The sequence below is a fragment of the Urtica dioica genome, chromosome 6 (genome assembly GCF_054948205.1).
Source record: "Urtica dioica subsp. dioica isolate 48M chromosome 6, U.dioica_male_clone48M_v1_H2, whole genome shotgun sequence".
Taxonomy (NCBI): Eukaryota; Viridiplantae; Streptophyta; class Magnoliopsida; order Rosales; family Urticaceae; genus Urtica; species Urtica dioica.
This window is the reverse complement of record NC_142761.1, coordinates 34,291,182-34,363,046: the sequence shown is the minus strand read 5'-3', so window position 1 is coordinate 34,363,046 and position 71,865 is coordinate 34,291,182. Positions and strand designations below refer to the sequence as shown.

Here is a 71,865-nt window from a genome sequence, read left to right as displayed (position 1 = left end):
CCAGTATCCCATAATTCTTTCAGCTCTTCAACAACTGGCTGTAAGAACACGTCCATGTCTTTTCCAAGTGAGCTCGCCCGGGTATCAGAAGCATTAGCATCAGGTACTTTTTTTTTCATGCACAACCAAGGTGACAAGTTGTATGCAGTTAGTACCATGGGCCACAAACTATATGCTAGACTCATTTTCCCAAACGGGTTGAATCCATTAGAAGCTAGTCCAAGCCGTATGTTTTGAGGCTCTGTCGCATAATCGGGGTATCTCTCGCTTAGATTCTTTCACGTTGTACCATCCGCGATCTCTTTCAATGCATTCTTCCTTCATGCGATCTCTTTCCTACCACTGCATCTGAAGCGACGTGTGTTGAGAAGTGTACAATCGTTTCAATCGTTCTTTCAGGGAAAAGTATCGCAATATCTTTTGCGATATCTTCTTCCCGGTTGACTACCATTTGCTCTCATTTCAAACTGGGCACACTTCAGCTTCCTCGAGATCTTTTCGAAATAGAACACAATCGCTAGTGCACGCGTCTATCATCTCGTAATCCATGCCGAAACGCTTCAGGTTTTCCTTTGTCTCATAGTGTTTTTCCAGAATGCGATTACCAATTGAATGAGACTTTCTCAAGAGATGCAAGAGTTCTGTGAACGACTTGTTCGTTCAATGATTTGTGACTTTGAGGTGCATCAACGATACCAAGAACGAGAAAGATGAAAACTCTTTCCATCCTAGGTACAATTTCACTTCTATCTCAGCGAATAAGTCTTCCACTTGCTCCTCTGCACGCACTTTGCTCGGGGTTGGATTTTCAAAGTCGTCGAAATCCTCGTGATTCGTGATATCATGCATGGCATCGTGCAATCCTCTGACTCCTCCTTCGATGACATCTTCTTCACGAGTACGAACGAGACGATCACCATGATGATACCATTCAGTGTATCCCGGGATAAGCCCTTTGTTCAAGAGGTGATTCTTTACAACCCCTATGTCGTGCCATCACATGTTGTTGCAAGACTTGCAAGGACAGTGATATTGGCCATTTTCATTCGGGAGTCTGCTTGAAAGGCGGATAAACTTTTCAACCCTAGTTTTGATATTCGCTGAATGAGAGGGTCAAAAATGGTTATTGTTAAGGGACAGGGAACAAATTTAATAGAGTGAAAGAGAGATTATGAAACTAATTAAATCGAAACTCTACCGAAATTTCGGCAGAGTTTCCCCTATAATACTGATAAACCAAAAACTTGCAAACATATTTAAAAAAAATATACAAACCATCCAGAACTATCATATTAATAAACTAAACAATAAGGCACTAACATTTTAACTTAACATTGCAATTATAGGTTAATTTCCCAACAATTGTAAATGAAGTAACAATTGTAAATCCTAAACCGAGCCTCCGTGGCTCGGTGCAATACATATTACTAATTAATAAACTGCTACACGTATTACAATTAACTTAATTTATCTCATTTATAATTATAATAACTTAAAATAACATCTTAAACTACATAAACATGTTCCTTAATTTAAATCACAATTAAATTAATGAAACTACCTGAACATGTTAGTTAACTAATTTTAACATGTAAAATGACAATTAACTTAAACTAATTAATCATATTCTATATATATTTGAAATTAAGTGAAATTAAGATACTTCATTTGCAATTAACAATTATTAAACTAGACTAGCATTACTTATTACTAATTATTAATTATATTTAAAACCAATTATATTTACTTACTAATTATATCTACTTGATAATTCAACAAATACATAAACAAAAACAAGAAAAAAAAAAACTTACCTGGACTATTTGGCACGGAGAGGCAAGCTGTGCAGCGGCGGCGGCGGAGTTGACAAGGCGGGGCTGCTACGAGGAGGAGGTCAGCGGTGAGACAATGGCGCGCGGTAAAGGCTGAGGCAATGTGCTGAGAGAAATTGATCGAGAAAGAGAGTGAGAGAAATAGAGAAAGAGAGAAATAAGGAAAAAAAATGAGAGAAATAGAAACCTGACCTCGAAGCTCGGCGGCGACGGTGGCCGAAGAAGGTGCAGACGCGAGAGAGAAAGGACGAGAGAAGAGAGAGAGAGAGAGAGAGAGAGAGAGAGAGAGAGAGAGAGAGAGAGAGAGAGAGAGAGAGAGAGAATGACGGGCGCAAGCGAGCGCGGGCGACGGCGCTGGTGGGTCCCGGGCGGGCAAGCGCGGGCGGGCGGCTGGATCGCTGGGTCGTGGGCGAGTGCTGGAGTTGGGTTCTCAGACGAGAGAGAGAGGGAGAGAGAGAGAGAGAGAGAGAGAGAGAGCTGTGAGAGAGTGAGAAATGCCGAGTCAGGAAGAAGGAGAAGGAGGCCGGGTGTTATACATAACCTAAAATTATCAGGTGTGACATGTCGCACCTGCTAGGCTCATTAGGTGCGACATGTCACACTTGTTGGTATTCGCTGCGACATGTCGCACCCGATACCACTTATCTTTTTATATAATAATTTTTTGCGTGTCATATTTGGTGCGACATGTCGCATCTGTTGGGGTTATCTAGTGCGACAGTGGCACACCGAAAAGTAATTCCACAGTGAAAAATATTTGGAGGGATGTAGGGCCCGCTTAAAATTTTGAAACCTTTAGGTGCGATAAAGTCGCACCGAAAAGTATTAGGTGCGACATGTCGCATCGGATACCACTTAAATTTAGCAAAAATTTTAGTTTTCCGAAAGGGTATCCGGTGCGACATGTCGCAACTAATAATCTTTTAGGTGACTTGTAGCACCTAATACCCTTTCGCACCAAAAAACTTAATTTGTAGCACTGACGATCTAAAACATTTTAGTCGGCTAATTACCTAACTTTTTTTTTTATAATCAAAAGTACGCACGATTGTTTGAAGTGAGTTTGTGATATTACATGTTAAAGACGGATTTGGGCATATCGTTTGTTTCTTATGATGAAAAAAAATCAACTTTCTTAAGTCTTCAATAATATTATAAATCGTTTACTTTTAAAGTGTTTGTTAAAATAGCAACATATATATATATATATATATATATATATATATATATATATATATATATATATATATATATATGTGAAATAAGTGGGATATTGCATGTTAAAGACGGATTTGGGCATATTGTTTGTTTCTTATGACGGAAAAATCAACTTTCTTAAGTCTTCAAGAAAATTATAAATCGTTTTCTTTTAAAGTGTTTGTTAAAATGGAAACATATATATATATATATATATATATATATATATATATGTACTGAATGATTTCGGATTTTTTCTTTTGAATTTTCTCACTTCATGTTTAACATAGTTATGGCTTTATTGTTGTTGTTACGTCATGTGTTGGCTTATTTTTTACTGCAAGTTGTTAAGAAAAGATGTCGGACCACATGTTTCAGGATTGATGGAGACAAGTTTCATAATTTGCTAGAACTTTTCGCTGAAAACTTTCCTTATTGATCTTCACGCCTTTATGGGTAAGGAAACCTTAGATTGACTTCCAGACTTGTATGATTGCTATAAAAGCCGAGTACTACCTCATTAGCCGTTCTTGACACTTTATCAAATATTTAGAGTCCCTAGACGTGCACAATTGGCGGACTGAAAAACTATTTGTTTTGATAAGAACGGTGTAGTTCTACAAACATTATTCTAGAAGTCTAAGTGTCTTGGGTTTTTTGTTTACATGATTGAATTCTTCACGTACGTTGATATTGAAGCTGACCAAGCATTGTAGCGTGCTTAGAATGGAATTGAGAGGGGTCTCAAATTCAGGGGGAGTCTCTGTTTTGGTAATCACTTGTAGTAATAGTTTCTAAAGCATTGATTATGGTGTTGTTCGTATAAGTCCTTTGTTTGTACTATTGACTACTTGATAGTTAAATCATTTCCACTGGCTGAGAGCCACCAGATGTAGGTGACATTGCATCGAAACAGGTAACCATATTGTATGTCCTTTACTTTACGCACTCTTTATTTTATTATCCATTATCTGTGTTAGAGCAAGTTGTTGGACACATTGACACTACGTTGTGTGCGACATCTTGCCTCTCTATCTCTAAACATAATTTCAATTGGTCAGAGCAGGCACACAAATCTGAGGATGGTTTCCTGTGTAATCTATTCCATTTATAATGGACAGTCCCGGGAATGAAGATCTGTTAATCGTCCCCCTTGTTCTTGATGAAAGGAATTATGGTTATTGGAAGGCTCACATGGATGCCTTCATGAAGTCTCTTGACAACAAGACATAGAAGGTTGTTATTCACGTGTGGTCTGCACTGTCACTAGAGATGATAAAGGCAATGAGATCGGCCTTAAACTTGAGAAGGATTGAGATCCTAAAAAGGATGAAGCTGCCTTAAGTAACTCTCATGCTCTTAATGCTATTTTCAATGGTGTTGACAAGAATGTTTTCAGGCTCATAAATACCTGTACGAGTGCAAAAGAAGCATGTGAGATTCTTCCTGTTACTTATGAATGGACTACTAAGGTGCCCGAGCAAAAATCTTCAATATATCACTACCAACTTCGAAGCCCTTACCATGTTGAAGATGAGTCTGAAGCTGAGTTCAACGTGTGTATTCGTGACTTGGCTAATGAACCTTATTCCCTCAGGAAACCTATGACTGATGAGGAGCTTGTCAGAAAGACTACAAGGGCACTAAGTTCTAGATTCAAGATGAAGATTATGGCCAGTGAGAAAGTTCATGATTTGAAGACATTGAAGTTTGATGAGCTCAAGGGATATATAATGACATCCGAGCTGTCTCTTTCGAAGATTGAGAAGAAGAATAAAGGAATGGCTCTCAAAAGCTCTGTCTCCGATCATAAACAGCAAGTAGATTATGACTTAGATGACGAGGTTGATGAAAATTGCTATGCTTGTCAAGAATTACAACAGGGTTATGAAGAGGTTCAACCAGACGACCGGGAAGAATTTCTCTCAAGATGTCAAGGTAAACTTCCAACAGAAGTTTCAGAAGAGCGAAAATCTTCATAAAATTGGCAAAGGCGAAGATAGAACTTGCAATAATTCTGGCAGAAGTAAAGGTATTCAGTGTAACGAATGTGAAGGATATTGGCATATTCAGAAAGAATGTCCAAATTTCTTGAAGAAGCAAAAGAGAGGGTATAATATCACTCTTTCTAATGATGAACCTGATGAGAGTGACTCTGACGAGATAAGCAATTTTATTACTTTTACTGTCTCTATTCCTAATCATATTCTTGATCTTCATACTGATGTTGTTGGCTCTTCTATGATTAATATTGTTACTCTTGATGAGGATGAATTATCTGACGATACTCTTAATTATGATTATAGTGTATTGCATACTAAGTAGGTTGAAGAATCTCGGGTTCTAGAATAAGCAAAATGATCTAATTCTTACTCTCACTGAGGATAAATCGGGCTCTTGGCAACCATTGTAGAGCTAAAGCATGAAGTGAGCTGGCTAAATGGTGTGCTTGAACAGATGATCAAATCTGTTAGAATGTTGAACTCAAGCACCGATAGCATGGACAAAATTCTCAGTCCTGACAAACCTGCCAAGAATATGAAGGGCCTTAGGTATACATATGGTTGATGAACCTCCCAGACTACTTTCATTCCTCAGAAGAAAGCACCACAGATGTCTCACAACATGACTCGGACATCTGTCTCTGACAAGCATCAAAATCAGTATCAGGAGCAGCATAATAGGTCAACGATGTCTCTTATCAACAGACCTCGTTGAGTCTGTCACTAATGCGGACGTCGTTGTCACATCCGTCCTTTTTGCTATTGTCATTATGGGATGAATCTTCATCAGCATCAATCCCCCCAAAGACAGTTTCGACATAAACCTCAACCACAACAGGTTTGGAGAGTAAAGACTTCTCGTCGGGCCAACATTGCTTACGCATCTCTTCGTGCCTCTACTAGAGGCGACTGGTATTTTGATAGTGGTTGCTCTCGACACATGACAAGAGTTAGGACTTTTCTATCCAACATAAAGCCCTACACAAATATTCATGTCACTTTTGGTGATGGGGTCAAGACCAAGATTATTGGTAAAAGTCAGCTTAACTATCCTAGATTATCTTGCTTAACAGAAGCATTGTGGGTTGAAGGTCTTACTGAAAATCTCATAAGTATTAGTCAACTTTGTGATATGACTCTTTCTGTTAACTTTACTTGTGATTAGTGTATTGTGCTTAACAACAAACATGTTGAGCTTATGTAAGGACTCAGATCTCAAGACAGTTGCTACAAGTGGTCTCCAAGCAAAGGCTTGCCTGTCAAAACTTGTCTCTTCTCACAAGTTGATGAAGCCAAATTATGGCATCAAAAGCTTGGCCATCTAAATCTCAAAAGCATGAACAAGATTGTATCTGAAAAGGCTATTGTTGGCCTTCCTGAGATTAAAATTATTGAAGAAAAAATATGTGGTGATTGTCAGATAGGGAAACAGGTCAAGAAGTCTCACAAGATGGTGCAATATCTTACCACCTTTTGGGTTCTAGAACCCTTACACATGGACATGATGGGCCCTATATAGATTGAAAGTCTTGATGGAAAGAGATATGTATTGGTCTTGATTTCTCCATGTACACATAGGTAGATTTTATTCGCGAAAAATCTGAAACTTTTTCTGTTTTTGAAGCCTTATGCCAGCAAGTGCAAAGACAGAAAGGTGAAAGCATTGGTAAAGTTGTCATAATCAGAAGTGACTATGGGAGGGAGTTTGAAAAAATTAGTTTCGCTAACTTTTGCATTGCAGAGGGCATCGCTCATGAATTTTTTGCTCCCATTACTATGCAACAGAATGAGATTGTAGAAAGAAAGAATCGTACTCTTCAGGAAATGGAAAGGGTAATGATGCTTGCCAAAGACATTCCACTACACTTTTGGGCAGAAGCACTCCACACTGCTTGCCATATTCACAATCGAGTTATTTTAATGTATTTGGCTCTTTGTGCTATGATAATCGAGATCCTCGTCGAATATTTGATCCAAAGAGTGACGAAGGTATCTTTCTTGGCTATCCCAGAAATAGTCGTGCTTATCGCGTTTTTAATAAGTGGACTAAATCCATGATTGAATACATAAATGTTGTTGTTAATGATTCCCCTGATGTTTCCGTGAGTGTTGATGATGAGGATGATACTACACCTAACAACACAGATGTCAGGAGAGATGTTGCTGATAAGATAGAGGACATTGTTTTAGAAGATGATTCCCCCTCTGAAAATTCTTGCTCTGACAAGGAAACTGAAGTTTTGTCTCAAAGACGTGCTCCTTCTAGGAGAATTCATAAAAGCATCATGTTGAAGAGGTCATTGGTGATGTTGAAGACGTGGAACGTATCGGCCAAGGAATCCAACCAACTACAGAGAAATGGTTGGTAATATATTCTTTGTCTCTAAAATCGTACCTAAAAATGAACTATTGATGATGAATACTGGATTAGTTCTATGCAAGAAGAGCTTGTGCAATTTGAAAGAAATGAAGTGTGGGAATTAGTTCGTAAACCGAAAAATGTAAATGTTATTGGAACTAAATGATTTTTCAAAAATAAATCTTATCAGCATGGTAATATAACTCGGAACAAAGCTAGACTTATGGTACATGGTTACACATAGGTGGAAGGAGTGGACTTTGATGAAACCTTTGCACCGGTGGCTCGGCTTGAAGCTATCAGATTGTTACTTGGCATCTCTTGCCATCTACACTTCAAACTCTTTCAGATGGATGTCAAAAGTACCTTTCTAAATAGGTACCTAAATGAAGAGCTGTATGTTTCACAACAAAAAGGCTTTGTCGATCCTAGCTCTCCTCAACACGTGTACAAGCTCAGAAAGGCTCTCTATGGTCTTAAACAGATAACTCGTGCTTGGTATGAAAGACTAACTCAGTTTATAGTGCAGAATCGATATGTTCATGGAGGAGTCGACAAGACCTTGTTAATAAAGAAGGAAGAAGGAAATATCATGATAGCACAGATTGATGTCCATGACGTTGTTTTTGGAGGCATGTCTACCAAGATGGTGGACTTTTTTGTGCGAGAAATGCAATCTGAGTACGAAATGAGCATGGTTAGTGAGTTCAAGTTCTTTTTGTATTTTCATATCAAACAGATGGATGATGGTATTTTTTTATATACTCGAACTAGCATGAATACAATACCTCTCCAGCAAAAAAAACAAACAGATATGGTCATTACATGATTTCATTATTTATCCGGAAGGGAATGCTTTAAATGAAGGTATCTCAAGAGTTATTGTATGCCAAGAACATTGTGAAGAAATTTGGCCTTGAAAAATCTTCTCGCAAACGCATGCTGCCACTCATGTTAAACTCACTAAAGATGAACTTGGTGAATGTGTTGATCAAAGTCTGTACAAAAGCATTCTTGGAAGCCTTTTATATCTTACTGCCAGTTGTGCTGATATTGCTTACTCTGTTGATGTGTGTGCTCGGTATCAAGCCAATCCGAAAGCTAGCCATCTCTCTCAGGCTAAACACATTGTAAGGTACATCTCTGGAATTGTAACTTTGGGCTCTTATATTCCTTTGATACTACATCTACTCTTTTAGGATACTGTGATGCTGAATGGGCAGGAAATGCAGTTGATAGAAGAACCACTTCCGGTTGTTGTTTTTATCTTGGAAATAACTTAATTTCATGGTTCAGCAAAAAGCATAATTGTATTTCCTTGTCTATAACAGAGTCTGAATATATTGCAAAGGGAAGCAGCTACACTCAATTCTTGTGGATGAAACAAATATTTGATGAGTATGGTGTTGGCCAAGATGTCATGACATTGTTCAGCTACAACATCAGTGCTATCGAGACCTTGTGGAAGACAAGAAGATTAGACTCGAGTTTATTCATATGGAAAAACAATTGGATGACATCTTTACTAAGGCTTTGGATGCTAACCATTTTGAGGATCGTCGATCCTCACTTGGGTTGTGTGTTACTGATCAATAGCAATTCCTGGGTGTAGGCCAGTATTTTTTTTAAAGGTCTTTAATTATGTTGGGTGGTTGTGTGTGGATGGTTATTATTGGAATTTCTTCTATTTTTATTCGTGGGCCCATTAATTATGACGCATGTACATGGCTTTAATTCAATTTCGGTTGACTGCTTGGGCCTTATATTTGTTCGGGCCCAATTGCTATCCTTTGGCTGGTTGGGAGAACTCTCTCATTCATTGCCCCAATGTCGCTTTGTATATTCGATCCTACTGTTTGGGTTGAGTAATCTTTTGGCCCAGTTTATCGCACGACTTTGTTCTATGCTTCTCATACTCCCAGCTCATGCAATTGACGGTTTGTATTTCGACGAAGTTTGGGAAGTTACCCATTTTTCAAAATTATTGAGCTTAAAATCCTTATTTTCTCACTCTCTCTTCCCGCGATTTTTCTAGTTAGTGTAACCACTCCTTGCTTCATGTTATTCTGTGGAGGTTATCTTGCAAAATTTGCCAAAATGCTTGGAACAACAAGCGGGAAAAGAACTTCTGCCATGGCGAAGAAGAAAGTTGTCGCGAAGAAAGCCTCGGATTTTCAGATCACCTAACATCGTGTTTGTGTCAAGCGTATGTCCTCTGAGAAATGTGCCGATGGTCAGTCCGGAGGTGCTTAACCTAAGAAGACTCTCCCTGCAAGAGAAAATATCCTTGCCAATAAGAAAGTTATGAAGATTGCTCCAAGGACGACCGCCTTGTCAATCCAAGATGTTACTGGGTCTGTCTCTTCTAGTGATTCATCTGCTGAAAAAGAAGAGAGTAATGAAGCCATCACCTCTGATCATAACAAAGAAGATGTTCCATTACTACAAATGTTGGTTGAGAATGAACATGAGGTTAGGAATGACTCAGCTTCGCCTATTGAGGTCCTTCATGTGAGCATTAAAGGTTTCTTTGGTTCTGCCCCTACTCCTGTGTTGCTCGAGAAAGTAAAGGAGGTTGGGAATATTGATCTAATTGATGAGGACCCAGAACCTAGGACTACGAATGAAGATAGTGTGGAGAGGGATTCTGAAACCTTGAGATCTCTACTTGTTTCCACTGATCCCCTTCATGCTGATGCTATTAGTGGAATTCTTGGTCTATCTCATAATGTTTTTGCTGCCAATCTGATCGGTGAGAAGGATGTTTCACAAGATGTCCCTGCATCTGTCGTGCCCGACAGTGATCCTCTCAGGGAAACCGAGGAAGTAACGGTGCCTCCTAGTGATGCTGCTATGGAGATAGCAGAAGACATGGTAGTTGCTGGAAATTTTGATCAGGTTGTCTCTGGGACTAAAAGACCTTATGAAAAGACCTCTGGAAAGAGGAAAGAAGCTGGTGATGATGAAGATTTGGCATACTTTATGCCAAAAGGAAAGAAGAAGAAGAGTGTTGGAAAGAAACCTATAAAAGACAAGGATCCTGTGAAAGAGAAGGAGTCTGTGAAGGCCAAGATTCCTGAAAAGAAGAAGAAGAAAAGCAAGTACGTGAAGATAGGTTTGAACAAGAACAAGCTGAGAAAGAGGAATTTTGAGTAAGATGTCACCGACGGCCTAGGCGACATTGAGGAAGGAGAAGAGATAGCTCATCCTGAGAGCTTGTCCTTGGCTAATAGAAGATCTGTTGGATGTCAAAAGCTCTCTAAGGTGTTCTTCCTGCCCCTCTGGACAATGTCTCCTTCCAAGAAGAAGAGCGGATGATGAAGTGGAGGTATGTGTATCATATGAGTGTGTTTCCTGAGAAAGAGCGTTCCAAAGAGGCTCTGAAGATTGATGTGATTATGGAGCTTCTAAGCAATGCAGAGTTGCTCAAGACTGTCACAGATAGGTCCTTACTATCCCAAGTTGGTGAAGGACTTTGTTGTGAATCTATCTGCCTCTATTGATCAGCCATATTGTCCAGAGTTCAGAAGAGTCTATGTGTGTGTGCACTGCTTTGTCGTGTCTCCCTCTGTGATCAACGACTTCCTAGGTTGTGGGAAGATAATTAATGTTGACCATCTCTCATCCATGGATGATGTGGCTAAAGAACTCTTAACTGACGAGAAGAAGACTTGGCCGAAGAAAGGTTCCCTACCTTCGTCTGATCTTTCTGCCAAGTACTCCGTTCTTTATAGGATAGGTATTGTTAATTGGGCACCTTCTTCTCACGGCTTAAGCTCAAGGTTGACTTGGCTTGTCTCATCTATCAGATAGGTACTCGAGCTTCTTTTGATTTTGGAGTTTTTGTTTTTTAGCACTTGGTCAAACATTCCAAGTTTTTTTGCTATGAAGCTTCCTATTAGTTTTCCCTCCTTGATCTCTAGAATTCTTTTGGCTCAAAAGAAGGACCTCTTGCATTCTGATGATATTGTTGGAAAAGGCTCCAAGTGAACAGACCTTTAGTCACAAGCTGTTTGAAGTGAAACATGCTCGTGATCTTGTCATGCCTTATGTCGCCACTGGTGGGACTTTGAAGGTTGTTGTTCATTCCGAAACTGTGCAGAGTGATATTCTCAAAGCTCTTTTTGAGTAAGTCTCTGCTCTCAAGGAGAGTGATATTTATATAAATTCTTTGTTTTTTATTTGTGATATGAAGTTTGGACTTTCTATGACCTAAATATAATTTTCATGTTTTATATATATATATATATATATATATATATATATATATATATATATATATATATATATATATCATTTTAGGTCATGAATATGCAGTATTTGAATTATATTTTCATAATTTGGATTTGATGACATACATATATTTTGGGTTGTTTAAAATTATATTTTGTTATATGTTTTTTGTCGATATATCTGTCGGTAATCGATATATCAGCGATATATCATCGGTATAATCGGTAATCGGTATTGTAAATGTTATAGTATCGGTATCGATATATCAGTAAAATTAAAAATTCGATATCGATGTCGGTATTTAAAATATTGGGTACACTAACGGCAAGCATCCACAAAACCAACCCAAATATGGGAAGTAATTAGTGTTATAAAAGAGATAAGGCCAAAGAGACCACATCACATTGTCATTAGATTATTGTAGACCGACGGAGCGTGCAAGCTAGAAGAAACCTCTATGCACCCCCAACAGCTCAAGTTTCCGGATTTTGGAAGTTGACCAAGACCACCTTGCATTTACCATCCTAAGGACCCTTGAAGATCGTTGTTGTTCGGGTCTAAAACCCAATTCACTATGGCTTTTTCAAAACCGAAGGAAAACCATCATTTTCATCATTACCTTTCGGAAGACCAGTTCCCTTGAAATAATGACTGTTCGGATCTCTCAAGCCCATCAGAAGAGTGACTTGACGACCTCAAAACGACATACATGCCAACTCTTCAGCTGGACACAACAAAAATGTTACCTAAAAAATCACATTAACACAACAAATTTTGTACTATTTTTTTATGAAATTTCCAAACATTATTGTTGACTAAGCAAGTATAAGTTTAACTTAACAGTTACTTGAAATATGACAGAGCTATTGTGATCGATTTCACTTTTAAATGCAGTACATGATTAAGAATTTTCAGTTAATATATAAAACATAAAAAATTTGCCAGCTAACGCGACCAAAAATAGAATTCACAGCAGATCTCATCTCCCCACGTTTGATAAATTAGAATTTAAAAGTCTCTCATTAATGAGCAAAGTAATCAATGAGATCCACACATTAATTAGCGAGTCAACAGAGAATCGTTGTCGAAAAATGTCAATCAATAGCATATTATTTCAAGTCTAAACATGTAGACTACCATATCTTCGTCAAAGGATAAGAATCATATATTGCATCACGTGTATAAATAGGGGATGAATAGAACCCTATTTATCAGCGACTCAACAGAGAATCGTTGGTCGAATAATGTCAATCGATTGCATATTATTTTAAGTCTAAACATACACACTACCATATCTTCGTCAAAGGATAAGAATCATATGTTGCATCACGTGTATAAATAGGGGAATGAATAGAACCCTAAACCCGCTATCCCAATCTCATTCTCTTATCACTAAAAAGAAAAACACAGCACCATGTCTAGAATGGGCTTGATCGTATTGGTGTCATTCATGGCATTCATGGTGACAGTCAACGGCCGTGCCCTAGAAAACGAGGCCAACCCGGCGTCGCATTCTCCGACGACGGTACGGGTAACAAACGATCTCACCAGCGGCGCACCGGTGAGAATGCGGTGCCAGTCAATACAGAAGGATCTTGGGTTCCAAACAATCTCGGCCGGGCAGTCAATGGACTGGAAGGTCCTGGTCAACGCAACCGGAGATTCGCCGACTTACTGCCACTTCGAAAGCACGGTTGGGACGGCGAGTTACGAGATCTTCAATCCCACGAGGGACTGGGTTCGGTGCCCTCTGTTCTGCCACTGGGCGCTTAAGAACGACGGCGTTCACGGCTACAAAGAGAACGGCGTCGAAGACACCTTTTTCCCTTGGCCACCGCATCGTCACTAGGGATATATTAATGTTCACGGCTATATTTAATTTAATGGTGTACTTTCGTTCACGGCTAGGCCAATTTATTCATTTTCAATCTTTTTCTAATAAATTAAACGATGAATGATCATCGCAAAAAGTTATCATGAGTTTTTTTGTTAAATAAATTTCTCCGTTTTCATGTTCTAGACATATTTGAAAATCTATTGTTTATTATCTCTTCTCTCCTCATATCAGACGTTACAATTGGATATATGATCTTATTGTTTGTTTGATCAATATAATAATAAAACTATTATATAATTTATTTATTTTTTTGCTAAGAAATTATTACAAAAATTGTTTCATGAATATTCTGAAAGTATTTCTATAAATAATTTATAGGAATGTAAATGCGTGAATCTGTATATACATTTGACTCCTATATTAAATACTTGATTTATATGCATTTTTTTTATTTTACATTCACATCGCTATAATTATGATTAGATATTTTACTCAAATGTATGGTTTCCCACAACATTTCATTACTCACATTATATCTCCCTTGTGTATCTTTCAACAATATTAAGCATTGCATGTCAAATTCCTCGTTGTTAATAACCGCTGAGAATTTGTGATTTAATAACAATATAATAATAAATAAAAAATAATAGACTCATCTAAGATATTGGATTACAAAAATAATAGTGAGCAAGAGGCATAGGAAAAGGCATACCAATGATGGATAAATGATCATTTCAATAGTTAGGGAGGGTGTTCTCGTAGTTTTTTTTTTTTTTTTTTTTTCCATGATGGCTACGAAGTATCGGTTTCGGAAAGAGCGTATAAATGTTTGATACGTTCTTAACCCTTGTTACCAAAAGGTTAGACATAATAAACGAAATGAATCTAGAATTATATGTTATAAGTTACAAAGAAAATAATCACCATCACCAATAATGAAATGAATAGAAAACATATAACTCTACCAGGATACATAATAATTCCGGGGCTCTGTAGACGATCTCGTTAAAACGATATCTCTCCCAGAAGGTGCTGAAAATGATGACCAAAGAGTTCTGAAAACACAACAACGTATTAAAAGAACAGTGCACGCATACTTCAACTCAGGCGAACAGACTCAATGCCAGAACTACCAGATGACTTATTTTGGATGAATCAATGTGACTTGTTAGCTCCTCGTCAATACATTATTCACAAGTGACAAATGAGTTGAAGAAATAACAACTATAAAAGTAAAATGGTAATTTTGTAAATCACATCTAGTTGATGATATTCATGAAGGGTAAACTAGATAATATTCAATGGATCCACTCATCACAATTAAGTAAAATTCTTTAGTATAAAATATATTCATTTGAACCGATAGATTTCAGTGTTAACTCTTTAGTGGAGTCAGTTGACATTAAACTAGAACTTGGAAAAGGTTTGTGAACTTTTGAGTCCAAGTATGTTAGCTCAAGCTTTGCTCATTTGGATCCATGAGGTCACTACTACAAGTCATTAGAGTAGGATTAGTTAAACAAGAAAGCTAAGTCAAAACAAGTTCAAATGTTGAACTAGACAAGTTTTACGAAAATTGTCTAAAGGGTAATTTTATCCATTAGGACATAAGATGGTATGAATGTCAATAAATAAGTTTTTGAAATAAGTCAAACGGCCAACATTAGTGTATTGGACCTTGAGGATTGAATTTTATTTTATGGAATTTTATGTGAAAATTCTACATTGACTTTTCTTATATTGTCATGAACAAATAAAGAAACATCTAGAAACATGTTCTAGAAGGTCTAATTTCGTGCACCAGGATGTGAGATTAATAAGCTCAACTTGGTGAGCAAGTCTTTACAAACTTGGGGAGCAAGCAAACTTGATGAGCAAGTAAACTTGATGAGCAAGGATACTTGATGAGCAAGGATTTTAATGTAGTATTTCATTTCCTATAAATAGCCATAGTTGTATGCATTTCATTTCAACTCAAAAGCTTGTATTTGACATATTATCTTCTAAACAAAGAGAAAGAACTTTTCTCCCAATATAGTGTTCTTATTATTCCCCTTTAAACTCTTTATCATTACTTTGGTAACGATCTTATATTTGGAACCAACATTTGGTATCAGAGCAGATGCCGAAGTACATGGAGTCACCTAGCAAATCCACCGGAGGAGACACAACGGCGACGAAGATCATCAGGAAGGAAGGAAACGTGACGCTCAACTATCCGATGCTCACGAAGAGCAACTACTCAGTGTGGGCGTTGAAGATGCGGTTGAATCTGCAGGCGCAAGGCGTTTAGGAGGCCTTAGAAGATGGAGTTGTCGAAGTGCGCCAGGATAGAATGGCTCTCGTCGCTATCTATCAGGGAGTTCCGGAAGATTTCCTTCTCATGATCGCCGAGAAGGATTCCGCAAAAAAGGCGTGGGAGACGTTGCGGACGATGCACATGGGCGCAGACCGCGTCAAAGAAGCCAAGGTTCAAACCTTGAAGAGCGAGTTCGAGGTTCTCCGTATGAGAGACGGTGAATCTGTGGACGAGTTTGCCATGACGCTTACATCCATTGTAACAGGTATCCGCTCGCTAGGTGAACAGGTGGACGAGACCAGCGTGGTCAAGAAGTTCCTAAGAGCGGCACCTCACAGGTACATGCAAATCGTGACGTCGATCGAGCAGTTCGGTGACCTCAAGACTATGTCAGTCGAGGAGGTTGTCGGTCGTCTAAAAGTCCACGAGGAGAGGCTTCGGGGCTATGGCGACAAGGAAGAGGAAAAACACCTCCTGCTCACGCATGAAGAATGGATGGCCAAACAGAAGAAGAACCATGGAGTCGAGTCTTCCTCCAGCTCATCGAGGCGTGGCGGGTACGGCGGAGATGGCCGACCACGTGGTAGAGGCCGAGGACGAGGGCGAGGTCGAGACATGCGAGGTCGCGGCAGCAGCGCACCCCGTCAAGAAGGCACCACGACCCGAAGAGACAAGAGCACGGTGAAGTGCTATAATTGTCAGAAGCTCGGGCATTACGCATCGGAGTGCCGCAACAGGAACCACGGCGAGGAAGCGAATCTGATGAGATTCCATGAAGACGAGCAACCCGCACTCATGTTCACCGAGCAGATAGTGAACTTGAAAGCGCACAGGGACGAACAGGAGATGAGCGTCGTAGGCGAGAGAGACGCCAAGCCCGGGCGAGAACTGGTCAGAGAGAAGACCGACCTGGAGGAGCCAGTCGACGCAGAGTCGAGCCCGGAGCCCGAGCTGATGATGGCCGAGAAGAGGCCCAGCCCAGAGAAGACGGCCACCGAGACGGTGATGCTTGTCGAGAACAAGGTTATTGCGAACCTCCTCAGAGACGGAGAAGAGAAAGTCTACACCCACGTTTGGTATTTAGACAATGGTGCGAGCAACCACATGACGGGAGACCGAGCTAAGTTTGAAGAGCTCGATGAGAAGATCACAGGGAACGTGAAGTTTGGCGATGAATCAATCGTCGAAATCAGAGGCAGAGGATCCATCCTGTTCCAGGGAAAAAACAGGGACCAACGCCTACTGATCCAGGTGTACTACATCCCGAAGCTGAAGAGTAACATCATCAGCCTTGGTCAGATGACGGAGGTCGGAAACACAGTGGTGCTAGTCGACTCGTACTTAAAGATGCGGAACAGTAGTGGTGCCCTGTTGATGAAGGTGAAGAGAACGCCAAACAGGTTGTACAAGATACTCCTGGAGACAGGCCAACCTGTCTGCTTAATGGCGTCCCTAGCAGACCCGGCTTGGTTGTGGCACGCACGACTTGGGCACGTAAACTTCTATGCGCTCAAGATGATGGGAGAAAAGGAGATGGCCTTTGGGGTACCGAAGATCGAACACCCCAACCAGCTGTGTGAATGCTGCATGGTCGCGAAGCAGGCAAGAGTGCCATTTCCAATCAAGGCCAAGTTCCGAGCAGAGCAACCCCTCCAACTGGTGCACGCTGACCTGTGTGGTCCAATTACCCCGGCCACCCTAGCCGGCAACAAGTACTTCTTTTTGCTTGTTGGTGATTACAGTCGTGGGTGTATGCGCTCAAGGAGAAGAGTGGAGCCTTTGAAGTCTTTAAAAAGTTCAAGATACTCGAGGAGAATAGGTTAGGACACAGGTTGAAGACCTTGAGAACCGATCGAGGTGGAGAGTTTACGTCCCAGCAGTTTAGAGAATTCTGCGATGAAGAAGGAGTCGAACACCACCTAACTGCACCGTACACGCCCCAGCAGAACGGTGTGGTGGAGAGAAGAAATCGGACCGTCATGGACACTGCAAGGAGCTTGATGAAAACTATGCAAGTTCCGGCAAGGTTTTGGGGAGAAGCAGTTAGACACGCGATCTATCTGCTCAATCGCTTGCCGACAAAGGCACTAGGGGAAGAAACCTCATCTAGAGCATTTGAAGGTGTTTGGGTGCACCGCACATGTGAAGACTGTGGGACCACACCTCAAGAAGCTCGATGATCGGAGTCTTCCGATGGTGTACCTTGGCGCCGAAGAAGGGAGCAAGGCACACAGGTTTTACGACCCCCGACGCGGCAAAGTGCATGTGAACAGAGACGCCGTGTTCGAAGAGGAGAAGAAATGGGACTGGCACGACGAGAAGGGAGAGCCCGAACAAAACTCAGTGGATTTAATCCTCGAAGAGGCAGAAGCGGTCGAGCAAGAAGAGGGGGAAAGTCCCAGCCAAGGACCAACAATGTCCAGCTCAACGGAAACTAGCTCCCTTGGAACCAGCTCACCACCAGGCTCGCCCAACCTAGGATCAAGGATGAGCACCCCGATACCAGAATGTTCTAGCTTAGGAAGAACCATCTCCGGAGACTCGTCAATCAAGGACGGACCAAGAGGATTCCATCCCCTATCCGATGTCTATGGAGAAGCAAGAGAGCTTGAGTTGAGCCCTGATGAGCTCTTGTTGCTTAGTGATGAGGAACCAGCTAGCTATCACGAAGCAGCCACTGAGAAGGAATGACAGGAAGCAATGGAGAGAGAGCTAGAGTCCATTGAGAAGAATCAGACATGGGAGCTAGTCGACCTTCCAAAAGGTCACAAGTCCATTGGTCTGAAGTGGGTCTACAAGCTCAAGAAGGATTCAGAAGGCAAGGTCCTCAAGCAAAAAGCCAGATTGGTCGCAAAAGGATACGTGCAGAAGAAGGGAGTTGACTTCGAGGAAGTTTTTGCTCTAGTAGCCAGACTTGACACAATCAGGCTGATCCTAGCCCTCGCAGCTCATCGAGGCTGGAAAATCCATCACCTGGACGTCAAATCGGCATTCCTAAATGGTGAATTGGAAGAAGAAGTCTACGTTGGTCAGCCAGAAGGCTTTGTAGATCAGACTGCAGAGCACAAGGTGTACAAGTTGTCAAAATCCATGTATGGGTTGAAACAAGCACCACGTGCATGGAACACTCGACTTGACAGGAGTATGAAGAGTCTTGGGTTCAAGAAGTGTTCTCAAGAGCAAGCAGTCTACACGAGGAATAACGGAGAGGAGGCCCTCATCGTCGGTGTGTACGTCGACGACCTGATCGTGGGATCCAGTGTAGAAGGCATAAACGGATTCAAGGAGCAAATGATGAAAGAGTTCGAGATGAGCGACCTCGGACTACTTTCATACTACCTGGGCATCGAAGTCGATCAAAACAAGGAATGCATCACGTTGAGACAGACGGCCTATGTGAAGAAGATGTTGAAGCAGTTCGAGATGGCGGGTTGCAACCCAAGCAAGTACCCGATGGAAGCAAAGTTGCAGCTCGGGAAGGATGAAAAAGGAACACCAGTGGATCCCACAGATTATAGGCGTGTCATCGGGTGTCTCAGGTACCTAACCCACACTCGACCTGACATCTCATATGCTGTGGGCATGATGTGTCGTCACATGGAGAAGCCTACTAGTCTACACCAGCAGGCAGTGAAGCACATCCTTCGTTACGTGAAGGGAACGACGAGCTACGGGATCCAATATGGAAGAGGAAGTGAAGCTGAAGAACTGATCGGTTTTACCGACAGTGATCTAGCCGGTGATGTCGATGGCAGAAAAAGTACCGGAGGGATGGCATACTATCTTAACGGGAATATGATCACCTGGCAATCTCAGAAGCAGCGAACTGTGGCTCTATATTCCTGTGAGGCTGAGTTCATGGCAGCAACTGCAGCAGCGTGTCAAGCGTTGTGGCTGAGAAGTTTATTGAGTGAAGTGACTGGAGCCGAGCAAAAACCATTGACTCTCTACGTGGATAACAAGTCCTCAATCGCACTGATGAAAAACCCGGTGTTTCATGGACGCAGTAAGCACATCGACACCCGCTTTCACTTTATTCGCGAGTGTGTTGAGAAGCGAGAGATCATCGTGGAATTTGTCAGCACCAGAGAGCAACGTGCGGACATACTCACTAAGGCTCTGGCGAGAGTCAAGTTTGCGGAGATGAGAGAGCTGCTCGGGATAAAGAACCTCGAACCAAGTCAAGCTTAAGGGGGAGAATGTGAGATTAATAAGCTCAACTTGGTGAGCAAGTATTTACAAACTTGGGGAGCAAGCAAACTTGATGAGTAAGTAAACTTGATGAGCAAGGATACTTGATAAGCAAGGATTTTAATGTAGTATTTCATTTCCTATAAATAGCCATAGTTGTATGCATTTCATTTCAACTCAAAAATTTGTATTTGACATATTATCTTCTAAACAAAGAGAAAGAACTTTTCTCCCAATATAGTGTTCTTCTTATTCCCCTTTAAACTATTTATCATTACTTTGGTAACGATCTTATATTTGGAACCAACACAGGAAAGAGAATATTTCTAGAGGGAGAGGATATCTTGTGAAGACTTGCGTCGGTGTGTACAAATCAGAAGCCCAGGTTCCTTTTTATAGGTGACCCAGGCCAACGATTCCAACATTTCATGTCATACAAAAATAAATGGATGTTAATGCTCAAATCCGTTCAAGCGTTTGAAATTTCAATCTTTAGCTCAGATTAATGCACAGATATAATATCGTTCAAAGCATTTGAACGTTTTAGCTTGGTTACAAATTAAAACTGGAGCTACTAATTAAATGCACATATTAAATAATTAAATATGACTGAAAAAATAATTGGGTTTCGAGAAGGCCCTAAGGTTCGGTTGTGAAGATAAGCATGTTTGCATCTTAACCTCGCTATACTAAACTGGATCACCCCTTAAGAGCCTAAGAATTATCCAATCTTTTCATACATATGTGCAACAAAATTCACATATCACTTCCATTTGGAAGTAAGACTTCTGTGTGTACACTTACAAGCACAACAATATTTTTGACATTTTCACTTTGAGTATCAATTTCTAACTCAAATTAACTTTTATTTTTCCAAATCAATATACTCTCCTATAATATGGTAAAATATTTTAGATTTAATGAGTCTATCCTATTCAAACATTTGCCACAAATCAGCCTAAGTAATAATAATAAAATCAAGTAACGATAACAAAAAGACACAACACGACTTGATGTGATGATAGATTCTACGGTCAATATTGTTAAGAATATTGCAAACATAAGGTATATTGCTAAAAGTATTGACCCATAAATAATAATATTGTAACTATCCATAGATTGCTATTAAATGAAACCTAAAGACATATTCTATAATAGAAAAATATTAGTTGTAGCATTTACTAATGATGACAACATTTGACATACCATTAGCTCTTCGCATGAACTAAGATTATATGTCTAGGTTGAATGTGATATGTATAATTCCTGAGTGGAACACTTGGTGATTGATTTGTCTATGCATGGGTAAATAGATTAGGAAATCCTATACGTGTCTCGGTGATGAATGGTTCAGACATGAGGAGCATTATGTATATGGATACTACACATGACTTGGAAAAATCTTGAAAGAGATATGAATAGTGTAAGGAACTGTTAAGATTCACTTATATATCACGAAGGATGGGCACGGTGAGGATGAATCTTAATCCCAGGATACTCCTATAATCGAAGGTTATATACTCGGCTCTTAGGGACATTCGTTAACAGTTACATATATTTTAAAATACTTATGCTTTGGGAGACCGAGATATAATCGGTGAAAAATAGGAAACACAAAAATTGGAATTCAACGCTCGTTAAAAAACATATTTCTTCCCTTGAAAGCTAAATCCAGAATTCATAGTTTGTGGAAACCTTTGCACTATGAATGTAAAAGAACAACTTTTGTTAGAGAATTGTGGAACTCGAGACTAAAATATAACTAGAAGAGTATAATGGTGATAACTCCTTTTGAGTTATGAGCTGAACTTAGAGTGTAAACGCTCGCGTACTAACTATATCAAAAATGACACCTCTTGAAAAAAATGGAGTAAATTTAATTAAGAACTTCGAGATTTCACTCTCGGGATATCAGTGGAGTATCACTGAATATTGATGAAACGAAAGTAAAAAAGGTAACAATGTATTTTATATGATCCATGGTCGTCACAATTTTCAGTTCTTAATTACATCCAAGTCCCCTAGTATGCTCCATAAAATGCCAATGGATACTCTTGTATTAAATGAATGATTTGACTGCTCACAATCACGGTTTGACCGCGCGCGTCACTTTTTGGATATATAAAGAGTGTTGTCACAAATATTTTTTATTAAGGGTTAGGTACTTAAAATATCGCTCAGATTTAAATAATATTGTGAAAAGCATTTAAATCAACGCACAAAAATAATCAGCTCACACATGTCATATTAGGCCTTTTGATTTTGTTTAAATGCCCAATTAAGTTGCGGTTTACAAAATGATAAATAAATAATATATATTAAAAATAATCTAACTCAAAGAATATTTGATATGCTATTATTTAAGAGAATATTTAAGAGATAAACTGATATTATATTCTTATTTACTCTTTCTGAATTCTTATTGTTCTACCTATAGTTGAAAAGATATATGACCTACGGATAGGAAAATTTTGTTCATAACAATACACAGGGAGTGGTGAAATTCTCTCTCTCTACTTGATAATTTTTGTATGACACCTCTTCCGAGAAGAGAAAAGTTATACTATCACTCCTATCGGAATAATAGTGAAGGTGTAAAGTTGCACGACTTAGTTCTTGTCTATTCAAAAAACAAGGAAGACTTGGTGTCAATCCTTCGTGAAAGACAAAAGGATTTCCTAAAGAATATTGGCCCCGTTTGGCATAGCTTTGTTTTTTTTAAGTGCTTTTAGATTCAGTTTTTGAAAAAAACTGTTTTTATCAAAAACTGACAAGATTTTTGATAAACTGTTTATAAAACAGTTGTTGCTGGTAACAAAAACTGATTTAGCGTTTGGTAAAATAAATATATTATAGTAAAAAGACTAAAATAGACATGTTTTTAATAATTAAATAATAATTATTAATATGCTTGTTTATATACATATATATAAATAATATTTTGTATGAGGATATTACAGTAATTTATATACCAAATTTAAAAACATTTTTTCTAAAAGCTACGAATCTTAGCTTTTCCATCTGATGTACAAAATCTAAAATCGCTTTTGAAGTTTTTTGTAAAAACAGTTTTAGCAAACACCAGATAAGCAGTTTAGTTTTTTCTAAAAACAAAAACAAGTTTTTTAATCTGAACCAAACGCAGCCATTAAGAAAGCTTGGAAATTCAAATAATGAGACACTATGCAAGTCAATTTGCTTAATAATTATGTCTATAATTTAATTCTTATGCTCGTCTTGATAGAAATATACCTCGTCATGATATAAATTAGAGGCTGTATATGCTGCTTCATTATAGGTACAGTCTAAACTGTTTTATATGATTTGTTATACCCTAAAGAAATTTGAGTTCATTTCCAACAAATACTTCTATAGAATGGGTAAACAGAGCTTTTGATTGGAAAGATATATCATCTTTACTAAGTATCCAACAAACACGATGTCCTTAACTGTTAACCGTTTTGTATCACTGATAAACAACTCATATAGAGTATTCCTGACATACGTTTAGTCATCATGGTTTAATTTTGGCCCTGAACATGTGAAGAGTGTTTAGAGAATTAACCTATTCTATTCTCTTTAAAAGCCGCTCAATGCACGTAGTCTCTCAAATAGTAAAGTCGTGAATACGAGTCGATCCCACTAGGACTACTTAATCGAAAATCAAATCAACTAGTAACGAATTGAACTCAAAGGCAACAGGCGGTGATTATTAACTAAAAATGAGATTTAAAATAGAAACACAAAACAAACATGGATGAATGGGTATGTAGAAGACAAGGGCAATGATATCGCAAACTCTCTTATAGTCGAGATTCTTAGAACTAAGCACGATTTTTAGGGGCTCTCTCTTCACTAATCACGATCTCGTAATATTATCGCTAAATCTTTCTCGAGCATCTAACAACCTATGTCAGTACCGAGCTTTTATCTCTCGATCTCCACCCCTAAAAATATGACAAGCATTACAAACAAGAGTTTTCACATGATCCTATAGCAGTCTAACTATCTCTAGCTTAAGAGTGAACTACGAGGAAATAATTCTTATGCACGATTGTTAATTCTCTTGCAAGAAACTAACCAATCCTATAAATTATGAACAATGTAGCTAATCTCATACAAGCATTTTTCACATAATTAATTATAGCGATAGAGAAGATGAACAGAAAAATTAACTTAAATAATTATTAATCCACAACCATATTCAACGGAAGCTAAGCCATCACCCTTAACGGGTTCAGTTCATGGCTTTGACAAGAACAAAAATATAAAATAAATAAAGATAAGCCATTTAACTAAATTAAAATAAAATATAATAAACGAGAGTTCCATAATTAAAGAGACGAAGATGGAAAAATGCTAATTTCGGTGGTGGAGGTGATGATGGTGATGAACGACTTCTTCTCCAACTTTCCTTCTTTCTCAACGAGCCAAACAGAAAATAAGAAACTAAAATAAAACCTAACTAATTAATTCTAAGGGTTTAATTTATAGAGTGTTTTTTTTCCTATTTTCGGAGCCATTAGATTCGATCAAATGGATTAAATCATCTTTAAAATCTCAATTTGGAAATTGATGGAAACGGATCCACGAGGCGTGCATGCTTATCCTCGTGGCATGCGCCATCTGCGCATATGAGATCAAGAGACACGTGAAGTGCTTGGGAGGAAGTGTTGAAACTCTGCGCAACGCGTAAGCTTCTCCGCGCGGCGCGCTGGCTGAGAAGCTTTCATGTGCGGCGCGAGGTGAAGAAGAAATCTTGTTCGGTGCTCCTTCATTCAACATCGTGTGGAGTTTGTGTTACGCATGGCGTGAAATTTTCTTAGTTAGTTAGTTTTTCTCATTCTTTCACGGCGCGAGGCAATTACCATGACGAGGCTTGCAGTTTTCCACCTTGTAGACAGATTCCACGGCCATAACTCCTAGCACTCGTGTCTGATTCTCGCAAATAAGTATTCCTTGGAAAGCTAAGAGATAACTCTATCCAATGTTGAGCAAAATTCATCCGAAATCTTCAATAAAAAAAAAATCTAATTGCTCTGATTACATCTTTGTTGGTGATTATTGCACCTTAAATAAGAATTAAATGAGGATAATAATAATTACACTAACACGAGCTAATTATTAACATGGTTATTAAACAAGATCTAGATTACTTAGTTAATTAAATATAAGAAACTTCATCAAGCAATCATATCAGATAATTAACGAATTTAAGAAAACTTACAGTTTTTGGCTCACGAACCGAAAGCTTTCACAATTCGTCTTCGTTTTAAACAAACAAACCTCCACACGATCAGATCTAGATACCTTCCTTCAAGGACTCGATGTGATGACACCAAAGTCTTCCGAAACGTAATCTCCGAGGAAAATAAGACAAATGAGTAGGCAATGTTGTATCTCACTAGATCTGGAAACAGGGTGTTTCCAATCTTTCTCTCTTATTTCTAAGAATGGAGTTGAAGCAATTCCGAGGGGAAGTAGATGAAGCAAAAGTCGGCACACCCTAGGCATAGGAGGCCACGAAATTTGTGATCAAATTTGGTTAAAATTTTCTTCTCATCAGCCCTTTATTTATAGCAGTTCAAAAGGTATCTTATAAAATATTCCAAAATATTCTAGAAAATATTATTTCCTTTTATTGTGTTCACACTAGTGGATTAAATCTCAGCCCTTGGATCTCAACAAGTGAATCCTATATTTCCTCTCATCCATCAGATCAGTATCTAGGATTTTATTTTATACATCAATATAAAATATTTGCTGTTCAGAAAATTTAGGAAAATATATTCTCCTAAATATTCTCCTAATATTTAGCCTAAATATTAGGAGAGAGTATAGGATAATCATATCTCCTATTTATTCTTCTATGTTTTAGAAACAGAAAAACAGAAAAAAAAAAAAAAATACTGGTTGGCAACCAGTCTAACAAATCGCCTACCACAGGTAGGGAGGGCCTAAATTTTTTCTTTTTCAAAGCCCAATAGATTTAAACCCATTTAACACATATTTACTTGTCCAACAGTAAATATAAATTTTATTTACTTGATCTAGCAACAAATAAATAGTTTTACTATAAATATTTATTTAATTCCTAAAATACCCTTTTTGGAATTAATTGTTGTCAATCACTATTACATCAAGTGAGATTATAATAATACATACATACTATCATATTAACATTCTTATCCGCCTTTATCGAAACCGAATCGGGGACGATGGACCTAGTATTAGAAGCTTAACAATCTCGATAAAAGACAAAATATTCTTTTTTTTTCTTTTCTAATCGAATTGTCTAGTCCCTTACAATGCTCCACCGTGTAATCTAGGATAGAATCCAACTTAGATACTAGAATTATATTTACTCATCGTAACGAGTGTCTACTGATATATTTAGTATGTGATCATGACCCTCCAGGTTCTTCCCGTATCGAGATAGGTCAATTTGTTCCATCTCGTTACATATAAGCCCTAAGTATCGTTGCTTCCTTAGCGGAAGATTCAACCGAACGTAAGCCAACTTCGGAATTGTGCACAATCAATCGGTTCTGGAATCAACCCTTAGCTGAGAGAACATTAACCTTCTTTCAGGAAAGCTGGATTCTGCATATGTGAAACACTTCCCTTCTACAATCATGTCCCGAGTTCTCAAAACATCCATTTATTCAACCTTCATTGGCCTTTAACGTGATGAATCAAAGAACTCGGTAACACGACCTAGAAGTCCATGATCACTTCAAGATTAAGATCAAGCGTCAGTGTGACCATCATTTGTGACCCTGGCTAGCGTGTCGTAACGGTCGTTAAGCGACGCATATATCCAAACCAAAGTGTTTCTAGGTTGTACACCTTCTGCAAGTGTATAATTCTCCCATTGAGTGATCAACCGTCACTCATGTTCCATATATATGACTTTAGATAAGGCTTTCCAGGCGCATATCAGTCATCAACCAATTTTTAGTTCACCGCCCGATCTCGGATGCCTAGCATGCGATTCAGTTTGATACGGAGACTATGGATGATAGTTGTTATTGATTCTGAATGTTATCAGACATCAACCCACTAATCATATGATGCTAATAAAGTAAATTCTTATCTTATTTAGTAATCATCATCTTCTAGTGGGTAATATTCCTAACACCGACAACTACGAGAAAGCCTTCCAAGAAAAGAAGGCCTACTTCGGTTTCCCACCATTCCTTTCCAAACCTAAAGAAGGTGAGATTCTCAGTAAATCAATTTACTTTAGAAAATTTAAACACTTTGCATGCTTCAGACTATACACCATACTTCATATTTAAATATACGACGTTACCCTATTCGTTGATGTACATCTATTGGTGCATTCAACAATTTGCACCGTTGGATGCTCAGATCTCATCACCAATAACCATAATGTGATTAAATATGTTTCAATAACAACTTTATTGACTTCGTCCATTACTTAGTTATTTATTGTGCAACCTTATTAGTCAAGTCGTATTCAATATACATGACTTTAAGGAATTACAATTAAATAATTAAGTATCTCACTATTTTCAAAATATTACAATGTTTAAAACACTCGTTAGTATTCTCATAAATTTGACGTTGTCAAAAGGGTTAATTTATAGTCTACTTATTGACAATATCCTTAGCCTCAACTTTGAGCTCATACTTTATCACAATAAGTATGTTTGAGACATTTATGGAACGAGCTTGACATTTCTAAACCTCAAGTTTCATAAATAAATTTAGCTCAGTCAATCGTGTCACCATTAAGTCTATTACACAACGGTAATAACTTTCTCAATGACATGTGTATAATAATAACACATATTGATCATTCAAAGAATATCGATCATAACAAAAATCCAAGAGTCATCAATGATTATTTGTTCGTTTTTAAAGATTTACCTTTAATTATAAAAGGTTCAGGAGTATCTAACTACTTAGATCCAAAGTCAACAGAGCATGCTCCTCAAAAGATAGAATACCTTAAGTACCTATCCGCTTGTTCGAACCACATTCATTGTTCAATTTATAGATCTCTCAAATCCTTTAAGCTAATAGCTTGACAGGTTAATCTACTAAATAAGGGTTTACTGACTTAAAACAAGTTAGTTTGATCTTCATTATTAAAGATCAATACTTTCATTTAATGACAGATTTTGTTGATGATTAAAGACAAGGATCCATTAATGGATGCTTTCTACTTAATGGCAAGTAATGCATACTTTCATTTATTGTACGATTTAATAGCTTATTAGATTCAATTAAGAATCTCATCATAAATGATGCATAAATCTTGGGAAAGATTAAGCTATTTTAAATTCGTTCAATAGCGGCAAAATTCTAATTAAAGATGCTCCCACTTATTAATTGATTATTTATGGAAAGTGAATAATTAATTACACTTCCATTCATATAATTGTCATGATAGCAATATGAATCCATATTAGAGGATTCCTTCATAAATGATGGTAACAGTCCTGTGAAGGACATTGATGTCATTATATTTTTCAATAATGACGAGATTCTTATAAAGATACTCTCATTTAATCATTTGAACAATCGTAGATGGAATCCTCTAAAGGATGCTCCCACTCAATAATATGATTCCAGTGACTAGGATCCAATAAAGGATGCTTCCACTTAATCAATTCTCTTGACTAGGTTCCATTCAAGGAATTGAACTAGAGTGTCTAGGTTCTTATAAAGATCCTCCCACTCAATCAATGTATCATCAACACTAATTTTAAAGTTGTGTTATCTCATTATCTCTTAATCATACTAATCATTTGTCGATATGAGATAATTATTTAGACAGTACTAGAGTTCTAAATAGTTCTTATTATTTCATAAAACACACTTATAATAGCAATTTTAATAAAGCAATAAAAGCTAATTAAAATTCTAAAAGAGATTATTAACTCGGATAATATAATATTGTGCACCTATATAGTTAATGAACAGAAACACGGTCCTTCATATTCTATATTTCATTAAGGCTTAAACATTTATGCATATTCAAATATCAATAATGTAATAAAACATAAAGAAAGAAAAGATTCATCCTATCTGGAATAGTCATAAAATACTACAGTCCAGACAACCTCGGATTATTTGTAACACGACTCCTATATTCAAAAATTAAAGTAATAAAACTGGCCGGAAATTTTAGATCTTGAGTTGCAGCATGAGCTTCTCAATAATTCGGGCTTGAATCCAACATTGCTCAGCAAGCTCACCAAACCATCGTGTTCCTCTAGATCTATTCTGCAGCAAGAATAGAAGTATGCTCATGAATAATTATCCTCAAAAACAATTTTAGGATATCATGAATTTTTCGGTACATTAACAGCATTCTTCTTTTTCTTTTCAAGCTCCACTATGTACAAAGGAAAGTTCCTCTTCCAATGGCCTTCAATGTTACAGTGGTGGCAGTTGCCCAGAATTTTACGCTTCGTTTCTTTTCCTTTTCCACTTCCCTTGAAGTTTCTCATTTCCTTGTTAGCGTGAGCTTTCCCCTAAGAAGTACTAGGACGTGCCTTTGATGACCCAGCTCGAGAAGACATGTTCTTCTTGGATTTTGGCAAAGAACTTTTGTCAGCATACATAGCCGATCCTTTGTTCTTTCCTTGCCGAGTGATAGACTCGAAAGTCTGTAACTCATTCAATAGCTGAGGTAGGCCATAAGTCAACTTATTCATGATATAATTCGATGTGAACTGTATGAAATCACTCAAAATGGAATTCGGGATAATTCCCACCTGACTGACCTCATCCATCAAAGCCCCATGGAGCTCGGCTTCTGTGAAGTAATTAGTCATCGTCATGACATGATTCCTCATAGGAGTTCCCGCAATCATCCTAGTGCTAGTGCACTTACGGGTGAGTTCAATACGGGCTTGCTCGTTTTGCATCCCAAACATTTTTTGCAGCGAGTCAAGGATCTCCACGGCAGTCTCCTTACCTTCCAACTTTGTTCGCAACGCATAAGATATGCTCACGAGCATATAGGCTATGGCTTTTTTGTTAGCCACAGTCCACCTGTCAAAATCATCCTTCTGCGAGCGAGATGAATTTGATGTCAGAAAATAAGGTCTCTCTTCAGTGAGGATAAAGCGAATGCTTTCACTCTCCAGCACAATATTCAGGTTAGACTTACATTTCGGGAAGTTCTCACTAGTCAAGACGTCTTTCGACAACAGGGCCATAATGGGGTTCGACATGATAACTAAAATATAAAAGCACATTTATATTATCAATATGAAAAGAAACAAGCTATCAATAAGATTTAGGAAAATAAAAACATAATGCAACCAAACACGGGATAAAATACTAAAGAAAAGAACCTAGTTTTTATATTCAACGGTAATCCACCAATAGCCACAGTCCATCCCACTATGGTGGCGTAACGGAGTGCACCTAGTGAAAATCGAGAACCATCTCAGATTCGTGAACAATCGTGGTTCATGACACTTCATAACTGTTTGAATTGATCTAGGGTTAAGAAAAGATTTAACTCTTCTAACAAGCGGCGGAAAATAAAAAATTTCTATTAAACAAGTAAAACGATTTTACTAACGTAGACAAAGAGCAAGCACATGTTATTATTAAAACTATCTAAAAGCGATTACATGTTTGTTAACCTTTACGAAGCTTGATCGTTGAGAAGCTTGTGGGGGTTGAATCGCTCATCTCCCCACGCATCTCGTCTTTCTTCGTTCTTCGGGAACTCGAGTAACCACAAAATTTTCTATCACATAAATTACTCGAGGTAAGAAGGAATAAGTGTGTGGACACTTTTAAACACGACGACTCAAGAACAAGTCTTAGAGTCGAAGAGCTAAAATAAACACTAGGTCAAATGCGGACCTAGGTGCAAAAACAAGAATGAAAAGAGTTAGAGAGAGAGAAGTGGTTGGCCAAGTCTAGAGAGAGAATGTCACGACCCGCGAAACGTCATCACCTCGCTCGCGAGCCGCGACGGGAATATACTCCGGATAATGAAACGACTCGCGAACGTCATCAACTCGCTCACGAGCCCAAAGCCCAACCCCGAGATAGTACACAATATAAATATAACAACGCGAAACTTTAATGTATAATAAGTAAATATATTACATAGTTTAGAATGCGGAAATATTAAACATACGATAATTATACATATAACATTTTAGTGGTTATACAAAAACCTCGGAAAATTTTTCGCGTTTAGAGTTTAGAACTTAGAGTCTTATAACGACTCTTATTTATACACAAGCTCCCGATTTTAAGTATATATACATGGGATAGTTTGGGGAGCGTAGTTAATCAGAGTTTTACAAAATACTAATATATAGTAATTAGATCCCGAGTGAGTTCCCAGTAGCCCATAGGTCAAGAGATACACGCCCGGTTTCGATCTTCGTTTCTGTTGCTCACATCGCCGCCTTACCCTTATCTACATTACCAAGGGTCATAAAGCTATGAGTCGATTGACTCAGTAAGCGGGAGTCTAACCTATGAAAGAAAACATCTAATGCAGAGCCATGTGACGTGCAAATAATCACATAAGAATGCAGAATGCAGATGCATATAATTCAAGAGCATGCCTAACGCGGGGCCTCGCTCTACGCTATCACTTGTCATTCCACAAGGTTATACAACATCCCCTGCTACAACCCTTGGAATGATAAGAAGCCAACCTCAGACCTCGAGCAGTAGTCATCAGTGGCTTAAGAGTTTTAACACTGTCTGGGATCCACTAGTGGTACCATCTTCGTCGGGCGCCGACGCTACGTGCCGTCCTGACACAGCAAATGGGCTCGCCGGGGCGACCTTTCCCATTGCTAGAACGGGGTGCTCTCAGCAGCGCCCGTGGAGTACTCAGCGCCATCAGGACCGTCTTGGTCCTCAACACGAGTCGGAACTCGTGGGTACCACCGACAACATTATTTATTATTTGGATACTCTAGCTTATAGAGTATACAACTAATTACAAACAAGAGAGCGTCTCGGGATAAATCCCGAAAGAATTATGGTTTCCCTTTCATGCTCGTTAAGTGTTTTAGATTGAAGACTCAGGACGTGACTCCCGGTACTTCTACCCTCGGCTCGAATCCGAGAGTCCAACATGCTCTCCTGTCACCTCAGATCTAGCCAAACTCTATGGTTAGCAGAGGGATCTAACTACAACAAAGTAGCAACGTGGCTGGTTCAAGTTAGCATTTGAACCTATGGGTATAAACCCAACTAAATTTTCCATAAAGAGTGGCCGAAGCCTTAATCTTTGGTTTTTGTGTCTTTTAAGGCTTTTCCTACTCTTTATTATTATTAACACGTAAATGCACGTAAACAGGATTATTCCCTTGGTAAGTAGTTGACTTATGTCTCCACACTTACTTGGAATAGTCAAACTATTTGACTTGCGCGTCCCGACGTTTCGCCTCGCGTTGCACGTCTCCGTATGCTCCTCGAAAGAACTTGGCACGTCCTGGAGTTCGTTAAGAATACTAAAATTCTTAACTGAGGCTTCGTAATTTATTAGGCTCGGGAAAAAGAGAGTTGAATGCTCAAGTCGAGATCAGAAGCTCGTCTTCGATTCCTCGTCACTATTCTTCGTGTCTCGACCCGGTTCGTTAATGCCGTTCTGTAATACCAGACATAACTAACCGATCTTCAGATTCTCAACCCTCAAAACGAAACACCACTGCTAACCGAGACCCAAATAATTAACACCGACTTAGTCTCAGATTCGATACTTGGTAAAGAACGTGTCATAACTTTGGCTACACAACTCGAAACCCAACGATTCCAGTTTAAGAACCAAATTAACATCCATACCTTTCCAATGTTATATCATAAGCAAATTTCGGACTCAGGCAACTAACTCAAAAGCATCCCACAAATTCAGTTTACAAGTTCGGTATTCCCAGTTTTACCAGTTTCGAAACACCAATTTCAAAAATTCATAACTCACTCAATACTCAACGGATTTACACGTTCTTGGTCATTCTAGAAAGCCCATAACGTCTACTTTCCAGGAAAAATATCAACAAAAATAATCTCATAACACATTGGACTGCCCACGTCCGTTTCTACAGGCTGTGCAAAGCAGTAAAAAACCAACAATTCCAAACCAACTCCAAAATCAACCGATTCACAACTTAATCAAGCACCAAAGAGCTTAAAGCCAAGTCTAAACCATGAAATCAAGCTGGGAGAAGAAAGCCCCAAATTCAAGTCCACAAACCCTAACCTTTAAAATAATTTCAGAGAGATGGATTCCTCACCTCAATCCACGAAATCACCCCTCCCCGGTGAGTTCTCACTTCTTCCCCGTCGTTCCTTTCCCGGTCGGCGTCCTCGGCGGCTGGCGGCGAACGTGCGCGACGGTACTCGGTCTCGGGAATAGGTGGCGCGCGCGGAGGAGAGCTCGGCTGGAGGATGATGACGCTCGACGAGGAGAAAGGAAGAAGAGGTTGAGGTCTGGTGCAAGTGGAGAGGATCGGTGATGATGGCCGAGCAAGCTTTTGTCGCTTGTATTTTTTTTTTTTCTTTGTTAGTCTTTGCAGGTGGCTCGCGCAAGACTTGGAGAAGGAGAGAATATATAAGAAGAAGGAAAGAAGAAAGAGAAGAAGGGGGTTACGTGGCCGAATGGGAGAGGAGAAAAAAAAGAGGATAAGATCGTCACGTGGCAGCACTCCATTGGGCCACCTATCTCCTGAAATAACCCCTCTTAAATCTTTTCCTTTCACTCTCGTCCTTCACTTTGTTGCACTTAAGTCCTTTCCAATTAAATCCTCTCAAACTCGTCCTTAAAAATAAATCTTGAAAAATAACCGAGAATTTCTTATTAATTCTCGTCATCTTAAATATATTTAAGGGACTTCGGAATTTATTTTCACTCTTGAGATTTCAAATCTCCGACTGTGTTCCGAATAATTTTATTCGGAAAATAATATCGAGTTTACTCGAATATCCTTATTCCGAAATTCCATCATCCTTAAATATATTTATTATTATTATTTTTCTTTCAAGATATTTAAAAATTAAGGACGCTTCATGTGCAACAAGAATTTGATTCAAAATAAACTCGTTTATTTTATTCAAATTCTTAACTCGAGCGTTACAAAAGTTCGTATATTACAATCCCTACCCCCTTAGAGGAGTTTCGTCCTCGAAACTTAGAACAAGGCAGGGTATTTCTTTTGCATCTCGCTCTCAAGCTCCCAAGTAGCTTCTTTTGCGGAGTGTTTCTTCCACAGTACTTTGACTAGATGTATAGTCTTATTCCTCAAGACTTTCTCCTTGCGATCTAAGATTGCAATGGCTGGTTCTTCATATCTGACGTCAGGAGAAATCTCAACCTCTTGATCTTGTAGTACATGTGAAGGATCAGACAAGTATTTCCGCAACATCGATACGTGAAACACATCATGAAGATTTGACATAGATGGTGGTAGGGCTAGGCGATACGCTGCCTTGCCTACTCGTTCCAGAATCTCAAAAGGTCCAACAAATCTCGGGCTGAGTTTCCCTTTCTTCCCGAATCTCATGACACCACGCATCGGAGAGACTTTCAAAAAGACTTTCTCTCCTGCCTCAAACTCTAGAGGTCTTCTACGCTTATCTGCGTAGCTCTTCTGACGACTTTGTGCGGTCTTCATCCGGGCTTGAATTTTCTTGATCGCTTCGGTGGTCCGCTCGAGCAATTCAGGCCCGATGAAATCGCTCTCACCAGCTTCATCCCAATGAACTGGAGAGCGACACTTTCGCCCATAAAGAGCTTCATAGGGTGCCATCCCAATCGTCGCTTGATAACTGTTGTTGTACGAGAACTCGACCAAGGGAAGATAATGACTCCACGAGCCGTGGAATTCCAAAACACACGCTCGGAGCATATCTTCTAACACTTGGATCGTGCGTTCGCTCTGGCCGTCAGTTTGGGGATGAAATGCAGTGCTGAATTTCAGTCGCGTCCCCAAATGTTGTTGCACACTCTTCCAAAATTTGGACGTAAAACGAGCATCACGGTCAGAGACAATTGAGCTAGGAACCCCATGTAGACGAACAATCTCTTTGATGTAAAGTTCAGCGAGTTTATCCACGGTGTGAGTGGTCTTGATGGGCAGAAAATGAGCTGATTTGGTCAACCTGTCGACAATGACCCAGACTGAGTCGTGTCCAGCTGTGGTTTTTGGCAAACCTGACACGAAATCCATCGTTATCTGCTCCCACTTCCACTGTGGAATCTCCAGTGGTTGCAGCAGTCCAGCTGGTTTTTGATGCTCTGCCTTAATTTGTTGACAAGTTAGGCACTTCCGAACAAACTCAGCTACATTTCTCTTCATTCCTGGCCACCAATATACCTTTTTCAAGTCTTGATACATCTTTGTCACGCCTGGATGTACCGAATATGGTGTCCCGTGAGCTTCTACCATCAACTGCTTTTTGATCTCCTCGTTGGATGGCACACAAATTCTTCCATTACATCTTAAAACATCGTTCTCATCTAACTTGAAATCACCCTCTTTACCATTTTGGGTCTCAAACATCTTCCCAAGAAGATATTCGTCTGCGTACTGACCATCTTTGATCTGTTCCAGCAACATTGGACGTACGCTAAGAGCGGCTAACCTGCTTGTGATTAGCTGAAGCTCTAGCTGCTGCATGTCATCTTTCAGATGTAGGGAAGTTTCCACCAAACTTGCTAAGGACGCTACAGACTTACGACTAAGAGCATCAGCTACCTTATTGGCCTTACCAGGGTGATAATGCAAGTCGAAGTCGTAGTCGTTTAGGAGTTCCATCCAACGTCCTTGCCGCATATTCAACTCTTTCTGAGTAAAGAGATACTTAAGCGTCTTATGGTCCGTAAAAATGTCGCAATGAACTCCGTATAGATAGTGTCTCCATATTTTCAGAGCAAAAACGACAGCTGCAAGCTCCAGATCGTGCGTAGGGTACCGAGTTTCATAATCTTTCAACTGCCGAGAGGCGTATGCGATGACTTTCCCACACTGCATCAGCACTGCGCCCAACCCTTGCTTAGACGCATCACAATAGATGGAGAATCCATCTTCTCCCTGTGGAATTGTGAGCACTGGCGCCGTTGTCAGCCGTCTTTTCAGCTCTTGGAAACTTTTCTCACACGCTTCCGACCATATAAACTTTTGTCCTTTGCGAGTCAATTGAGTCAACGGCATGGCTAATTTAGAAAATCCTTCCACGAACTTTCTATAATAGCCCGCTAGGCCCAAAAAACTTCTTATTTCAGTTACCGTTTTCGGTTGACTCCATTGCTTCACAGCTTCCACTTTGGCCGGATCTACCATGATTCCTGCGCTACTGACCACATGGCCGAGAAAAACAACATGCTCCAACCAAAATTCACATTTCGAGAACTTGGCATATAGTTGCTTTTCTCGCAGTCTTGTCAGAGCCAAATTCAGATGTTGCGCGTGTTCTTCTTCGGTTTTCGAGTAAATCAGGATGTCGTCAATAAACACGATGACAAACTTGTCCAAGAAATCCTCGAATACTCGATTCATCAAGTTCATGAACGCTGCTGGTGCGTTAGTCAATCCAAACGACATCACTAAAAACTCGTAATGACCATAACGTGTCCGAAAAGCTGTTTTCGGGATGTCTTCGTCTCGAACTTTTAGTTGATGGTACCCAGAACGCAAGTCGATCTTAGAGAATACAGTTGCTCCAGCGAGCTGATCGAAGAGGTCATCAATGCGCGGCAAAGGATATCTGTTCTTAACCGTCACTTGGTTCAAGCCACGGTAGTCAATACAAAGCCGTAGTGAGCCATCTGTCTTCCTGACAAACAAGACTGGCGCTCCCCATGGTGAATGGCTCGGTCGAATGAACCCCTTATCAAGCAAATCCTGAAGCTGTATTTTGAGTTCTTTCAACTCTGCTGGAGCCATACGGTATGGGGTTTTAGATATTGGCGTTGTACTTGGAATGAGTTTAATATTGAACTCCACCTCGCGATCAGGAGGTAGGCCGGGAAGATCTTCGGGAAAAACGTCAATAAAATCTCTAACGATTGGAATGTCTTGTGGCTGTGACTTAGCAGTCTTTGTGACGTCTACCACACTTGCAAGATATCCCATGCATCCTTGATGCATCATCTTCGCAGCCTTTAGCGCTGATATAACCGGGAAACTTGATTTCCGAGAAGAACCTTGGAACTGAAACGGTTCAAGTCCGGGGTTTCTGAACAAAACCGACTTTTTTCGGCAATCGATGAGTGCATGGAAGCTACTCAGCCAATCCATCCCAAGGATCACATCATAATCTACCATTTCCAATTCGATCAAGTTCGCCTTCAGTATCCGATCCTGGACCTGAATTGGCACATTCTCATACCAGTACATCGACTGATATCTATCTCCGGAAGGCGTAACCGTCAGGAACGGATACGAGAACTTCTTCCTACTTTCACCTAGTTGACCAGACTTCCTAGATGCAATAAATGAATGCGTAGCTCCTGAATCTATCAATGTGTAAGCTGAGATAGAATTGATATGAATCTGACCTGCAACAGCGGTGGACGACCCGGCTCGGACCTCCTCCTCGCGAATAGAGAAGACCCGTGCATTGCCCTTCGGTTGCTCTTTTGCTGCTGCATGCTTCTCAACAGGACTACCGCATACTTTTGATAAATGACCCTCTTTACCACAACGGTAACACACCAATGTGCGAGCATAGCAGTCGCCCTCATGAAATCCGCCACACCTTCGGCATTGGGCTGACTGATTATTTCCAGAGGTTCTAGGCTTCTTATTGGATTGCCCAGATGGTCGGTTGTCTCCACGATTCTTGTTCTGGTTTACCGTATGTGATCGGTTTCCAGAACTAGCCTGGGGGCGGTTACTCGATCCTTGTTGGGACCTATTCCCACCTCCATGCGACGACTTATTCCATCTCGATTGGAAGTTTGTTCTCCGGGAGTCTCCTTGACTCACCACATTGGTTTGGGAAGGTACTGCAGCCTCTGGTTTCGGAGCGATAGCTTTTTCATTAGCATGCCACCCAGCAACGCGCAAAGCTCTTTGCACGGCATTGGCATAGCTACTGGGTCCAGTATCACCGCTATCAACGTGACTCACAATATTCACGTTAAGGCCGTGCATATACTTCATTTTACGAGCCTGATCTGTAGGTACCAAGGAAGGAGAGAATCTTGCCTACGAATCAAACTTTGCTGTGTATTCCGAGACCGACATCGTACCTTGCTGAAGAGTCATGAACTCACGTACCTTGTTCGATAAGTTGGCCTCACTCAAGTACTTTCCATGAAACAGATTAAGGAAGTGTACCCACGTCATTGCATGGACATCCTCATATGTCGCCACTATCTCCCACCAACTCCTGGCCTCATCCTCTAGCTGATTTACGGCACACGCCACTTTCTCTGTGTCCGTCAGCTGCATGTAACTACAGATCTGTTGGATCTTCTTCAGCCACTTCTCTGCTGCAGCCGGATCGACGTTGCCATCAAAGGTCGGAGGCTTCTGTTTCCGAAACCTCTCGTACACCGGCTCACCAATCGGAGGGACGACGTCTGGCAACTCAAAATCCAACTCTTCAGGAGGATTCACGGGCGCTGGCGGTGGATTATCACGTCGTCCTCCTTGAGCAGGAGGTGCAGGGTTTGGCTGGGGTGGCGCGTTCAATCTCGTTAACAACTCTGCGATCGTGTGACTCTGCGCTTCCAGCTGTTCCGCAACCCCTTGGTCGCGTCGAGTCTGTTCTTCCAGCTGTTGCGCGAGTCTTGCGTTCTGTTGGTTTTGCGCTTCTAACTGTTGCGCAAACCTTTCTTCTCGAAGGGCCGCTTCTGCAGCCTGCCTCTCTAGGGTTCGTCGAATCTCCTCGAGATTCGCATCAGGTGCATTTTCGAAACTAGATAGCCTTCGTTTAGGAGGCATTCTTTCTCAATCCTACAAATGAGAAAGAACCGGTTAACACATAATAACCATCCCGAAAATGCAAGAGATATACATAGCAACTACACGATCAAGCATAACGAGTTTTTATGTACATACATAATATATACAACCAACATGTTTCATACACCACCAAAGTTCTAATACATACACGTACACATGGCATCTACATGGTCAAAAAGATATAGACAATGACTAGCTTTCCCAAAGCTTCGTCAAGCGGCCAAAAGAAGAACTCATCCCGCTCTATTCGTCAACTCCAACGATCCACTCCAAAAAGACAAGCACAACTGCTAACTAAAGTGTCTACACTCACAAAGCTGGGGCGATCGGAGACCACTGCTCGAAGAGTTCCTCGTCCGGACCCTCCTCTGGATCGTCCTCCTCTGGATCTCCTACAGCATCAGCGGCCCCGGCCGGCTCCTCGTCGTTGTCGTCATCAGAAATATCTATTACTATCGGAGCTGGCGGCACCGGAACATCCGGAGGCGGACCTGCAGGTGGTGGATGAGGAACAGGCGGAGCTGGAGGTCGACAACCAGCCACCGTCTGAATCAGGCACGACAGTCGCTCCCTCAACACCGTCATCGAGGAACAATCTCCCACCAGTCGAGGGTCGGCGTACTCGGGAAGTAGACCTCGAAAGAAGATCCGCTGTTGCTCTCTATCGTCCAGAGCGAAGGGACAGGTGTCTACAACCTCTGTCAGGAAACGGACATCATACTGCGGTATCGACTCGAATTCGAACTGGTGGAAACGTCGTGCTCCCTCCACCCAACTATCCACCGACCCCTCATACCCGAAGGACACGCCCATCACATGCTGGAACACCCCCCAAGATCGGTGGGCATTCCCAGCCACAATATACTCGGTCCATCGAGTAAGGGCAGGGCCCCGAAGCAAGGTGGCAGCGACGCTGGGGCGGTAGTGGTGCGGCATCCCGACCGCGTCCATCCAATCAATCGTAAGCCCGAGCCAGGTGACCCACGGAATCGTGCTCCGATGACCACTAAAGGTCGGAGCGCCCTGTGGAACGGCTGCCATCGCGTGCTGGCGACTGTAGACCCCTCCATGCGCCATCCCGGTTACCTATCAAAAGATAGGCCAACGGTCAGCACATCGTCGATCATAACCCGTACCGCAACGCATATCTCAGGTCTACAGAAACGGCTAAAACTGGGCTCTGATACCACAAAATCTGTCACGACCCGCGAAACGTCATCACCTCGCTCGCGAGCCGCGACGGGAATATACTCCGGATAATGAAACGACTCGCGAACGTCATCAACTCGCTCACGAGCCCAAAGCCCAACCCCGAGATAGTACACAATATAAATATAACAACGCGAAACTTTAATGTATAATAAGTAAATATATTACATAGTTTAGAATGCGGAAATATTAAACATACGATAATTATACATATAACATTTTAGTGGTTATACAAAAACCTCGGAAAATTTTTCGCGTTTAGAGTTTAGAACTTAGAGTCTTATAACGACTCTTATTTATACACAAGCTCCCGATTTTAAGTATATATACATGGGATAGTTTGGGGAGCGTAGTTAATCAGAGTTTTACAAAATACTAATATATAGTAATTAGATCCCGAGTGAGTTCCCAGTAGCCCATAGGTCAAGAGATACACGCCCGGTTTCGATCTTCGTTTCTGTTGCTCACATCGCCGCCTTACCCTTATCTACATTACCAAGGGTCATAAAGCTATGAGTCGATTGACTCAGTAAGCGGGAGTCTAACCTATGAAAGAAAACATCTAATGCAGAGCCATGTGACGTGCAAATAATCACATAAGAATGCAGAATGCAGATGCATATAATTCAAGAGCATGCCTAACGCGGGGCCTCGCTCTACGCTATCACTTGTCATTCCACAAGGTTATACAACATCCCCTGCTACAACCCTTGGAATGACAAGAAGCCAACCTCAGACCTCGAGCAGTAGTCATCAGTGGCTTAAGAGTTTTAACACTGTCTGGGATCCACTAGTGGTACCATCTTCGTCGGGCGCCGACGCTACGTGCCGTCCTGACACAGCAAATGGGCTCGCCGGGGCGACCTTTCCCATTGCTAGAACGGGGTGCTCTCAGCAGCGCCCGTGGAGTACTCGGCGCCATCAGGACCGTCTTGGTCCTCAACACGAGTCGGAACTCGTGGGTACCACCGACAACATTATTTATTATTTGGATACTCTAGCTTATAGAGTATACAACTAATTACAAACAAGAGAGCGTCTCGGGATAAATCCCGAAAGAATTATGGTTTCCCTTTCATGCTCGTTAAGTGTTTTAGATTGAAGACTCAGGACGTGACTCCCGGTACTTCTACCCTCGGCTCGAATCCGAGAGTCCAACATGCTCTCCTGTCACCTCAGATCTAGCCAAACTCTATGGTTAGCAGAGGGATCTAACTACAACAAAGTAGCAACGTGGCTGGTTCAAGTTAGCATTTGAACCTATGGGTATAAACCCAACTAAATTTTCCATAAAGAGTGGCCGAAGCCTTAATCTTTGGTTTTTGTGTCTTTTAAGGTTTTTCCTACTCTTTATTATTATTAACACGTAAATGCACGTAAACAGGATTATTCCCTTGGTAAGTAGTTGACTTATGTCTCCACACTTACTTGGAATAGTCAAACTATTTGACTTGCGCGTCCCGACGTTTCGCCTCGCGTTGCACGTCTCCGTATGCTCCTCGAAAGAACTTGGCACGTCCTGGAGTTCGTTAAGAATACTAAAATTCTTAACTGAGGCTTCGTAATTTATTAGGCTCGGGAAAAAGAGAGTTGAATGCTCAAGTCGAGATCAGAAGCTCGTCTTCGATTCCTCGTCACTATTCTTCGTGTCTCGACCCGGTTCGTTAATGCCGTTCTGTAATACCAGACATAACTAACCGATCTTCAGATTCTCAACCCTCAAAACGAAACACCACTGCTAACCGAGACCCAAATAATTAACACCGACTTAGTCTCAGATTCGATACTTGGTAAAGAACGTGTCATAACTTTGGCTACACAACTCGAAACCCAACGATTCCAGTTTAAGAACCAAATTAACATCCATACCTTTCCAATGATATATCATAAGCAAATTTCGGACTCAGGCAACTAACTCAAAAGCATCCCACAAATTCAGTTTACAAGTTCGGTATTCCCAGTTTTACCAGTTTCGAAACACCAATTTCAAAAATTCATAACTCACTCAATACTCAACGGATTTACACGTTCTTGGTCATTCTAGAAAGCCCATAACGTCTACTTTCCAGGAAAAATATCAACAAAAATAATCTCATAACACATTGGACTGCCCACGTCCGTTTCTACAGGCTGTGCAAAGCAGTAAAAAACCAACAATTCCAAACCAACTCCAAAATCAACCGATTCACAACTTAATCAAGCACCAAAGAGCTTAAAGCCAAGTCTAAACCATGAAATCAAGCTGGGGGAAGAAAGCCCCAAATTCAAGTCCACAAACCCTAACCTTTAAAATAATTTCAGAGAGATGGATTCCTCACCTCAATCCACGAAATCACCCCTCCCCGGTGAGTTCTCACTTCTTCCCCGTCGTTCCTTTCCCGGTCGGCGTCCTCGGCGGCTGGCGGCGAACGTGCGCGACGGTACTCGGTCTCGGGAATAGGTGGCGCGCGCGGAGGAGAGCTCGGCTGGAGGATGATGACGCTCGACGAGGAGAAAGGAAGAAGAGGTTGAGGTCTGGTGCAAGTGGAGAGGATCGGTGATGATGGCCGAGCAAGCTTTTGTCGCTTGTATTTTTTTTTTTTCTTTGTTAGTCTTTGCAGGTGGCTCGCGCAAGACTTGGAGAAGGAGAGAATATATAAGAAGAAGGAAAGAAGAAAGAGAAGAAGGGGGTTACGTGGCCGAATGGGAGAGGAGAAAAAAAAGAGGATAAGATCGTCACGTGGCAGCACTCCATTGGGCCACCTATCTCCTGAAATAACCCCTCTTAAATCTTTTCCTTTCACTCTCGTCCTTCACTTTGTTGCACTTAAGTCCTTTCCAATTAAATCCTCTCGAACTCGTCCTTAAAAATAAATCTTGAAAAATAACCGAGAATTTCTTATTAATTCTCGTCATCTTAAATATATTTAAGGGACTTCGGAATTTATTTTCACTCTTGAGATTTCAAATCTCCGACTGTGTTCCGAATAATTTTATTCGGAAAATAATATCGAGTTTACTCGAATATCCTTATTCCGAAATTCCATCATCCTTAAATATATTTATTATTATTATTTTTCTTTCAAGATATTTAAAAATTAAGGACGCTTCATGTGCAACAAGAATTTGATTCAAAATAAACTCGTTTATTTTATTCAAATTCTTAACTCGAGCGTTACAAAAGTTCGTATATTACAGAGAAGCTCTCAATCTCTAAAAATTTTAAATTAGAAAACAATGAGAATGAGGCCTCTATTTATAGGAGAGGAATTACCTTCAACAAGGTAGTTTCCTCTTCTATAGAATATCACGTATTCATGAGCAAATATTGTCCTTATTCCCTTTAAGTCACACGGCCAAGTAGCTTCTAGATGTCCTTGGATTTGTTTCCTCTTTTGCTTCCTCTCTTGTCTTGGCAGAATTCTCTCTTACCATGTAGAGGAAATTTGTTTTAGGAAATTTGTTTTCTCTTTTTCTTTTGGCAAGTATCTTCATACATCAAAGCACAAAATTATCTCTCTTTCTCTTGGGTTTGGGCGTGCATCATCTTCTAGAAGAGCCTTCTAGATTTTTCCTCATTTGTTCATGACAATATAAGAAAAGCCCATTAAGAATTTTCAAGTAAAATTCTATAAAATGAAATTAATTCTCACGGCCCAATTCACTTATCATGGCCGTGTGAAACAATTTTTCTCATTATATGACAATGTCAAAATAACTTATTTATTGACATTCATTTCATCATATGTCCAAAAGGACAAAAATACCCTTTAGACAATTTTTGTAAAACTTGTCTAGTTCTTGTTTTGACTTACTTCTAGTTTAACTAATCCTACTCAATATGACCTGTGATAGTGACCTCATGGATCCAAATGAACAAAACTTGAGCTAACATACTTGGACTCAAAAGTTCACAAACCTTTTTCAAGTTTAACTTAATGTCAACTGACTTCATTAAAGAGTTGACACTAAGAATCTCTTGGTTCAAATGAATTTATTTTCAGCTCAAGAATTCTACTTAATTGTGATGAGTGGATCCACTGAATATTATCTATGTTTACCTTTCATGTATATCATCAGCTAGATGAGATTTACAAAATTATCATTTTACCCTTCTAGCTGTTATTTCCTCAACTCATTTGTCGCTTGTGAATAAGTTAGAAGCAATAAATTGACGATGAGCTAACAAGTCACATTGATTCATCCAAAAGAGTTATGACTCAATTTGGACACTGGCCATTTCATTTATTCACATTCCAAGGAACAAAGCATGAGGTGATATATATTGCATTTCAGCAATCTTGTACATGAATTCCATATCTATGAGATCTTCACAAAGTTACTCATGACATCTTCATAACAAAGAATCACATAGTGAATCCGAACTCTGACTTTCTCAAATGAGAATATGTAAGCTATGAAATGACATGTCTCATTTTACGATTGAGGTAAGCACGATGCAATTCATACGTAGTGAATTCGAGACATAAGAGTTAAATGGTTTGATCTTATTCTGCCTCTAGAAGTGGACTGGTCAATTCAGTACCTTCAGAAGATGCCTAGAAGAACTATAGAGTCTCCAACTCTCTATGCCCCATAACCAGACATCATAGATTCTCCTAACAATCGTACTGGGATAAATAGCCCTTTGATCCTTAAATTGCGAGTATATTATTTTAAGCAAACCATGAAGAGTTTATTCATGCAAATCTATATCTGTCTCTTCATATGTTGATAGGTTTGTTTAAGGACTAAAGACTATACATTATCATAAAGCTTCAAAAATACAAGGAAGAATGAATGAATGTTTCAACTTTTATTAATAAATCAGCAGTTACAAGCAAGAGTCTTCGTGAGACTATATTACATCAAATTTACATAAATAGACACTACTATTCTTCTTGTGGGCACCATTGACAACAAAAACTATGTTCACTAACTACCAATTAATTAGGAATCTTTGACCACGTGAGCAACCACTGCTTGGATTCACGCATGAGTCAACCCAACATTTCAGCAGTAAGAGTATCACCTGAATGCACTGACTTAGCCAGTACACGCCGAACTCAACTCCCCCACCTATCGCTAGAGACACAACATTGTTATTGGAATCAGAAAAGCCTATCCTTAGGAGCAGATCACCATGTCTAAAAGGCCGCCAATCAAGCAGGGATCTTTCATCTTCACAGTGTTGTGGTAATGTTGGAGGTCTACGACTCAATATACTTTAAGTATTTTTTTTTTTATCTCCTAGCATTAACTTTAATCTAGGTGATCCACTCGAACTATCTAATCATATTAAAAATTCGAGTGTTTCTAAGCTACCCTTAAAAACAATTTAGCTTCGATATAACATAGTGATTAGGAGTATCGTGACATCTAGTCTTGATTATCCTAATAGCATTCCTTCACAGAAAAAGCTTCTAGCGAGGAGGGAAGACATAGTCTTTTATCAAGCCTCAAACTTAGCCTCTTATCGTCTTGGTGACAAAGCTTCTCCGATCCGTTCAACTCATTTATAAAAAATTATCTTAATCATATTAGAGAAGTTACATATAATAAATGAAAGCCCATGATAACCCTCAAAACAATTTTTCAAGATATATCATACATGGCACATCAACTAATTAAACAAGCATGACATGGTTTTGATTCGGATTGATCGTATCCTAATTGATTCTTATAAATGTAAGTTGATGATCTCAATCACATTAGTTCATGGATTCTTGTTGAGCACATTCTATGTCTCAAGTGAAAAATAAATCAAAGTCTGAGATTATTTATTTTTCCATAGTTGTCAAAAAAATAATTTCATGATTAAGGCCCAACCGGACTAACGGGCTTTGACCTGGTCGAATCCTTGAATCCACTTTCCAATGTAGGGCTCAACAAATTAGTTTGGATAAAGAGTCAAGAAGGCAAGAAATCCGAGACTCCTGTCTAAGGGTAGGCGGAATTTTGTGACAAGTATGTCACAAAACTCTTCTTCTTCGTCAAAGATGGATCTCTGGAACTCCGATGGGGCTGTGCTTCGGGCCGTCATCTCAGCCCTCCGAATTTCATGACAATCAGATTAAAGAAAGTATTTTAAATAAAATTACAAAAATCCATACCCTTTGCATTTCGGGTTTAACAATAATTCTAGAAAAGCGAGAATAAAAAAAACTACAATCAACCACGAATCACAATTAACATATCATATCATACTATATTGAATGAATAACATATCATAATATAAATTCATAAAGATCATATTAACATTAATTACTAGAACGAATCGATTAATCACTACAACAAATACGACATTTACCGACGATTTATTTCGTCGCTAAAAACCCCGAAATCGTCGCTAAATCTCTTTAGCGACGATAATAATCGTCGCTAAATATGCGTGCCTAAATCTATTTAGCGACGATTTTTTCGTCGCTAAATATTTACCGACGATATTAGCGACGATAATGTCGTCCCTAAATGTCGTGACGATAAGTTTTTTTCTATTTTGAAACAGGAAATTAGCGACGACTTTGTCGTCGCTAATTCACGCGCGAAAATTTCCCGCGTGAATTAGCGACGACAAAGTCGTCGGTGTAATAATATTTAGCGACGACTTTGTCGTCGCTAATTATTATTATTATTTTATTTTTTTCGTCGTTAATTATTTATTTTTTATGGTTTTTTGTTTATGAAATTCTAAAATGAAAAATCAAATAAAAACTAAATTATATTATCCAAATCAAGAAATATATAAAATCCGATTACGTACGTTTTTGGTTATCGAGAAATATGTAAATAATAATCTACTATACACAAAATTTCTAATAAAACACTACTCGCGACGTTTGCTTTGTCGTCCCGCCGCTCGTTTTCCTCCTCCTCGACGTGAAATGCTCTTTTGCTGGCGCTGAAGTTCTGCAGGCTGCGGCGTCGGAGTAGACTGACTTGGTCCGCCGGGCGTCGTCTGCTGGCTGGCGTCGGGAGTCCTCTGCTGGCCGCCCGTCGGAGTGTGAACGTCGGGCGTCGGAGTGTGGACGCCGGCCGTCGGAGTCTGCTGGCTGTGGGATGACGGAGCCTGCTGCGAACTCTGCGGAAATTGGGACATGAACGAGCTAAGGTCGAGGCCGGGCACCTGACTCTGTATTGTCTCGGCGAACGCGGCGAGGGTCGATGTCAACACCTCCTGCGAGACATATCCTGGTTGCGACGTCCCAGCCTCCGAACCGTAGACTTCGGCGACTTCAGCCGCCATCCGTGCTCCCTGTGGCACCAAACGTCCGACGCCGGTCAAGTGATCAATCCGCGAACCCATAATATCGCGGATCGCCTGCTGCTCTAGAACGGAAATATCAACGTCCGCTCCTTGGTGCTCAGCCTCCTCTCGCAACGTGTTGAACCTAGCGACCAGTCGATCCTGATACAATTAACTAGTTAGTATATATTAATCGAAAAATAAGAAAAATAAATGTAAACTTACATAACGTGCGAAGGCTTCAGGAGTCAGCCATTCGGACTTGTCGGACTGATGTTGGCGCTTGTAGTTCGCAAACAAGCTCTCGAAAGCGCCTGTCTCGACGCTCTTTTGCATGTAAACAAAACTTCAAGTGTTAGATAATTTTAACGATTTGATGTATCATATAAACATAAAACTTACGTTCTTCATGCGGTGGGTCGAGAACCTAATCGTCCCTTGTCAAGTCTTCGTCTTCTTCTTCGCGCGATTCGCCTTGTTCTTCGCTTGAATGGACTGTAATATAAGTAACCGTACATGTAAAGAACAAATCGTTTAATAAAAGGGTAAACACATATTTAACGTAAATGATTTGATTACCTTAAATTCATCGCTCGTATATCGTTGTATCAGCGTCTCCCATTCAGTGTCGAGCTTAACGGTCCTCGGTTTCAGCGACCGCGCCACCTGTACGCTGCTCTTGCAGTCGATGTCGAACCATGACCGCAATGTATGCCTCCAATCGCGAAGACGAGTCTTCGCGTCTCGAATGATTGCCGCATCGACAATCGCCTTCTTCTTCCCGGTTGCATCACCATCGACTCGAATGTCGTACTTGTCTCGAATCGCAGCTCGGATCTCGGCCTCCTTCGCCGGCCCCACGTTCGCATTCGTCCACCTTGGGACCGTAGGCGAGATCTTGTCTCGGACGACCAACCCGAGCGTGTTCGCGAACGTCGCGAGATCCGGATCCATCTCGCGCTCTGGCTGGAAGAACGACTGAAACTCCTCGTTATAAACGACGACTTCCTTCACCCCAGGGCGCCGTGCACGCTCAGATCGAATCCCGACCGTCGGCCCACGCACGGCCGGTTCGATATGCTCGTCTTCTTCTTCGACGCCATCACGTACGGGCGCCGACTGGCAATAATTCGGGAGACGAGCTAAGAAGTCATCCCCACCTCCGCTGCCTCCAGCTCCTGTAGCCGCAGCCATCTGAAATTCAAAACAAAATACGATCCTACCGAAATTTCGGCAGAACCTCCCCTATAAACTTAACAACCCGGCACAGCCTTTAACTTTAAAACCTGCATAGAAACATCCTAAAACTAACAATAAATCCAACCTCAGTGGTTCGATCATTTTTAAATCTATAAACAACTAATTAATTTCACATTTTTAGTCATTTCTAACAAAAATTAAATCCAATTTCAATTTCAATCCATAACCAACTAATTAATTTCACATAAACTACCTAATTTTCGTTAAACTAATTCATTAATTTAAGTTTTTACCTTTAGAGAATCGGTTAGTAATTACTAGGGGTGGCAATTTGGTCCGGACACGAAACACGAAACGGTTACGACACGATTTAAAGCGGATTTGGATCTTAATAAATGGGTCGGTTCTTAATTGGATCGAACACGCTAACACGATTAAATAATGGTTTAAAACGACACGATTACGGTAACACGATAAAAAACCGATTAACACGATTATTAAATGGTCGACACGAAACACGATTACGACCCGCACGAATATGATCCAACTAACACGATTACGAGTAATAACACGTTTACGATACATTTAAACACGATTAATATTATATATGTAAAATTATAAATTTATAACTATAAACATAAAATTATAATTATAAACATAAAATTGATATTAGAAAATATGATATAATAAAATAAAGTATATTCGTATAAATATCAATTCACGTATGATAATATATAGTCTATAGTATACCAATTGACTTAACCCGAGCAATAAGAATCAAAATTCATATCGAGCAATCAAAATTACTATAATATCATAATAACGTATTAAATTCAATTTTATTTTATTTCAGTTTTAATTCAATTCATATCGAACAATCACGATTCACAATCACAATGACTATAGTTTCATAATAATGTATCATATTCAATTTTATTGAATTTCAATTCAATTAAAGTCATATTGAAAAATAACAATTTAAAATTGACTATCACAATAACTATTATCTCATAACAATGTATCATATTCAATTTTATTTTATCTCAATTCAATTTATATCGAACAATTTCAATTCACAATCACAATAACTATCATCTCATAATAATTTATCTTATTCAATTTTATTGGATTTCAATTCAATTCATATTGAAAAATCACAATTTAAAATTGACAGTCACAATAACTATAGTCTCATAATAACGTATCATATTTAATTTTGTTTTATTTCAATTCAATTCAATTCATACCGAACCCTTACAATTCACAATCACAATAACTATCATCTCATAATAACATATCATATTCAATTTTATTTGATTTTAATTCAATTCAATTCACAATCATAATAACTATCATCTCATAATAACGTATCATATTCAATGTTATTTTATTTTATTTTAATTCAATTCAATACACAATCACAATAACTATCATCTCACAATAACGTATCATATTCAATTTATTTGATTTCAATTCACAATCACAATAACTATAGTCTCATAATAACGTATCATATTCAATTTTATTTGATTTCAATTTAATTCAATTCATATCGAGAAATCACAATTTAAATTTAACTATCACAATAACTATAGTCTCATAATAACATATCGTATTCAATTTTATTTGATTTCAATTATAGTAAAATGACTTATTACCTCCATTTGCTTTCAAATTCAATATCTAATTTTTATCCAAATAAAACATTCCCTCCATAATATTCCCTCCATATTCTCCATAACATTAGACTAATATTTAGATTTGATATCCCTCCATATTCTCCATGAAACTATAAATAATTAGACTAATATTTAGATTTGATATCCCTCCATAACATTCCCTCCATATTCTCCTTAAAATTTCAACTACCTATTTTGTTTACTTTTACCCTTCATTATTTTCCCTCTTTTTTTTTGATATTTTGCCAAATTTTTGTGTGAAAAAATAGGAAAAGAATAAAGGAAAAACAAAAGTATTAGTTAGCCACGTGACTCAGTATCGATGTATCGGAAGTTAGTGTAAAAAGAAAAAGGACAATTCTAATCTTATGACTAATATGTTTTTTATTATTATATCGCATTTAATTGAGTCCGAATGTCTAAACACGGTTAAAACACGATTAAATACCCATTTAACACGACTATTAAATGGTTATGGATCTGTAAAAAAAATAAACGGTCGGATTTGGATCTAGATTTCAAACACGATTAAAAAATGGTCGGATTTGGTTCTAGCAATTATTTATGCAAACACGATTAACACGACACGATTACGACACGAACACGAAATTGCCATCCCTAGTAATTACCTTTAAACTAATTCGTTAAACTACCTTTAATTCATTAATTCATACATAAACTACACAAACTTAAACAACTTTAAATTTTCTAATCGTAATTAACAAAATTACATTTCCTAATTTATTAATCTCTAATCTACTATACTTATATACATAATTAATCTCTAATCCTAATTTACAATTTTAAATTATCAAACATCCTAAATTATATCGTAATTAAATCATAAATACTAAATTATATCCTAAATACTTATATCCTAAATAATTATATATATAATTATAACTAATTATATATATAACTAATTATGTAAATACTTATATCCTATATAATTATAACTAATTATATAAATACTTATATCTATATACTAAATTATGTAATTATATTAAATATAACTTATATATATAAATATTTATAACACCAAAATAAGCATAATATCACAATTTTTATAACTAATTCATACAATTCCATTTATTTATAACTAATTTAAATAATTTAAATTACCTAATATAAATAACTATATACTAATTAATACAATTCCATTTATTTATATAAAGTTATATATATATATATATATATATATATAAATAACTAATATATATAACTAATATATTAATTATATAAATAACTAATATATATATATATATATATAAAGTTATAAAAAAAAAAAAAAAAACTTACCGGGGAGTAGAGGACGGTGGACGAGGACGAGGAAGAGCAGCGCAAGCTGCCGGACCGGGGCGGACGAGGACGAGGACGGCGTCGGTGGTGGAGCGGCGACGGCGTCGGCGGCGGAGCTGCAGACAGGAGAGAGATGTGAGGAGAGAGAGAGATGTGAGGAGAGAGAGAGAAGTGAGGAGAGAGAGACTTACCGGGGAGGTAGAGATCGGCGTCGACGGCATCGGCGACACACGGCGGAGGAGGCACACGGCGGAGGAGGAGAAAACAGAGAGAAAAAATTCGATTTTAGGGTTTGGGAGCGAATCAGGGAACTGATACGCGACCTGGTATTTAAAGACATTTACCGACGATTAACTCGTCGCTAAATGTTTAAAATTCGTAGCTAAATGAACTTAAATTTTCAGTTCATAAACCAGGCATTTAGCGACGATTTACTCGTCGCTAATAGATTTTTTACACATTTAACGACAATAAAATCGTCGCTAAATCATTTCATTTAAATTATTTTGGGAGGATTTTTCCCTCTTTGAATTTCGTTAAATTTCGAAATTAATTCCAAACTATTAGCGACGATTTAATCGTCGCTAATTGTTTCCCCGCAAACTTAGCGACGAATTTACACATTTAGCGACGATAAATGTGTCGCTAATTATCTTTGCCGCCAAACTTTAGAAGTTTTGGCACCAAATAATTAGCGACGGAATTATCGTCGCTAAAAGGTTGATTAGCGACGAAAAATTAGCGACGATTTAGTCGTCGCTAATACTTCCGTCGCTAAATGACATATTTCTAGTAGTGAATTAAGTAATCATCTAGTTCTGATACGACTTGTTAGTGATTATGGCACCTTAAATAATCAATTAAATACGGATAATAATAATTACACTAACAAGAGCTAATTTTTAACATGGTTATTAAACAAGATCTAGATTACTTAATTAATTAAATATAAGAAACTTCATCAAGCAACCATATCATATAAAAGACAAGTTTAAGAAAACTTACAGTTTTTGGCTCACGAACCGAAAGCTTTCACAATTTGTCTTCGTCTTGAACGTACAAGCCTTCATATGATCAGATCTGGAACTCTTCCTTCAAGGACTCGATGTGATGACACCAAATTCCTCCGAAACGTAATCTCCGAGGAAGATAAGACAAATGAGTGGGCAACGTTGTATCTCACTAGATCTGGAAACTAGGTGTTTCCGATCTATCTCTCTTATTTCTAAGAATGGAATTGAAGCAATTCCGAGGGGAGGGAGATGAAGCAAAAGTCGGCACACCCTAGGCATAGGAGGCCACGAATTTGTGATTAAATTTGGTTAAAATTTGCTTCTCATCACCCCTCTATTTAAAGCAGTTCAAAAGGTATCTTCTAGAATATTCCAGAATATTCTAGAAAATATTATTTCATTTTATTGTGTTCACACTAGTGAATTAAATCTCAGCCCTTAGATCTCAACAAGTGAATCTTATATTTCATCTCATCCGTCAGATCAGTATCTAGGATTTTATTTTATACAACAGTATAAAATATTTGCTGTTCAAAAAATTTAGGAAAATATATTCTCCTAAATTTTATCCAAATATTTTAGGAACAGAAAAACAGGAAAAAAAAAAAAAAAAAACCGATTGGCAACTAGTCTAACAAATTACCTACCACATGTAAGGGGGGCCTAATTTTTTTATTTTTCAAAGCCCAATAGATTTAAACTCATTTAACACATATTTACTTGTCCAACAATAAATATAAAGTTTATTTACTTGGTTTAGCAACAAATAAATAGTTTTACCATAAATGTTTATTTAATTCCCAAAATACCCTTTTTGGAATTAATTGATGTCAATCACTATTACAGCAAGTGAAATTATAATAATAATACATACTATCATATTAACATTCTTATCCGCCTTTATCGAAGCCGAATCGGGAACGATGGACCTAGTAGTAAAAGCTTAACAATCTCGATAAAAGACAAAATATTCCTTTTTCTTTTCTAATCGAATTGTCTGGTTCGTTACAATGCTCCACCGTGTAATCCAGGACTGAACCCAACTTTGATACTAGAATTATATTTACTCATCGTAACGAGTGTCCACTGATTTAGTCAGTACGTGATCATGACCCTCCAGGTTCTGCCCATATCGAGATAGGTCAATTTGTTCCGTTATACATTTCACGTTACATATAAGCCCTAAGCATCGTTGCTTCCCCAATGAAATATTCAACCGAACGTAAGCCAACTTCATAAATGTACTCAATCAATCGGTTCTGGAATCAACCCTTAGGTGAGATAACCTCCTTTCAGGTAGGCTGGATTCTGTATCTGTAAAACATTTTCTTCTACAATCATGTCCCGACTTCCCAAGACATCCATTTGATCAGCGTCTAACTAACCTTTAACGTGGTGATTCGAAGAAACCGGTAACATGATCTAGAAGTCCATGATTACTTAAGGATATTAGATTAAGCGGCCTCAGCTAGTGCATCGTAACGGTCCTTAAATGACGCATCTATCCAAACCAAGGCCTGTCTCGCTCGTACACCTTCTACAAGTGTATAATGCTCTCACTGAGTGATCAACCTTCACTCATGTTCCACATATATGACTTTAGATAAGGCTTTTTAGGCGCATAGCAGTCATCGACCAACTTTTAGTTCACCGCTCGATCTTAGATGCCCAGCATGCGATTCAGTTTGATACGGAGACTATGGATGATAGTTGTTATTGATTCTGAATGTTATCAGACCTCAACCCACTAATCATATGATGTTAATAAAGTAACTTCTTATCTTATCTAGTAATCAGCATCTTCTAGTGGACAATATTCCTAACAATCCTTAATACATAAATACTCTCTCAAACGTGTAATTCATTCAAAAACATATCAAACACAACAAAATCACTCGAGAACGCGTGAGATTCAACCTCGGAAACAGGTTATAATCAAGTATAAGTTATGCCCATAAAATACCCACAAACTTGAACCGTCACTTGTCCTCCAGTGATGAAAATAAATATAAAAATAACAACACACCCAAGAAGTTAACTAAAAAGATGGTAAAATTTGGTGGTCGAATAGCCTTGTAAAATAAATGCTCGCCTGAACTATGGATTTATTGACTTAAAATGCATAGAGTACTCATGATATTGACTTGAATTCAACTACCAAGTGAGACAAAAAGTAAGTACAAGTTAGTGCTACCTTGACCCTTTACAACGTTTCTGTGTCTCGCAAACTCTTGGGCATCCCGATTTGCAACGTTCTCAACCACCCTCAAGAGGTTTCATAAAGCCGATTTTTTAACGAATTTCAGCTCAATACCCCCATATGCCCACTATTCTCCCTTAGTCTCTACTAAAGTACATGTTTCGTCTCTAGTTGGTTCATATGTCTTTTCGGCTTGTAATGTTAAGGCTAGGATAATGGTAGCATGTGGAATTTTGAGTGACTAATCAACCTAGCAAGAATCACGAATCACTTGTCACCAAGCACTCAGACCTCATACTCAACTCATTGTAGCACTCAACCTCTCTCAAAATCACCCTTAAGATACTCATTCCATGATTTTCGACTCACAAAAACCGAAATTAAAATAAAACTAGATGCTAAAAGTGAGCATCATCCTAAAACATTTGTTTCTTCTTTTTTTCTCTTTTTCATTTTTTTCTCTTTTTTCTTTTCATTTTTATTCTTTTCTTTTCAATAAATGAAAAACATAAAACAAACGATTACAGTGTTCAACAACTTTTTTTAGTGACTTGGAGACTCATTGAAAAACTTGTCAAAAACATTCGAAAGTGACTCACGATGACGTCATTACCAGATCGAAGGCTTCTTTGTGGGAATGTATTTATTGGTTACGCTGCATTACATGGCCTGAAACGAGAAGATAATGTGTTTTGCATTTTGTGCGGCTCTAATGGAAAAAATTTCTGGTCGACTCTTTGGCCGCAAGTGGCTAATCTCAACGCCTATATATTTTATCCTAACTAGATCAACGCATACTCAATTTTCTTTGATTAGAAATCGGAGAGGGTTCTAATGTGTTGAAGTAATCTCACTTAGGCAATCAATCTAGCTACGTGACAAAGACACCCTAAAGACTCGAGACATACATCATAAGGTTCAAAAAGCGGTAAGTACACAAGACTTGTAGTCATGAACTAAAAAACATATGCATATGCTTAATATTCTACAATCTCCTAAGCAAGCATTTCAGAATTTAACACAAACTTGAATTACACATTTCCCACATTGTGACATATAAAAAAATAGAGGGCTGGAAGACTAACCTGGCGGGGTATCTCCTGTGCAAATGGGCTAGCCGATGCCTTTACTAAGTTTTTCCTGCACGATCAACACCTACACTCAAGTCTGTAATGTCCAAGCTTTTACTTAAGGACCTCTTTCGTCCAGTATTGAAGACTAAGTTGTGTTGACTTGGTCAACAGTCGGATTAGTTGGCTTACTTTAGGAAAGTTTGGCTTGTTGATGTGTATTGCCTTCTGTGGCATTTTAGTGATTCTTTAGTTTTCTTATATCCGTTAGACATTTATTCTCCTTGCATAAGTGTATATATGTAAAACACTAATACAAATTTTACTAAATAATTAGAAAATCCCTTTTCTCTGCTCTTCTTCTTCTCTCACACAAATGCTCTCAGAAGATTGAGCTCAACAGTGTTGGCCGATGGAGACAACGGCGATTCTGGCCTCGTCGTAGAGAGCTAGGGCTCCGGTGAGGTCTCGACCTTTGGAGGATGAAGGTACTTCACTCGAACGAAATGCCATCTGAATAATTGGAGAGGCTCCCCATCCGCTGCCAGACAAAGACAATGCCGGCATGACATCGGACTCAACGTTCTCCGGCAAGTCGAATAATCCTTGACCCTAATGTAGCTCGGAGTCAGTCTCCACCCTACTCGTTGATAACGTGAAGGAAATCGAGCCTGATTATCAACGCCAGAGAAGAGCTTCGCCGTCAACAATGGAGGGCGAGGCCGATTTCTCTTGCCTCTATTTTTTTTTTTTTTTTTATGGACAAGGAGAGACAAATAGAAAAATAAGAAAAAATATTAAAATTATAAAAGTAAATAAAAAAAAAAGAGGAGAAGAAACAGAGTTACAGACGAATATAATGGAATGTTTTTTAGTTTATTTTTTTCTTTGTGCAGAATAGGATAAAAAGAATAAAAATTTAGTATTAAAAACACATTGTTAAGCCGTTTTCTTGGACTTAACGTTCGTGGACACGCGGCGTGCTTGGATTGGTCGCGTGCCCAGTCTCGGGTCGGCCCAAATTACCTTTTGAGGGTCCAAAGGGCTCAAGGAAGTTCGGGACAAAGCCCAAAGCGTCCAAGGGCTTCAGAGGATCCTAGAATCGCAAAGAGGGAGACAGTGCCTTGCCTTCTTCTTCGTTGGGAATGCGTTCTTCGTCTTTGATTCCTAAAAAAAAAACAAGGAAGGAAAAGTGGACTAGAGGGACGCGAGGGGTTTTTCCCCGGCGCGTGCTCCGACGCCCAACATTAATCTTGGTGACGTTTGTATGAGTGGGGATAATCTTGAAAATATTTGATTATATTCTCAAATGTATGTAAGTGCTCGAGTTTTTGTCTCCCAGAATATTTGTTATATCCTCTCTTTTTTTAGTACCTGCAACCGAGGGTATTTATAGGGGTGGTGGGAACGTGTATAGAGACTTCAAGCGGTGTTGAAGGGTTTCAGGATTTGGTTGTGGGTCCCGGAAAAAATGAGAGATAGGCGGGTTTGAGCGGAAGGAAATCTCTTTTCTCCCTCAACATTTTCTTGAGCAAAGAGGCTTTATGCTTTGGCCGAATTTTGCCCAAACGGTGGGTTCCACAATGTTTTAAATGTATGCTGATTTCGGGTGATGTAGGCTACTATATATGTGAGTTGTTAGCTTGGGTTTTTCACGTGCAAACCCCACAAGAGCGTCAATAAAGTATTCATAATGAGGCAGCATGACTTGGTCAACAAAAGGGGCTATTTTTCCCAGCTGATGATGTGGGGCAGAGATGTGATTTTTCTTTCCTGGCCCTTGGCAGGGCTGTGATTGCCTTCACAATTTTTGTGTTGGATTTCCTCCTGGAGGTCGACCTCGCCTCAGGGGTCGAGCTTGTGCTGGAAGGTCGAGCTCGCCTCTGGTGGTCGAGCTCGCCTGGAGGGTCGAGCTCGCCTGGAGGTCGAGCTCGCCTCAGGAGGTCGAGCTCGCCTCTGGAGGTCGAGCTCGCGCTGGGGGTCGAGCTCGCCTCAGGGGTTGAGCTCTACTGGAGGGTTGAGTTCGCCTGGATGGTCGGGCTCGCCTGGAGGGTCGAGCTCGCCTCAGGAGGTCGAGCTCGCCTCTGGAGGTTGAGCTCGCTTCTGGGGGTCGAGCTCGGCCTAGGCGAACTGGCGAGCTCGGCCTGGCGAATTGGCAAGGCGAGCTCGGCCTAGGCGAATTGGCGAGCTCGGCCTAGGCGGACTGGTGAGCTCGGCCTAGGCGAACTGGCGAGCTCGGCCTAGGCGAACTGGCGAGCTCGGCCTAGGCGAACTGGTGAGCTCGGCCTGGCGAACTGGCAAGGCGAGCTCGGCCTAGGCGAATTGGCGAGCTCGGCCTAGGCGGACTGGCGAGCTCGGCCTAGGCGAACTGGCGAGCTCGGCCTAGACGAACTGGCGAGGCCGAGCTGAGACCGAGCTGACGAGGTCGAGCTAAGGCCGAGCTGCCGAGGTCGAGCTGACGAGGTCGAACTGACGAGGTCGAACTGACGAGGCGAGCTCGGCTTAGGCGAAGTGGCGAGCTTGGCCTAGGCGAACTGGCGAGCTCGGCCTAGGCGAACTGGCGAGCTCGGCCTAGCGAACTGGCGAGGCGAGCTCGGCCTAGGCGAATTGGCGAGCTCGGCCTAGGCGGACTGGCGAGCTCGGCCTAGGCGAACTGGCAAGGCGAGCTCAGCCTAGGTGAACTGGCAAGGCGAGCTCGGCTTAGGCGAACCGGCGAGGTCGGCCTAGGCGAACTGGCGAGCTCGACCTGGCGAACTGGCAAGGTGGGCTCGGCTTAGGAGAATTGGCGAGCTCGGCCTAGGCGAACTGGCGAGCTCGGCCTAGGCGAACTGGCGAGGCCGAGCTGAGACAGAGCTGACGAGGTCGAACTGACTTCGTCGAGGTCGAGCTGACGAGGTCGAACTGATGAGGTCGAGCTGAGGCCGAGCTGCCGGCCTAGGCGAACTGGCGAGCTTGGCCTAGGCGAACTGACGAGCTCGGCCTAGGCGAACTGGCAAGGCGAGCTCGGCTTAGGCGAACCGGCGAGCTCGGCCTAGGCGAACTGGCGAGCTCGGCCTAGGCGAACTGGCGAGCTCGACCTGGCGAACTGGCAAGGCGAGCTCGGCTTAGGCGAATTAGCGAGCTCGGCCTAGGCGAACTGGCGAGCTCGGCCTAGGCGAACTGGCGAGCTCGGCCTAGGCGAACTGGCGAGCTCGGCCTAGGCGAACTAACGAGCTCGGCCTAGGCGAACTGGCGAGCTCGGCCTAGGCGAACTGGCAAGGCGAGCTCGGCTTAGGCGAACTGGCAAGGCGAGCTCGGCTTAGGCGAACTGGCGAGCTCGGCCTAGGCGAACTGACGAGCTCGGCCTAGGCGAACTGGCGAGCTCGGCTTAGGCGAACTGGCGAGCTCAGCCTAGGCGAACTGACGAGCTCGGCCTAGGCGAACTGGCGAGCTCGGCCTAGGCGAACTGGCAAGGCGAGCTCGGCTTAGGCGAACTGGCGAGCTCGGCCTAGGCGAACTGGCGAGCTCGGCCTAGGCGAACTGGCAAGGCGAGCTCGGCTTAGGCGAACTGGCGAGCTCGGCCTAGGCGAACTGACGAGCTCGGCCTAGGCGAACTGGCGAGCTCGGCCTGGCAAGGCGAGCTCGGCCTAGGCGAATTGGCGAGCTCGGCCTAGGTGGACTGGTGAGCTCGGCCTAGGCGAACTGGCGAGCTCGGCCTAGGCGAACTGGCGAGCTCGGCCTTGGCGAACTGGCAAGGCGAGCTCGGCTTAGGCGAACTGGCGAGCTCGGCCTAGGCGAACTGGCGAGCTCGGCCTGGCGAACTGGCGAGGCGAGCTCGGCCTAGGCGAATTGGCGAGCTCGGCCTAGGCGGACTGGCGAGCTCGGCCTAGGCGAACTGGCAAGGCGGGCTCGGCTTAGGAGAATTGGCGAGCTCGGCCTAGGCGAACTGGCGAGCTCGGCCTAGGCGAACTGGCGAGGCCGAGCTGAGACCGAGCAGACGAGGTCGAACTGACTTCGTCGAGGTCGAGCTGACGAGGTCGAACTGATGAGGTCGAGCTGAGGCCGAGCTCGACTTGTCTTAATTCCGGGCTCTATTCTTTGGGCCGGGGTCGCCATGCACCCTTGGTTGAGTTGGGCCTTGATGTTTTTTGGATGGGGAGAAATCCCACACAACATTAACCCCCCAGTTTTTTGGAGGACTTAGTCGTTCAAGAAACTTTGTGTCTTCAAAGCGGATCGTCGCCCGTCTGGATGTCACCCCAACTCCCCCTTCTCTTTGTTCTGATAGTGTAGTATCTACATGCTACAAGATTCCATTCCCCTTTCCTCTGAGACCTCCTTATTGTCTTCCTGAAAATCGTGATATTGGACCTTCTCCGATATGTGACGTTCAAAGTTTTGTAGGGTAGGGCCTCCCCCTCCTCTTTTTTTTTTTTAGTGTGTGAATATCAAGGTTATGTGTAGAAAAAGAAACACTGATTTTACTGGACCCCAAGTCAGTGAGCACGTGAGGCGTGTAAGGGATTTGGTGGGAGCTACTTTGAATAACTTGGCTGACCATATGACAACACCCCCCAAGTCTTATGCATGGATACCCGTTCGTGAGATTTTCTACAATGCAACATTGCCTTTGTTGAACGAGATCCCCCCCCCCCCCCTCTTTTTTTGTTTCACCTACTTTTATCCATTGTCACGTCACCTCACTCCACTAGTGCATACTTAGTGTCACATCAATCCATTTCACTCCTTTTTTACGTTTGCCTTTTATATATATCTGCTTGATTTTTGTTTGCTTTTTACGTCACTTTCTTCCCTTCTCTTCGTTTCGGAAGCAAAAACCAGAGGAAAAGCTAGAGAACAAAGTTCCCATTTTCGTCAATGGCCTCCAATCATTCAGGGGCCAGAGGTTCCGTTCCTCCTGATGACGTTGGTCAACGTAGTTCCACTGAAGCTCTACCATCGTCACCTCAAAACTTCATTGTTCATGAAATCTTTGCTTCGCTTGAAGAGAATATCGACGACTTCTCCCTCTCTCTGAGCGGTGACGTCGACTTTTGCGAGTTCCTGTTGGAAGGCCTCAACATGAGCAGGGGCGAGTCGACGGTCCCTCCTCTGACCGGGGACTCATCCTTCGGTGCCGTTCCTGATTGCGACTTGCGGGCTCGAGGCGAGGTCATCGCCGCCAGAGCCGTATCGCGCGGGTCATATTTTGCCAGTCCGAGCGTTCCTAGCTTGCGCGAGGGGAGTCACGGGGTGGTTGGAACTGGTAGAGAATGGTTTCCCCGCAATTTGCAAGGTGGAGGCGTTGGAAAATTTCCGGGCGAGATGGGTTGTTCTTCCGCTCCTTGCGACCCTTTAGCCGTTAAAAACTCGCTGGATGATACATCGTTGAGTGGGACGACGGCTTCGGCGGTTGATTTTCCCGCACGTTTCGGGTTCGGACACGAGCTGCTCGGAGGTATGGGAGGTTTAATGGCGCCTGGAAATGTGCCGTCCTTTGTTCATAACGACACTGGACCGACGGGCCCTCGGGATGCGGTGGTTACGACATCCGTTGGTGGGGCGATCGACTGGTCGGGATCTTGGAGCGGGTCCAACGTGGCGTTCACTGGGGCAGAGGGCCAGACAGCTCCGACGGTCCTTGCCGATGCCTCTCTCGCCTCCAGGCTGCCAAAGGTGTCGCCGCAATCCCCGAGTCTTCCTCTTCAAAGCGGCTGAAGTCTCCGGCGGTGTCCCCAGACCCTCCTGTTGAGTTCTCCGGTTCGGTGTCGGCTCCGCTTCTTCCAACGCATCCTTTGGTGGAACATGATGGTATCACCACTGTCAATTTTTTTTATATTTTTTTTATTTCTTTCTTTTTTTATATTAAGAATCGCTGGACATTGAAAGAGATCCAAAAAACAACTTCTAACACATTGAGGGGGAGGGAATGAGGCAAAAATACAACTCATTTTGTACTGCTATTTCTTTTCAATTCAACCCTTTAACTGTTTTTTTTTTTGTGTGTATCGTTTGTCTCTTGTAGGTACAACGATTCTCATGGTCGGGGGCGATCGTGAGCCCGAAGCTCCGATCGGGGGAAGCCGTCCCGAACCGGGTAACCCAAAACTCTGTGTTGCAGGGGGTACGGGGCCTGAGCCGGAGGGGAAGAATGTGGGTTCAAAAAGGAGGAGGGACGCCGTTCAGCTCGCAGCCGAGCCCCGTAGCGGTTCTTCCTCGAAAAGGCGGAAGGTGGTTCATCGCCGATCGTTCTCCACCTCGACGGCGCCTTCGACTCGGGAGCTGCACCCGATAGCTTCCAAGGTTGTGGAGCAAATTAGGCTGATTTCCCCGCCGGAGGTAGCTAAAGTGGATCGAATGCCCGGAGACTCCCTCATCGACGCACTTGCTCGGGATCTTTGTCGGGTCAGGTTCATGCACGTGGCTCCCATCTTGCGTGCTATTATTATTTTCCTAATATATTTATATATATATTTTCAGTGTTGCATCTCGGTGTTTGCTACTCAGCGTAACTTTGGTGACTTGTTGAGGGGGTCGAGGGCGACGGCAGCGGCTGTCCGTGCGGCTAGGGAGGATGGTGACGCCCGTGTGAAGGCTGCGAGAGAGGACGGCGATGCTCGGGAGAGGACCGCAAGACACTCAGGTATTGCCTTGATCAACAAGTTCAGGGCGGAGGCCAAGATATCTTCGTCGAAACTTCGTGACCAAAGGTTCGAGCTCGGTTGTCTTCGGCCCGCGTTGGAGGCCACTCGAAGGGAACGAGACACTCTTCGGACAGAGCGGGATCACTTAATTGCCGAGAGGGTGCTTCGCACTTCAGTTGCCCACTTCCCCGACGAAGAAATCCCTCCGGCGGATGCGGAGCGACTGTCGGCGTTAGATGACTGTAGTGACGAGGATGATGACTCGTTTATGGAAGCTTGAGTTTATCATCGCTTTTTTGTTTGCCTAGTGGTTGAAATCTTCCCGAACTTGTATTTTGTGCTTCTGGGTAAACAGTCATTTGTCGACATTTTTCTTTTGACGGCATGGCCTGCCGCGCGTTTTCTTGACCCGCCATCTTTTCGCGGGCCCCGGTTTCGGGTTCGTTCTTCGACAAATGAATGCTTTCCCACCTTGCATCGGCAGTTGTATGTATTATTAAACCTCCGGATCATTTTGTGACCCCTTTTTTTTTATCTTTATGTCTAGCGTTTACGCCGGTCGTTTGTGTATCTATCTCCGCGTAAGGTTTCAATGGACGTACAAGATTTTGATGCCACTCGATTTTTTTTTTTTTTACGAGAAGATCTCGATTCTCCGAGCTCTATATATTTTTGTGAGAGAGGTATCGACTCCGCGAGCTCTCCATATTTTTTGTGAGAGTTCTCGACTCCGCGACCTATTTTTTTTGTGAGAGGTCTCGACTCCGCGATCTCTCTTTTTTTTGTTTTTTGTGAGAGGTCTCGACTCCGCGAGCTCCCCCTTTTTTTTTGTGAGAGGTCTCGACTCCGCGAGCTCTCTCTTTTTTTTTTTTTTTTTTTTTTTTTTTTCGAGAGGTCTCGACTCCGCGAGCTCTCTATTGTTTTTTTGGGAGAGGTCTCGACTCCGCGAGCTCTCTTATTTTTTTGTGAGAGGTATCGACTCCGCGAGCTCTCTATTTTTTTTTTTGTGAGAAGTCTCGACTCCGCGAGCTCTCTATTTTTTTTGTGAGAGGTCTCGACTCCGCGAGCTCTCTATTTTTGTTTTTTTTTTAGTGAGAGGTCTCGACTCCGCGAGCTCTCTTTTTTTTTGTTTTTTGTAAGAGGTCTCGACTCCGCGAGCTCCCTTTTTTTTGTTTTTTGTGAGAGGTCTCGACTCCGCGAGCTCTCTTTTTTTTTGTTTTTTGTGAGAGGTCTCGACTCCGCGAGCTCTCTTTTTTTTGTTTTTTTTTTTGTGAGAGGTCTCGACTCCGCGAGCTCTCTTTTTTTTTGGTTTTTTGTGAGAGGTCTCGACTCCGCGAGCTCTCTTTTTTGTTTTTTTTTTTGTGAGAGGTCTCGACTCCGCGAGCTCTCTTTTTTGTTTTTTTTTGTGAGAGGTCTCGACTCCGCGAGTTCCCTTTTTTTTTGTTTTTTGTGAGAGGTCTCGGCTCCGTGAGCTCTGTTTTTTTTTGTGAGAGGTCTCAACTCCGTGAGCTCTCTATATATATACATATATCTTTTTTTGTGAGAATAACCGTGATGTTCGATTTCGTTTTTAATACATTTTTGGGCTCTACGGCTACTTTTGGAAAGTAAATACAACGAGATAAACCGAGAGTTTTGGCGGTGGTGTTCGCCATCTTGAGAAGGATGGATATTTCGGCGCCATTTTCTATTGGAAATATTGGCGGAGGTGCTCTGCATTCCACGGGTGTTTAATTTCTGTTCTGTTCATTTCTTCTAGGCGATATGTCCCGTCGCGTATCACTTGCCGGACTCGATATGGCCCCTCCTAGTTTGGCCCAAGTACTCCAGCTCCGCACACCTGCGTGTTCTGGAACATCCTCCTTAAGACAAGGCTTCCTTCATCAAAGCGTCTGGCCTTGACCTTCGAGTTGTAGTGCTTCTCGATGATTCTTTTTTGGGCGGCCATGCGGGTGAACGCTTCGACCCTCTTTTCTTCAATCACGTCCAACTCCATTCTGAGCGCCTCGTTGTTGTTTTCCTCATCAAAGGGTCCCATTCGAAAAGTTGGGGTCCCGATCTCGACAGGGATGACAGCTTCAACTCCGTAGCTGAGTGAGAATGGGGTTTCACCTGTCGCAGTTCGAGCCGTCGTTCGATAGGCCCAAAGGACGAGGGGAAGCTCGTCGGCCCATGCACTTTTTTTTTCTTCTAGCTTCTTTTTTAATGTCTCCTTGATAGTCTTGTTTACCGCTTCAACTTGACCATTCGCCTGTGGGTGGCGTGGCGATGAGAACGTCTTGTTAATCTTTAGTTGCTTGCATATCTCCCTGACCTTTTTGTTATCAAACTGACAGCCGTTGTCGGTGATTATGGAGGCAGGGATACCATGGCGGCAGATGATTGACCGCCACATGAAGTTGGTTGTGTTGGCTTCTGTGATTTTTGCCAAAGGTTCTGTTTCTACCCATTTGGTAAAGTAATCTATTGCTACGATTGCGTAGACTCGTTGTCCTGACGCCATGGGTAGCTTTCCGATTATGTCTACCCCTCACTTGGCGAATGGTCGAGCCACGAGGATCGGGCACAACGGTGTTGGGGGTCGTCTTGGGATGTGCGAGAAACGCTGACATTTGTCACATTTTCTAGCAAGATCGAATGCATCTTTCTTAAGTGTGGGCCAGAAGTAACCTTGTTTCAGGGCTTTCAGCGTCAGAGATTGTCCTGCGGAATGGTTTCCGCAGATTCCTTCGTGGATTTCCCTTAAGACGTAATTGGCCTCGTCCTCGTCTAAGCACCGAAGGAGCGGCTGTGAAAATCCTCTTTTGTATAGTGTGGTTCCTTGCAAAATGTACCTTTGTGCTTGGTATTTAATTCTCTTAGCTTCTGCTTTATCGGCTGGAAGGATTTCATCGCGAAGATAATCTACGACGTGCGTCATCCAGTTTGGCTTCGGATTGCCTTCAATCGCGTTAACTTCCCCTTTCTTGATTGACGGGTGCACCAAGGTTTCTACAGGTATTCTCCCGAGATTTTCGTTGTCAGCTCCAGAAGCCATCCGGGCCAGAGCGTCTGCCTCAGCATTTGAGTCACGGGGAACTTGGATGATCTCGTGCCATGAGACACTCTTTAATCAAAGTCTGGCTTCTTCGAGATACGCGACCATGTTTTCCTCTTTCGCTTGGTACTCGCCTTTGATCTGGTTGACGATAAGCAGAGAATCGCAGTAGATTTTAAGGTTAACCACCCCGAGCTTTCGAGCTATCTCGAGCCCAGCCAATAAGGCCTCGTATTCGGCCTCGTTGTTTGAGGCTTTGAATTGAAAATGGATTGCGTATTTCAATTTTTCTCCTTCTGGGTTGACAAATACAATTCCAGCTCCTGATCCGTGGATGTTGGATGCTCCGTCCACGTGGAGGCACCACATGGGCCCGTTCGGGGTAGCTTTCCTTTTCTTTGAGGCTTCTGGATTTTCAGCGTCCTTTTCGCATTGGTGGAGGTTCGCATCATACGTGAATTCAGCTATAAAGTCGGCGACAGCTTGTCCCTTGATTGCAACCCTTGGCTGGAACTCTACCCGTATTCTCCCAATTCTTGAGACCATATTGCCATCCTTGTCGAGGTCCCTTTTTGCAAGGCTTTCTTGATTGGGTATTTCGTCCTTACCATGACTTGGTGCGCTTGAAAATATGGCCGAAGTTTTCTTGCTGCCACTGTCAAAGCGAGGGCTAACTTCTCTATATCTGGGTATCGAGTTTCTGCATCTAGGAGGGCCTTGCTTATGTAGTAGATAGGCCATTGCATCCTTTCTTCTTCTCGGACGAGGACCCCGCTTACTGCTCTGGAAGACACCGAGAGATATAGGAACAGGGTCTCGCCGTCCCTCGGCTTTGCCAAGAGTGGCGGCGTGGCAAAATAAGTCTTCAGGTCTTGAAACGCTGTCTCGCATTCGTTGCTCCAGATGAAGTTATTTCCTCCTTTGATGGCCTGGAAAAAGGGTTGGCAACGGTCTGTTGCCTTGGAAACAAAACGACTTAGTGCGGCTATACGTCCAGCGAGGCTTTGGACTTCTTTTGCCCTCGTGGGGGATCTCATATCCAATAGGGCCTGGATCTTATCCGGATTAGCCTCTATCCCTCGTTGGTTGACTATGAATCCCAAGAATTTTCCAGATTCAACCCCAAACGCGCATTTGTTTGGATTCAGCTTCATCTTGTATCTTCGGAGGAGCGCGAATGTCTCCTTTAGATCGTTGACATGGTCCGGCGCCTTAAGACTCTTGACGAGCATGTCGTCGACGTAGACTTCCATAGTCTTCCCGATTTGTTTTGCGAACATTTGGTTTACTAAGCGCTGATATGTGGCTCCCGCATTTTTTAACCCAAATGGCATCACCTTGTAGCAAAAAAGCCCTCGATCAGTGGTGAATGTGGTCTTGAGTTCATCAGGTTTATGCATTCTTATTTGGTTGTATCCGGAATATGCGTCCATGAAACTCATGAGTTCGTGCCCCGCAGTAGAATCGACCAACTGATCGATTTTTGGTAGGGGAAAACAGTCTTTTGGGCACGCCTTGTTGAGGTCGGTATAGTCAATGCATATTCGCCACTTCCCATTGGGTTTCTTCACCATGACTACATTTGAAACCCATTTGGGGAACTTGGCTTCGATCAGTTTTTCTACTTCTTCGTTGATTGCGAGGTATCTTTCGGGGTTGAAAGATCTCCGTTTTTGGATCTTCCCTGCTTCTCCAGGAAGCACATTGAGATGGTGTGCAATGATCTCTGGGTTGATTCCGGGCATGTCTGCGTGTGTCCATGCAAATACATCTTTGTGCTTTCTAAGGAATGCCCCCAGCTGATCTCTTAACTCGGTAGACAGGTGCGCACCGATCTTGACAACTTGTTCGGGCTTGTCGTCATCGAGTATTACAAAGGAGAGGTCGCTTGATGCTTCCACCTTCTTAGTGTTATCTTCTTCCCTTGGGTCAAGGTCTTCAAATGTCTGGGCCTTGTGGATCTCGTTTGGAAGATCCTTTTTGATCTGGTACACAGTCTTTATCATCTCATCGCATTCTTCAGCGATACCGGATTTTCTGTCGCGTGATCCCTGGACGTAGCACATTCTTGAATCAGCCTGATTTACTTTCATTACCCCTATTCCCGATGGTGTTGGAAACTTCATGAGAAGATGGTACGTCGAGGTGATCGCGCGAAGTTTGTTGAGTGTAGGTCGGCCGATGATAATGTTGTGGGCGGAGGGACGATCTACAATCAGGAAGTCAACCAGTCGCGTGGTTTGAGCTTCTCCATTCGTTCCAAAAGTAACTGGGAGAGTGATGGTCCCTTCTGTATAGACTCGCTCCCCGGCGAACCCGAAGAGTGGAGTTTTGACTGGGATCGAGCGGATCTCACCGAGGTTCATCCGTTCGAGAGCCGTTTTGAATAGGATGTCGGCCGAGCTTCCGTTGTCAACGAGGATCCTCTTTACCATGTTGTTAGCCACTTGCGCTTTCACGACAATCGCATCATTGTGTGGGTGCATTACTCTGAGAGCTTCTTCATTAGTGAAGTGGATTGTTTCGTATGGAGTGGTTGGCCATATACTTTCGGTAAGGTTGATGTGATGGGCGTGGGCTTCTCCGGTTGCTGCCCGTGCATAACTCTTCCGCCCATTTGCGGTGTCCCCTGTTTCGGGTCCCCCAAATATGGTCGTCACAATGTTAAGCGGGGCATTTTCCGTGACCCCTTGGGCGCCGCGATCGTCGTTATCGGTGGCGGGCCCTTTTCCGCGGTCACGTTGTTTTGTTTGAGCGGCGTGTCTTCCTTCAACGACGCTTGGATTAGCGACCATCATTAGGACGAAGTCTTTTAATTTCCCGTCTTGAATGAGGTCTTCAATTTGCCTCTTGAGTTGTATGCAGTCAGCGGTGAGATGACCATGATCCTTGTGGAATTCGCAATACTTCCTTTTGTCTCTCAGGGACGGGTCCTTATACATGGGCTGCGGGTTTGTGAACATGTTCTTGTGTAACGAAAAAATTCTATCCGGTGTGGTCGTAAGTGGAGTAAAGTCCGCATTTCTTTGGAACTTTTCGACAAGCAGGGGTTGTGTGTTTGACGTATGGCGAGCGTTTGAGACTGCGACTGTTGTAGTGCGGCTCTTTTTCCTACGCGAGTCGCTGTCGAACTCGTCGTCTTCTCTTCGGCGGCTTCCCCTTTCACCAATCTTTCGACTGTCGAGATATTCGTCAACAGAGATGTGTTGAGCGGCGCGAGTGATAAGTTCTGACATGGTCGTCGGCCGCTGTTTTACTAGCGATATAAGGAAGTTTCCAGTCCTAAGTCCGTCGATGAATGCGAAAATAGAATCGTTGTCATCGTAATCGTCTACCTTGTTCGATTCTTCGATAAACCTATTCAAGTAGCGTTGAAGGGTTTCGTGGTTTCCTTGTTTGATGGTTAAGAGATATGATTTTTCTTTCTTTCGAATGCGCGATGCGGCGAAACGTGTGAGAAACTTTTCTTGGAGGTCCTCGAAGGATTGGATCGATCCCCGTTTAAGCCTTTGAAACCACTCGAATGCGGTTCCAGTGAGCATAAGACAGAATGCTTGGCACATTGTCGAGGGTGACTGTCCTGCCATCTTCATGTTTATTTGATACTGGTGGATATGGTAGAGCGGATCGGTGCTTCCATCGTAAAGTGCCATGTTGGGTGGTCGAAAATTTCCTACGACGCCTTCGGCAAGTACATTAGCAACAAATGGCGAGGCAATGCCTTCAATCATGTTTCTCACGATCGGGGTCCTGGTCTGTGCTGCCTGCAACTCCCGGATTTCCTCTCTTAACATGTTGAACATGCTGGCTACTTCATTATTCCCAGCGTGTGTAGTGACAGGTGCAAATCTGGTAGTACGTTCTCTCTCGTTCGACGCTTGATCGATCAGAGTGACATGTGCTGCAGGCGGCGTTGCCGCAATTGGTGGGGCGACCTCTTGTGCTCCGCGTGTTTCGGGGGCAGCTTGGCGCCTCGGGATCTCCCACCGAGCGTCGAGGTGGCGTCGTAGATCGACGTTAGGCTCTAGACGTCCTGGCGACCTTGTACGCCGTGGTGGAGAAAATCTCCTGACGTTTCCGCTATCTGCCACTTCTTCTTCACGTCCCAATCGATCGAAAGCAGACCTTTGCGATTCGGCTTCGATCTCTGCGACAGAGCGGGCGGTTTGTTCCCGGGCGGTTCTCCGTTCCGCCCGGCGGTGGCTGCCGATGTCTCGGATACTTGGGTCAGGGTCGTCGTCTTGTCTGCCTTCGATGTTCGCATTTAGTGTTTGCCCTTGTTCGCGCCTTTGACCCCCGGAGTTAGCGTTTTGCGGGCGTCCTCGAACTCCCGACCTCTCGGCCTCCCGGTCACGGTCTCTCGGCCAATCGGCCTCCCGGTCACGGTCTCTTTGCATCCCGGCCTCTCGCCCTCCCCGCCTCTTCACCTCTCGCCCTCCCGGCCTCTCCCGGCATCTTTGCATCCCGGCCACTCGTTCTCACGGCCCTTCGCCCTACTCGCCTCTCGCCCTTCCGATCTCTCGACCTCCCGATCTTCGCCTCCAAGCCTACCGATCTCCCGTCCTCCTTACCTACCTGCCTATCTGCTACCTGACCTCTCGACCTCCCGACCTCCTGCCTACCGGTTTACCGGCCTCTCGACCACTCGGCTTCCCGGCCTCCTGGCCTCTTCGCATCTTTGCTTCCCGGCCTCTCGGCTTCTCGGCCTCCCGGTCTCCCGATCTCCCCGTTTCTGCCTCCTGGCCTCCCGATCTCCCCGTTTCTGCCTCCTGGCCTCTCGGTCTTAGTCTCTCAATCTCTCGTTCTCCCGGCCTCTGGGCTACCTGGTCTCCTGACAGCTCGGCCTCCCCGCCTCCCGGCATCTAAGTATCCCAACCTCCCCGCCTCTCAGCCGCCTGGCCTGTAGGCCTCTCTACTTCCTGTTCTCTCAGGCTCCCGGCATCTCGGTCTCCCGGCTTCTCCCTCTCGGCCTCCCAACCTCCCGGTCTCCCGGCCTCTCGGTCTCCCAATCTCTCGGCTTCTGCCTCTCGGCCTTCCGGCCTCTCGGCTTCACAATCTCTTGGTCTCCCGGCCTCTCAGCCTCCCGGCATCTAAGCATCCCAACCTCTCCGCCTCCCAGCCGCCTGGCTTGTATGCCTCTCTGCATTCCGGCCTCTCGGTCTCCCGTCTTCTGCCTCTCGGACTCCCGACCTCTCAGCTTCGCGGCCTCCCGATCTGTTGTTCTCCCGACCTCTCGTTCTCCCAATCTCCTGGTCTCCCGGCCTCTCAGGCTCCCGGTCTCCTAGTCTCTCTGCCTCCGGGTCACTCGATCTCCCGATTCTTGGCCTCCCAGCTTTTTTGTATCCCGCCCTCTCGCCCTCCCGTCCTCTTGCCCTCCCCAGTCTCTCGACCTCCCGACATCTCGACCTCCTACAGGCCTCTCGGCTTGTTGGCCGCCCGGCCTCCTGCCTCCTGACGTCTCGTCCTCTTGGCCACCGGACATCCCGGTCGCCCAACCTCTAGGCATCATTGCCTCTCGGGCGTTCGCCTTCTCGGCCTTTCGACCTCCTCGCCTTTCGCCTTCGCGGCCTCCTCGCCTCTCGCCCTCCCGATGTCTCGGCCTCTCGACCTCCTGACATCTCGGCCTCTCGACGTCTCTCGGCTTCTCAGCCACCCGGCCTCCCAGCCTCCAGGCCTATCGGCCACCCCACCTCCTGGCCTCTAGTCCTCTCTACCTCCTGGCCACTCGGCCTACTAGTCTTTCGGCCTCTCGCACTCCCAGCCTCTCGGTCTCCCGGCATTTGCCTCCCGGTCCCCCGACTTCTGCCTCCTAGTCTCTCAGCCTCTCGGTCTCCCAATTTCACGGTTTCCCGGCCTCTCGGCATCACGGTCTCCCGGTCTCTTAACCTCATGGCCTCTCAACCTCTCGGCATCACGGTCTCCCGGTCTCTTAACCTCATGGCCTCTCAACCTCTCTGCCTCCGGACCTCCCGTTCTCTTCGCCTCCCGACATCCTGGCGTCTCGGCTTCTCGACCTCCCGGCATCTCGGCTTCTCGAACTCCCGACATCTCGGCCTCCCGGTCACGGTCTCTCGGCCACTCGGCCTCCCGGTCACGGTCTCTTTGCATCCCGGCTTCTCGCCCTACCCGCCTCCTCGCCTCTCGCCCTCCCGACCTCTCGGCCTCTCCCGGTGTCTTTGCATCCCGGCCACTCATTCTCATGGCCTCTCGCCCTACTCACCTCTCGCCCTTCCAGTATCTCGACCTCTCGTCCTCTCGCCCTCCCGGCATCTAAGCATCCCAACCTCTCCGCCTCCCAGCCGCCGGGCTTGTACGCCTCTCTGCCTTCCGGCCTCTCGGTCTCCCGGCTTCTGCCTCTCGGCCTCAAGGCCTCTCTACCTCCCGGCCTCACGTATTCTTAGCCTCCGGGTCTCTCGACCTCCCG

At 42.2% G+C, this 71,865-nt stretch overlaps 4 protein-coding genes and 1 long non-coding RNA gene across 9 annotated transcripts; all 5 read right to left on the bottom strand.

The window, feature by feature from the left end:
- Positions 1-29,460: 29,460 nt before the first annotated feature.
- Positions 29,461-30,165, bottom strand: LOC149393767 (uncharacterized). The gene is made up of 2 exons (XM_089618151.1): positions 29,907-30,165; positions 29,461-29,744 (listed from the first exon to the last, which is right to left on the bottom strand). Exons 1-2 carry the CDS (start codon positions 30,163-30,165, stop codon positions 29,461-29,463), a joined length of 543 nt encoding a protein of 180 aa, XP_089474277.1.
- Positions 30,166-30,884: 719 nt separating this feature from the next.
- Positions 30,885-33,497, bottom strand: LOC149393766 (uncharacterized). The gene is made up of 3 exons (XR_016299675.1): positions 33,211-33,497; positions 32,321-32,627; positions 30,885-31,379 (listed from the first exon to the last, which is right to left on the bottom strand). It is a non-coding gene; the product is annotated as an uncharacterized LOC149393766 (long non-coding RNA).
- Positions 33,498-39,026: 5,529 nt separating this feature from the next.
- Positions 39,027-42,700, bottom strand: LOC149393765 (uncharacterized). 5 transcript variants are annotated; one of them, XM_089616527.1, is made up of 3 exons: positions 42,414-42,700; positions 41,524-41,830; positions 39,027-40,582 (listed from the first exon to the last, which is right to left on the bottom strand). In XM_089616527.1, the coding sequence occupies exon 3, from the start codon at positions 39,961-39,963 to the stop codon at positions 39,196-39,198; it is 768 nt and encodes a 255-aa protein (XP_089472653.1). In that variant the 5' UTR covers positions 39,964-40,582; positions 41,524-41,830; positions 42,414-42,700; the 3' UTR covers positions 39,027-39,195. The 5 variants fall into 5 exon arrangements, with proteins under 5 accessions (XP_089472653.1, XP_089472656.1, XP_089472655.1 ...); XM_089616530.1 differs by having other exon boundaries at positions 41,524-41,788; XM_089616529.1 differs by having other exon boundaries at positions 41,524-41,770.
- A 22,234-nt stretch (positions 42,701-64,934) lies between these two features.
- On the bottom strand, positions 64,935-65,441 carry LOC149393764 (uncharacterized). The gene has a single exon (XM_089618150.1). It carries the CDS (start codon positions 65,439-65,441, stop codon positions 64,935-64,937), a length of 507 nt encoding a protein of 168 aa, XP_089474276.1.
- Positions 65,442-65,516: 75 nt separating this feature from the next.
- On the bottom strand, positions 65,517-70,303 carry LOC149393763 (uncharacterized). The gene is made up of 3 exons (XM_089618149.1): positions 70,032-70,303; positions 66,050-69,644; positions 65,517-65,948 (listed from the first exon to the last, which is right to left on the bottom strand). Exons 1-3 carry the CDS (start codon positions 70,301-70,303, stop codon positions 65,517-65,519), a joined length of 4,299 nt encoding a protein of 1,432 aa, XP_089474275.1.
- Between the last annotated feature and the right edge of the window lie 1,562 nt (positions 70,304-71,865).

What these genes read in the sequence shown, in the direction of transcription:
- LOC149393763 (XM_089618149.1), bottom strand. Translation starts at nt 70,303, where the DNA reads ATGCCGGGAGGCGGGGAGGCCGAGCTGTCAGGAGACCAGGTAGCCCAG. An exon ending in TCGGGAGGTCGAGAGGTCAG is followed by an intron (nt 69,645 to 70,031) that starts GTAGCAGATAGG and finishes AGACATCGGCAG; the next exon opens with CCACCGCCGGGCGGAACGGA. An exon ending in TTCAAGCGCACCAAGTCATG is followed by an intron (nt 65,949 to 66,049) that starts GTAAGGACGAAA and finishes GTAGAGTTCCAG; the next exon opens with CCAAGGGTTGCAATCAAGGG.
- LOC149393765 (XM_089616527.1), bottom strand. Translation starts at nt 39,963, where the DNA reads ATGGCGCATGGAGGGGTCTACAGTCGCCAGCACGCGATGGCAGCCGTT.
- LOC149393764 (XM_089618150.1), bottom strand. Translation starts at nt 65,441, where the DNA reads ATGGCTTCTGGAGCTGACAACGAAAATCTCGGGAGAATACCTGTAGAA.
- LOC149393767 (XM_089618151.1), bottom strand. Translation starts at nt 30,165, where the DNA reads ATGTCGAACCCCATTATGGCCCTGTTGTCGAAAGACGTCTTGACTAGT. An exon ending in GTTGCGAACAAAGTTGGAAG is followed by an intron (nt 29,745 to 29,906) that starts GTAAGGAGACTG and finishes ATTACTTCACAG; the next exon opens with AAGCCGAGCTCCATGGGGCT.